The following is a 70,347-nucleotide window of genomic DNA, read 5'->3' on the forward strand; positions in this document are numbered from 1 at the left end:
AGTCTCTAAACAGACAATAAGCCGTTATACCGCAGTTTAGTGTTCCTCTCAACTTACTTTTTAATTGATGTTTGTAATCAGTTTTATTTGTGCATTAAAAACGGACGAAAGTTTTCAATAATTTGTTATATTAGACAATTTTAGAGTGTCTGCTGCACTGCACCATTGATCAAAGCTTATCTTTCTTGGTTTGTTGTAGGACATGTTTGCAGGTGGAACTGTTACAACATACACAGTTCTAGAGTGGGCAATGACCCGACTCCTAAGGCACCCTAGAGTGCTGAAAAAATTGTAAAACGAGATTGCAGGAATTGCCAATGGCAAACATGACATAGCAGAAAGCAACTTGGAGAAAATGCACTACCTAAAAGCCGTGATCAAATAGACGCTTCGCTTACATCCTCCGATCCCATTACTGGCTCCCCGCGAATCAGTGGAAGATGTTAAAGTGAAGGACTATGACATTGCAGCAAGAACCATGGTCTTCATCAAAGCATGGACAATCGGAAGGGACCCTGTGCTGTGGGACGATCCTGAGGAGTTTAAGCTGGAAAGGTTTGTGTAGAAAAAGGTATGTAGGCTAAAAAATATATTTGTTATTGATACGTGAATGTGGAAAAATGGAAGTGTGTAGGTAGGACAAGGTTACAAGGATATATATACATGATACAAATGTGTAGGTAGGACAAGGTAGCCGTCCTAGTGTGCAGGTTGGACAAGGTAGGACGGCTGTAGAGGACAAGGTAGCCGTCCTAGTGTGTAGGTAGGACAAGGTAGGACGGCTGTAGGACGGCTTGACGGCTGTAGGACGGCTAGTGTATAGGTAGGACAAGGTAGGACGGCTGTAGGACGGCTTATTCTTCCAATAATAATATTATATACAATTACACAAGGACTCCAACCATATTTCTTATTTGTCTAACAGTTTGTGAATTCTGCTGTGGATTTCATAGGGCACGACTTCGAGTTATTGCCGTTTGGAGCCGGGGAGGAGGGGCTGCCCTGGAATCTTGTTTGCCATGGCAACTATTGAGCTTGCGTTGGCAAATCTTGTGCACAAGTTTGATTGTTGCAGAATCCGGGCAGTGAATTATATCTCAAAGCCTTGGAGTTGCCTTGTGGAGCAAGAATTGAGACTTAGACATGAGAGAGTGTAATGGTATTGTCATCCATAGAGAAATTCCTCTTCTTGCTGTGCCAAAGTTGAGGTCTTTCTAGGATGTCTTTATTTTTATTTTCCCCTTGGAAGGTTAATAAGAGTATCTCCAAAAGAGATGTCAGATATTAATTTGATGGCTGACGTGGTAATGTCAGATTTTTTTTTTTTTTTCCAACCGATATGCTTTTTTGTTATAAATGATATTTGTAGGACTCATTTTAAAAAGAAATCAATTAAAATAAAATTGTAAGATCTATAATTGGTGCATTGATGAGATTCGCATAATAAAATAATTAAAAATTATTTGACATCACCTTTTCTCATATGTTAATTTGACATATGAAAACTCTAGAGCATCTCCAAATGAGATGTCAAAATGTCCACATAAGTTATAACAGTAAAAAATGACTACACTAATATTCTTCAACCGAAATGTCAAATCCTATGTGGCGATGATATGGATTGGCAGCAAGAGAGTTGCTGACAACAAATTCAAAATTAATTATTAATGTTTTTTATTAATTTTTATTGGTTTAATCATCATTGCAATTAATGTTGTTGTTAACTCGTTTCCTTTTGTTCAATCAAGGTAAGTGAACGGTCCCCTCTTGTTAAAAAGAAATGATGAACGGTCTGGATTTCATAATTATTAAATGCCTTTTATTAAGTTTTTATTAATTTAATCATTTATTTTATAATATAATATAATATTAATATTTTAATTTGACATATCGGGTAGACAATAAAACTTTAAAAATCAATTCCATTAGTTGGATTCAACTGTTAAAAAAAATTAAAAATTACGGAGCGTTCAAAAATAAATTTCCTCGATAAAAGATCCCGGGATGCGTGTGTATCGTCCACGCTAGTGGAGTGGACTAGCGTAGTGTAGCCCAATTAACAGACAGAGTCACAGACGCAGGCACAGAGAGCGTGAGAGAGTGAAAGCGACCGAGCGAGGAGAGGGAGTCGAATTAAAAGCAAGGGTTTTGAAGTCGGAGTCTCGCAACCAAACACTCGGCGGAGCAGCCATGGACGCTCAGTCGCAGCAGCAAGCCGGACCGGTGAAGAAGAAGGAGACTCGGGGCCGGAAGCCCAAGCCCAAGGAAGAGAAGAAAGACGACCACCAACAGCAAGCCAAGCTGAAGAAGTCGCAGCAGAACGCCACCGTCGACGACAAGTACACTCAGTGGAAGTCCCTCGTCCCCATCCTCTACGACTGGCTCGCCAACCACAATCTCGTCTGGCCCTCCCTCTCTTGCCGGTACTTTCTCCCTCTCTCTCAACTTTTCTCTCTCTAACTTTTACTATACCCCCATTTTTGGGGTTTTAGGTTTTTCTAGGGGTTTTATCCAGCCTCATTTCTCGCTGGTTTTTGCATTGTTTTTACGGTTTTGGTGTATCTGTGTCTGATTTTTCTGGTTTTAGGGTTTCTGAGGCCACTGGAGATTTAAAGTCTGCATTGTTTTTAGTTAGCATTGTCAATCTGCTTGTATTTTGGGCAGGTGGGGACCTCAGCTCGAGCAAGCTACTTACAAGAATCGCCAGCGTCTCTACCTTTCCGAGCAGGCAAGTTTGCTCATCTCAATTTTGATTTCCTGCAGTTAATTGGGAATATCACTACTCACACGGAAAGAATTCAGCACACGAAATGCATTTAAATATTTGTAATTTGAAGAAGAAAATGGGAGCTTGATTCGGTGTACAACTTAGAAATCATACTTGAAACGGTATTAGTTGATATCTTGTGCTGAAACACGAGATTTCTTAAAACGTTAATATGGTTTTATGTTCTGTTAAAAAATTATCTGGTTTGTGTTTTGTTGACAGACTGATGGCAGTGTTCCAAATACTCTGGTTATTGCAAACTGTGAGGTTGTCAAGCCGAGAGTCGCCGCTGCAGAGCATATATCTCAGGTATGCGTGATTGATTTTGACTTTTAGAATGAAGGTTAACTCTTTCTGTTAATCTCATTATTGAATACTTCATCTTTCAGTTCAATGAGGAAGCCCGCTCACCATTTGTGAAGAAGTACAAGACCATCATACATCCTGGAGAGGTATGACTGATGCACCTGTTAAGTCTGTTTATACAAAATGAAAAATGAGATGATGCACTACACTTTTATGGGGTTTGAATTTAATGGGAAATGTTTCAAACTGGTGTGAATAATGAACAAAAGACTACATCATTTGATATTCAAAATGAGGGAAAAACATTGTTAACATCTAAGCTTCTATTCTTTCCCTTGTAGACTCTTTAGATTGTGTCTTTTTGCATAAGCTGGTGATATTGTTAACATTTATGCTGCTTCTTATTAATCTTTTCATATATTTTGACAGGTAAACAGAATCAGAGAACTTCCACAGAACACTAAGATAGTGGCCACACATACCGACAGTCCTGATGTAAGTGTTTGTTATTTTATCAAGTTTGACTACATAGTCATGTTTCCTTTGTTTTCTATGTCTATTGTTTAATTTTGAAGTTGTAGTTACTTGGAGATTTTGCCAAATTTAGGTTCTAATTTGGGATGTTGAAGCTCAACCTAACCGTCATGCTGTCCTTGGAGCTACAACCTCGCGTCCAGATTTGGTAACTGTTTTTTCCACGTCTCTTTTCATGAATTTCTCAGTTGTCCTTGAGAAATTTTCAATATTGGACCCTTTCAAGACTTAGTGGGATAAGGAGTCACAGAAATGACATCTGTCTTTTACCTTTGCTTACTACTATCTCTGTTCAATTAAAAGATAGAAGTTGTTTGATTATTTTGCCCCCTTCAGATTTTGACTGGACATCAAGATAATGCTGAATTTGCTCTTGCATTGTGTCCAACTGAGCCCTACGTGCTCTCTGGAGGTGGGAATTTTTTTGCTTCTAGTTGTTTTTGAATATCAGTGATGCTGTTATATAATTTAACTTTGCCTAATGCATGTAGGTTCTTTTTTGTTATGGTTTACCCTTTTTGTTTTAAAGTTTCCTATATTTGTACTGTGGCGTAGTAATTTTACTTTGCAACTTCCTATTTTTGTTTTTAATTTGTGATTGATTTCAAGCACTCAAAGCACTAATGCCATTCTTATTGTTAGTGGGCTTAGAAGAAATTGGATTTCGTATGTTATGAAGGCCTTTTGGTTTCTTTACTGAAAATAATATTTTTGCAGGGAAGGACAAAACAGTGGTTTTGTGGAGTATTCAGGACCATATAGCAGCCTCTACCACTGATCCAGCTGCAACCAAGTCTCCAGGATCAATCATTAAAAACTCAAAGTCCGGGGATGGTAATGATAAAGCTACTGATGGCCCTACTGTTGCACCTCGGGGAATCTACTATGGGCATGAGGACACAGTTGAAGATGTAGCATTTTGCCCTTCAAGGTAACTTATGCTTTCTTATTCACCAAGCCTTTTAAAATTTTCATATACTTACCATCGATTTGATTGAACTGTTAAAGACATGGAACCCTCATTCATCTTACACCATAATAGTTACAGTTTCTATACTTATGGAATGGCCTTTATTTCTTACGATATTACATCTCTACTGAAGTTCACAGGAGTTCTGTAGTGTTGGCGACGATTCCTGCCTCATATTATGGGATGCGCGTGTTGGCTCTAGCCCTGCTGTAAAGGTCATGCGTCCATTCTTTTGTCTTTCCTTTGTTTTCTATATGGCTTTGGCAATGGAGTATGGTGAATAAACTGATATGCATGTAGAATTTGGCTGAGTTGTGCAGCATGCAGCATCTATCTTTGATATAACCATTTTTCTGTTTGAAGAGTCCTGCTTGATCATCAATACTACATGCATATAGGAGTATGTTGAGGGTGTTTAAACCTAAAATTGAGTTATGTTTATGTTGTTTGCTATAATTAACCTTAACCTGTGGCTCTATATTTCAAAATGTACAACTTGTCCCTCTTGATCCATTCACATTGACCTAGCTGAATTTCGCCCCTCATTAATTTTGGAAGATCCCTATTCCCTTCACCTGAAATTTTGCTTTTACTTATAGTACGTGTGCATATTCTTGTTTCTGATTAGCAGGTTGAAAAAGCTCATGATGCTGATGTTCACTGTGTTGATTGGAATCCCCTTAATGATAACCTTATTTTAACAGGGTACGTGCTAATGCTACGTCTTTCTCCGTTTTACTGCTTTTCTAATCTACTAGTTTTGTTAATTATGATTTATTGTTTGGACGGATGAGAAGGTACAACACTAGTTAATACACCTATGTGGTGATGATTTCTATGCAGGTCAGCAGATAATTCTGTTCGCTTGTTTGATCGCCGGAATCTCACTTCTGAAGGAGTTGGGGCACCTATATATAAATTTGAGGGTCATACAGCAGCTGTTCTTTGTGTTCAGGTAATAATTATACTCCTTTTTGGTGATGCTATTTTCAATTTCTAGAAATTTAGTACATCTGTTTCAAGAACTGCATGTGTGTTTGTTGTTTTTACCAAGTTATGTTTATATTTTCAGTGGTGTCCAGACAAATCGTCTGTCTTTGGAAGTTCTGCAGAGGATGGTCTTTTAAACATTTGGGATTATGACAAGGTATTGTGACCTTCATAATGTACTGTGGTTTAGTTTATGTTAATCTAGTAATTTTGAATCTTTCTATTTAATTATTTTTGGCATAATGAAGAAAGTGTTTCCAAATAATTGGGAGTTTCGGATTTTCTATTCCTCTTCCCATAACTTCAATCAGATGGAAGTTGTGATAACTTATGAAAACATAATACGCTGCAGGTCAGTAAGAAGGAGCGAACTCCAAAAGGCCCAACTTCACCACCTGGTCTGTTTTTCCAGCATGCTGGGCACAGGTCCGAGGCTATCTCTTTTACTGAAATTATTTAAAAATATACTTTACGAAACGTTTGCAGACTTTTGATGTCTGGTAGAGGATCTTTTCACCCTTGATGTTCAAGTTTCTGGTTTTTCGTAATTTTTTGGCATCACACTTGGCTTTCTATCTTACCTGATGTCTGTTATATGGGCATCATGCCAGAGTCTAGAATTGTGCCCATGCAACTATATATGCTTCATCTTTATGTCCATGTGGTCAGTATACTGTACACGATGAAAAACATGATGCTTTTTGTAATCAATGTAACCAATGTTCACTGGACTCTCAAGCTTGATCTTTGCACCAGATATTTGTCGGAAGTTTTACACTGGACGTGGTTTAGAGCCTTTATCTATCGAAGTACCTTATTGCTTTAGAGTCTTTTAGATTTTTATTGTTTGGCTCGGATTGATCTTTGAATGTATATGTACAACATGTTTAAAGTTACCTGGTAAAATTACCTGAATGATCTTAGTTTCTGCATCCAAAACATGATCCATGACTGTTGTCATTTGATTCACTTGTTGAGCACTTTTCTTCTTTTAGTTTCCTTATAGTTTTCTCTCCCATGGTTTGCTTTACTTTATATTTGTATACAGGGACAAAGTTGTTGATTTCCATTGGAATGCATCTGATCCGTGGACTGTTGTCAGTGTGTCTGATGACTGTGATAGTACTGGCGGAGGAGGCACATTGCAGGTATCAGGATGTTTGTTTGTTTTTTATTTCGATTATTTTTTTCCTCATTGGAAGTGTTTCATTTTTTCAAATGAGAAACCATAAGAGATGAATATTATGCATTACATACGATAAGGGAAGAATGTGGTTATTTTAATATCGTGGAGAGTTTTCACATGAATAATTGTGCTGTCAACCCGCATTGTAGTGATGGAGAAAATTATTTAGGAAGCTAATTTCCTTTAAAAAGTTGAGCTTGAAACCCTGGTGTACCGATGATGTGTTTTACCCTTATGCCCTCCCTCCCTCATCTCACATGTTAACGTTCTTCCGAAACCATTTTATATTGTAAAAGAAAGTAGCCTTGATTTGATAACGGAAACTGATTTCTGAATCAAATAACTGTGTGCAGATATGGAGAATGAGTGATCTGATCTACAGGCCCGAAGAGGAGGTTCTGGCTGAGCTTGAGAAGTTCAAGTCCCATGTTGTTTCCTGTGCTTCAAAGCCTTGAGGAGTTGCGTGTCAATACGCTTTTAGGTTCCGGAGAAAAGGTTCCGTAGTAAACTTCCTGAATGAACAACCTAAGCTGTTATGTTAGAGAGGTAGGATGTTTATCTAGGTCTCGGCTGTTAAACTAAAGATATTTGCTTATTGGATATTGTGGCCTATGCGGATGCGAGGAGAAAATTCATTCATGCCTAAACCAAGGTTTTGTTATGTATGGCGTCGCGTGTCGGAGTAGCACTTGGGACTAAAAATATTCAATTGAACCGAGATTTTTAGCTTGGGTTAATTGTTTTTGTGTGTTTATCAAGGAATGATTTGAATGACTTTATTATTCGGCAGGCTTAAGATGGGCCAAAACTCCTCATGCGTACTAGTTTTGATGGGTTAGTAATAATATGGTTTAAATTCGTTTTTTACGAAAAGTGAACTTAGATCTCACTTACAATTATGTAGTGTTAAATCGATGATTTAAACTCAATTAACCGAGTTGTTTTTGGAGCTGCCCTAGCCAATGGCACCATGTATCGAAATCAACTAATCACAAGTGTAAATAGCCTCAACAGTTACCGCTAGCATTGTCGCCCCAAAAGAACTGCAAATGTTGTTCCCGCAACTGACTCACGTCTTTCCTTCCTCGTGTGGTAACGATTCACGGGATTAAATCGAAGGAGCTGGCAATGCGACATGCAACAATTACTTGGCGCGTACGTTGCCAAATTGGAGTCGAAGACAAAAATCCAAACAAATTACATCTTATTAAAGACTCGATTGTCTGATGACATAACATTTAAATTACAAGACATACGTTTAGTAAGAATTTGGGTTGTTTTTAAAAATATTGGTATTGATGAAAATATCAATATACAAATTTGTAAAAATATTAATAAATATATCAATATTGATTGCCCTTGACGGAAATGATGAAAATCTGCTAAAAAACATGAAAATTTAAAATGAAATGTTAGATAAGGTTATATGAAACCACATTAGATGTATGAATCGAGGATTAATAATTAAATACTGTATAGAAATAAGTATGTGATACATGAGAAGACAACTTTTTTCGTGACAAGTAATAAAGTAAACGTAATTTCAAAATTTTAGTGACTTTAAGCCTTAACAGGTCATCCTCCTCCAACTTGGCTCTCACTTAGAAAGAAAACCCCATCAAAAGATACAAACCCAAAACAAGAGAGCAAGCGTCATGTTTAAAAACTCAACATTTGAGAACATTCATTAACATGGTTTGTACCCCAAAAAAAAAAAAATGAATCTTGAAATAAGACGGAATGTAAAATTGAAGAAAGCAGAATCTCAATTCATTTAGACATTTCGTCGAACAAATTATGCGCATGAGTGCACTGGACAAATGCGTCCGATTCGGATCTTGATGTTGAAACCTCTGATGGTACAGGTGAAAACCCAAAAATAATTCAACTATAAAATCACAGATTACGTGCGCCTGGTGAATGACATCGTGCTTACAACTTCAAACCAATCTCCAAATACGTCACCGAGAAGGACTGAAAACATAACCATGCTGAAAGCATGAAGCCAATCAAATAGTTGATCTGCCAAACTTTCCAAACCTCTACTGCACTAGAAATTAGCAAATTGAATTCACAAAACAGACTGAAAACTCAATCTCTTCCACGAAAGCAAACGATATTCAAAGAAAATGTAAAAAAGAAACTAAGAAGAAAAAGAGTCAACCACAATCTACATTCTGTCCCGAAATTTCTGCAACAGACAAAATAAGCGAAATTTATTGATGTTTTGAAATCTGCTTCATATGGAGTGAAGTATAGATTTCATCTTCTTTTCAATTTTTTTTTAGGCTTTATAGTCAAAATGGTCTCTGAGATTTGCATAACACATCATTTCGGTCTCTGAGATTGAAAATCAATAGAAATGGTCCATGAGATTGTCCACCATCCATTATTTTCGTCATTCCATTAAAAACTCCGTTAAGTGTCCAGGAGCTCTTAGCCGGAAGTTTGGACAATTTCAAAGCTTTGTAACTCAATCATTTTTTAACCAAATTCGACTCATAATATATCAAAATAAAGATAGGAAAGTATAGAACAATATTATACCAATTTAAAAGTGCAATGGTTGCCGGAGATGGCTAGAAAAGAGCCTGAAACGTGACTGGTCCGCGAGAAAACTGAAAAACTCGCCGGAAACTGGGTAAACTTAAAACATTCATAACTTCTTCAACACGCAATGAAATCAAGTGATTCAAAAACGAAAATCATACTTCTCAATGCAAAAAAAAGAATGGTAACTTTCTCAACGGCTAATTCACCGTGGTTTGGACGTAAAAAGGCTTGAAAGTGGCTAACTCGTGACCAAGATAGCCACTTTCAAGCCATTTTTCGGCCAAACCATAGCTAACTAACCACTGAAAAAGGTATCATTCTCTTTGTCTCGTTGAGAAGTATGATTTTCGTTTTTCAATCACTCGATTTTATTGAGTATTGAAGAAGTTATGAACGTTTAAAGTTTACTCAGTTTCTGACGAGTTTTCTAGTTTTCCTGTAGACCAGTCACCTTTCAGGCTATTTTCCAACCATCTCTGGCAACTTCCAAATAGGTATAATCTTGTTCTACACTTTCCTATCTTCATTTTGATATATTATGGGTTGAATTTGGTTAAGAAACGATTGAGTTACGAAGCTTTGAAAATTGCCCAAACTTTCGGCCAAGAGCTTCGGGACACTTAACAAAGTTTTTAACGGAATGAACAAAATAATGGATGATGGACAATCTAAGAGACCATTTTTATTGATTTTTAATCTCAGGGACCAAAGTGATGTGTTATGCAAATCTCAGGAACCATTTTGATTAAAAAGTAGTTAATATTTAAGGAAAACTAATGAAAAGAGCTTGAAAACTTTGAGTTTTAACGATAAAGACAAAATAAAGGGTAAAGTGAATAGTACCAAGATTGACTTTTTAGTGTAAAAATATAATTTTTTTTTTGTTAAAATAAACAGTACTAGAAACTTTTCGTTAAAATTCCTTAATATTAAATCTTGGAAGGCCTGACGCTTTAAATTTAATCTTCTGAATTGTTTCTAATTATGTCTTATGAATTGTGACTTAAAAATGATTTAATATTTAATCTTATAAATTGTGCTTTAAAAAATATTTCAAAAATCATTCCCAAGAATGCATCAAAGGAGAAGCCCCATGCTTGAAGGTACTGGAACCAAAGCAGATACAAGTAACTTGGGCAAGTTTGACTCAAAAGGTTAATAATTAATTAAATTGTTGTCTTGTGGAAAATTTCGACATGAAAAACAGGCATAACCAAGTTAATTAGAGGTTCGAAGTATGTCTCTCTTGCTTATTACAATTGTCACATCCCGGCTCAGGTCCCCACCACATCCAGGACTCAACTTTACCGTAACACGATATTGTCCGCTTTGAGCCCCGACCACGGTCTTACGGTTTTGTTTCTAGGAACTCACACGAGAACTTCCCAATGGGTCACCCATCCTAGGATTGCTCTCGCCCGAACTCACTTAACTTCGGAGTTACGATGAAATCCAAAGCCAGTGAGCTCCCAAAATGCCTCGTGCTAGGTAGGATTGCTCTCGCCCGAACTCGTTTAACTTCGGAGTTTTAATGGAATCCAAAGCCAGTGAGCTCCCAAAAGGCCTCGTGCTAGGTAGAGATGAGAATATATATATAAGGCTTACATGATCCTCACCCCTAGGTAATGTGGGATCTTACAATCCACCCCCTTAAGGGTCTGACGTCCTCGTCCGCACAATTCCGGTCAGGGATTGGTTATGATACCAAATTATCACATCTCGGCCCAGGCCCCCACCACATCCCGGGCTCAACTCCACCGTAGCAGGATATTGTCCGCTTTGGGCCCCGACCACGCCCTCACGGTTTTGTTTCTAGGAACTTACACGAGAACTTCCCAGTGGGTCACCCATTTTAGGATTGCTCTCGCCCGAACTCGCTTAACTTCGGAGTTCTAATGGAATTCAAAGCCAGTGAGCTCCCAAAAGGTCTCGTGCTAGGTGGAAATGAGAATATACATATAAGGCTTACAGGATCCTCACCTCTGGGTGATGTGGGATCTTACAATCCCAAGTGTCAGCCAGCACAACTCAATTTGGAGTCCTAACAGACATTTCGAGTTGGGGTGTGTCAACAGTTTAGATTAAATTAATCAAACTATCGCTCAAATAATATATAAATCCTTCCCAAAATTTAATTGCTTTTGTGGCTTCTTGACTCCAGAATATCTACTCTATTCTTAGATTGTATTGGTGCAAAGCTTATTGTGGATGATAGCAAAGATTTCAAGTTACTCCATATAGGGAGAACACTCCGCTATAATATATAAATAAATTCAAATTTTGTAAAGATAAAGCAAGCTTATATAAAAAAGACGATATGAGGATTCCGAAAGAAGCTATACTAACTGAAGAAATTGTATTTGTGATAAATTCATACAAGTCCACCAAATTCTTTTTATTTTGATGTAAAAGATTTATGGATGAACTTAACAATTTGGATAATATATCAAAATCTATTCCTTCATGATTGAAGAAAGGAATTCCTACGATTCCAACGAACAACATAAATAAAACTAATACAAGCATCGAAAATAACATAGTATTGTCTGAACAAGAGGAGACACAATATGGATAAATAAAAAAAACCAAGAGGAAACAAAATGGAATTCTTTTGTATACTTTATATACATATGATATATAAAAGGATATATCGCCGACATTTAGATGGATAAATATGTATCATGATTTATACTATTAATGAATATGTATATCAACCCATATCAATTAATTTTTAGAATATAAACTCATACAAATTACTCATGTGCTAAGAATCAAATCTGAACTGGTGAGACGAGGATTTTCAGTCCTCTGCTTTACCAACTGAGCTATCTCAACCATTCACGACGCATCATCCTCATTTTATTTTAATATATGACTTGGGTCTATGTCAATTAGAAAAACAAAAAAAAGTAGTACAAAGTAATATATAGGATCTAATAGAATTTCTTTTCATCTTTTGAATCTCGATTAATTGAGTCTCCCGCTCTTGGTATTATTTTGAGACGTTCCGTATACGAGCCTCTTCAAACAAGACTTATTGATATTGATTCGATGATTCCTATAGGGCGTGGTTAGCAAGAATAAATTATTGGGGACAGACAAACTTTGCGGTGGTTTTAGACTTTTATTGACCACTTTTGGTGTGTATTTTGTAAACCCGCACATAGCAAACTCTCCGTCGCTAATGATTGGCAAGTGTCGCGAGCTTTCTTTTTTACTGACGGTGCAATAAGCCTCTGCTAAAAGTTCCTAGAGAATTTAAGGTCTTCTAAAACCGGCATATTCACACAACCATAGTAACCATATTCCAATTCACTCCACAAAAAGTAGTAAACTATATTTAAAAAAGAATTATAGCATGTAACTAATATGGAAACAAGAGAAACAAAATCAAAGGGGGAACATAAATTTGATTTAAATCAGGATTAAAATACAAAATATTTGTCAGAGCCACATAAAAAGAGGGTCAAGTGAGGTTATTCCGCAATTATACAGGATGAATTTCATGCGGTATTGCTAAGATCAAATTGTTATTTGATGATAATCGCTCTAAAGTTAACACCTTCGAAAAATGTAACGAGCTGAAGAGCAGGAAAGAGAAGAACCAGGTCATTAGGAACTCAATGACTTATTTTCGTTCGCACAATGCACTAAGATGGTACATGAGCGAGTATCAGAAGCAAAACACCAGGTGAGTAGAAACCAAAAAGCTAGCAATACGATATGAAGCACACTGTAATCCATTGAATTTCGTATCATGCAAAATACAACCAACCAAAATGAAGTAATCAATACATACTAACCAAACATGAGATGAAAAACGAAACGCAGACGCATATTGCTATGAAAGTCCTACATGAACAAGATCCAGGTACAACTGTTCGAGGCAAAGATGGAATTGTCCCTTCACACAGCTTCCTGACTGTAAATGGCACTTGGTGTTATTTGTTGGTTAAGTTCTCGCTGCTTGGTGAACTGTAAGAAGAATTTGAAGTTAGTTTTGAAAAATGCCTTTATGGGGCCTTAGATGTAGGCCTTGAGGCTCACAATCAAAACCAACAGGGACCTTGGCGTGCCACTGCTATCTCAGTATAACAGATATAGAACAAATGTTTTTTAAGTCAATTACTTGGGCCCCAAGTTACTTAAACTTCTTGTTATCAAAAGATTGTCACAGATGAGTTAAGTATGTATTAATTTCTTTTTCTTGTCTTCTAAAAAATAACTTTTAGTTCATAATCTTGTATGTCCAAAAAGAAGGGAGTCCAGAGCCCTTTAAACCATTTCCTTAATCTCAGTTTCTTCTTAATGACAACTGATTTATTAAGTTACCCAAATTCGAATGCAAATGGGACTCTTAGGTAGAAAACAATTGGAAATAACTTGAATATATGCTGAAAAGTACATTTAAGCGATAGATCTACTAATTTAAAGGACGAACAAAAAGACTCCAGCAAGATTTCACCTTGTTGGGTAAGGTTGAACTTCTTGCAGCCACTTCTCTTTGAGTTTACAGAAGTTGTAAGCTAAAAGGGATGTATGGTAAACAGGTTTTACACGAGGGAATCGATACTACAACACTATGGAAGGTAGTAGAGCTTTTAAACTAGACAAAAGATAGCTTTTCTAAGAGAACTATTGCTAAAATGATTGAATTTGGGTGAGTTTCAAGTTTCCAGGTGCAAATCTGGCTTGAGAGTAGAGTTTGTATGTAGTTTGTTTGATTATTTGAGTGTCTTTGTCTCTTGTGCTTCTCTTGGCTTTTATAGGCAATTTAACCCAATTGTTTGGGCTTTGTTTTTGGCCGAGGGCTTTCAGGGACAATGAGTCATCTTGTATTTACACCTTTGTGCCATTAAAAACTGCTTTTTGGTTGGCAGTGAACTAGCCTCTGTCACTTATCACTTCAATCATAGGCACGTGGCCTATGCCTTAGCTGATAAGGCTTCAATTTGTTTCAGGCTTCATCGTTGGGCCTCAGGCAAGTTTAACTTGTTTTAGCGCCTTTGGGCTTTCCCTTATGCAAAGCCCAATATTTAAATATCAACCTAAACAATGCCCCTTTTAATTATTGTTAAGTCTTCAAACAAGACATTAATAATGATTAAACATCAATCGCATGCTTTTACTCGAAACTTGCACCATTTAAACAACTGTTTTCGAATAAACCTTTGCACTAACCCATGATTTCCAACATTAACTAACTGCTTATATATAACCTCCACTTAAACCTTTTGGCCAAATACCTTAGCAATTCTTATTCTCCGAGTTTCTAGAATTCCCAAATTTTCCAAAACTTTCTTGTTTTCATAGTTCTTTCTTGCTTTCTGCCTTCAACTTTCTTCCATTTTTTTTCCAAAAAATCATTCAATGGCACCCAATACTGTTGTCCTACATGCGATTTTGGCAAGGGGATCGTCAATATGCGTCATCGAATCAACGACCTTCATCGCCCTTGGGCTGGCCTGAACACCTCAATTTTCTTCGAAGAAGGAGGAGTACATTCCCTGGGGTCTGCTTGGACTTCCAAGGTCTCAATTGCTGTGGAGAACAACATGCCCACAACCAATTGGTTCACCTCTAACCCATATCTCACCGAGGCTAGCATCTCGACCTCCAAGTGGTTTACTTATCAAAGAGGTTTCCCATTAATAAAGGATGAGGCCTGGTTGCAATGGGTAGATGAACTTGAGCCCATTTGGAAGAAGAAGTGGATGAGCAATGGCATCTACGAGTTCATTATGCTCTCCAAGGTCATGGTGATTGCCAAGGCCGAGCTCCTGACCACAGCTCTTCTTTTCTGAAACACTGGGACCAACACATTCGACTTTCGAATGGGTCTCATGTCTCCAACAATCCTCGACATGGCCTAAGTTTTCGGGCAGATGCGTTGGACGTGACCCACGATTGGTCATCTTTTTCTTGCCCGACTGCTAAAAGCTTGGGTGCTTCTGATTCCCTCATTCGGCTGGAGTACACTCCTTCGACTTTCAAAAGCTACAAGACATCATTCACAGGCTTTATCCCTTTTACCAAAAGTACTTTCAGCTCGTCTTCCGCTACTGCAAATGAGGATCAGAAGCATATGTACTTCCTCATGTACTAGCTCAACAAGCATGTATTCCCAAACAAATCCAAGGGAGTGAAATTGGCGACGATTCCCTTGGTAGAGGCGCTGCACTCATTTGATAACATAACCACGGGGCCTTTCTTCCTCGCCTACCTTTACCACCTGTTGTACGAGATGACCCGACACGAACCCTTCGAAACCAATCTCAATGAGCCAACCTAGATGGTTCAATTGTGGCTCCAGTGATACTTCCTCGAATTTCGGGCACCCAACCTGGAGTTCCCAGAATGAGTGGCTCCTGCTTGCATTTTGGCCTATTCATCTCCTACAAACCACTTCACTCTCGCCTGCTTGTATTTCTTTAGAGTTTGCCAGACTCGGGCAAACTTGGAGTGGGGCACCTCCGTGCTGAGAAGATATATCGAGTTCTTGGACCAGATCTTGCAAATGCATTTGAGGAGAATGCTAGCCAAATCTGCAAGGAGAAGTTCATGATCTGTATCCAGCAACGAGACTTAGCAGGGGAGTGCAGAGTGAGTGAACGGGCTATGAACACGGGCTAGAGATTTACCACCCAAACTTCTATGGTATGCAGCTAGGTTTTAGGCAAGCTATCCCAGTGCCATTTTTTGACTCGATGCATTGTGGAACCTCTTATCGCCTTTGTTCTCCTACCGATGTGACTTTTCTGGCGGCTTAACGCAGTCTTGAAGTGATGAGCAAGTGGTCGAAGAAATATGAAGTGGACATTAGGAAGGCCCATGATTGCCTCTTCGGGCAACTCTTCTTCAAATTCTACTCGAAAGACATTGAACTTGAAAACTAGAATGAGGTGATCCACTAGAAGAACCCGTTTCTTCTAATAGGTATATCTCATTGCCCTCTTCTTCTTTCTTACTTCTCTGTGATGATGTTTTTTGTAGTCAATAACTAATCATCTTTCATTTTGGTCTTTGCAGCCCAGGGCAACACTGAGGAAGTGGATGTCTGGCTAGATGAAGAAGTTGCAGATACAATCATCCTCTAAAAGGTTGTGGCTGAGGTTGCAAGACAGGAGGTTGGGTCCAGCCACGCTGTCGGAGACACTTGGGACATCTTTGAGCTTTTTGGTGACTTAAAGGCCGAGGCTGAGCCTGAAGTGGAGACTCGGGCACCTCGGCGGACAAGCACGACAGTGGTAAAATCCTCTAAATTCGAGCTCGAGGAGCAGCCTCAGACTCATCTTGCTTTTCCTGGTCCACGGGCAACCCCAACTAGAAAGAGGAGTAGGGCTCAAACCTCTAAGGCTTCCAAATCCTCACATGCCCCTCTAGTTGAAACAGGTAAGAAGAACTAACGCCTCATTCTTTCTTGTAACTAGGGCTTCCAGTAACCAAGAGACCTACCCCCACTCCCAAAAAGGTGCGGTCGAGAGCCGAAGTCCAACTAGAGGATAAGACAGTCCTTGATATCATTCTCGAGGAGTTGAAGGTATAATTCCCATTCTCTAAGCCCTTAGTCATTCTTGAAAAATAGGACACTAGAGGTGAAGAGAGCAGCCAGCCCGAGCCTTTTTCTCCTTTAGCCTAAGCAGCACGACTTTTTCCTCTCGGGCCAAGCCTTTAAAGGTATACTTTATTTCACTTCTGGTTAAGTTTGTGATCTTCCAAATTGTAACAAGCTCTTTTATTCTTTTCCTAGGCAAAGGTTGAGGCACCAGCTTTTTAAGTCGGGCAGAGCTCAACTCCTACTCCTTCAACTCCTTCTCCAGCAATGGTGGCGACTCTCACCTCCCAATTTAATCCAAAGACTAGGGAGATGTTTCACTATGTAGAAGATGACAGTGCTCCAGTAATACTCTTATTCTCAATCTCTTCATTTTATCCTTTTTTCAAGTTTCCTCACTAACACATAACATGTGTATTGCTTGTGCTAGTCTTCCTCAGTGCATGAAGCCACTTGCCAGCCATCAACTACCTTTGGGGAGTTCATAGTCCTTGAGATCCCCGGTTTCAGAGGCAATTGGCCCAAGGGCTTCCCAAACTTCTTCTCGGGCTAGCCCACCTGCTCCTTCCAGGGTAGTTACAGTGACAGAGTCTCCCTCCAAAGTCCCAGGGTCCTCACAGGTATATAAATGTTTTTACCCTTGTCATTCCCTTATACAAATTGACTTGCTAACACTTGTCTTTTCTTTTGGTGTAATAGGTCTCTGGTGAGGGCTCGGGTGACTCTCATTGTTGGAAGTATGCCCACAAAGCCACTCATTTGATGTAATAGCTTTTTGGAATACTTATTGTGTTAAACTTTTATATGATTAATAGAGGGCAAAGCTTATTGTTAATCACTATTTATAGTATCTTGTGTTTAAGCAATAAGGGAATCCAAGGAATGTATTTGATCTAAGAGACAAGTGATTTAAGTTAGTTAAATTAACGGGACCTTTCTCTTATGTTCATTCCTAAAACGTTCCTAGCCATAGGATTGCCAATTGGGCATTGACAATCCGCTAAGGTTAGTATGTGTTATGTCGACTCAAGCGTGAGTATGAACTAGTCTCAAGTCATTTGGTGTTGGACACTAAGGCAAACACATAGGTGCTCGAAAGAGTAATCGAGTACACTGAACAACGATCAAACGAGAGTTCGAACATACATGTCATGTGAGAACTCAATAATTGCAATATGCAAAGTAGTCCTTTGACCTGAGGCATCATTGATGTCTAATGGTTAGGTCCTTGATCTTTGATTATGTCAACGGCATTCCATTGGAGTGTCCACGGCATTGTTGGGGTCAAGCTATCTAGTCATGTAGGCATATGAATGCACAACAAGGAATCTCTAACCTTCCATGGTGGAAGGAGAATACTCTAAGATATGATTCGAGAGTCTTTGGCCAAAGCATATGAATATGACTAAGGAAGTTTGTTCCAAATCTTATTCAATTGAATCATATAGAGAAATATCACATTGGATAGTAGACATGAAACAAACTATCACTTAAACAATGTGATTAAGAGTATTGTATTAGAGAAGGACCGTATTGCATTGTAGTTGTAACTGGATAGGTTCTCCAACCACTTCTACTTAGCTTGGGTAACCATGACATGCTGCTAGGCGTCACCCATGGTTTGTGAAAGCCCTAAAGATTAGCAAACACTAATTTTAAGGGAGAATTGAAATGTGGTTTCAATTCACAATCGATTGTTAAGAGTAACATCGCCCACTACCTCGCTAATTGGAACCTAATGGATCGTACACCGAGCAAGGATATAAGTGAAGAAATTATATGAAATGGATAAGCAATTAAATGGTTTAATTGAAGAATGGTCAAGATTAATTAAATAGTTAATTAATTATACGAAACGTTCGTATTGGGCGTTTAAGTTAGTTTTGGGCTTCGGGGCACAAAAACGTTTTGGTCCACAAGGCCCATTATGTTTAAGTTGTATGACAACTAAAACAAAATGGGCAATTAAGCCCAATAACAAATGGAGGCCGGCCATATCAAGGGTAGTGGGAACTTTTGCTTAATTGCAAGTTTGCCACTAACCTAAGAGATGAAGTATAAAGTCATCTTTATAGCTTTGTTTCTAAAAAGGGTTTTCTAATTGAATTTGGGTGAAACATATTCTCTCATTTTCTACATAGAGGCCGGCCACTTAGGGGAGGAACATCTAGCAATCTTCTTCTTCCCTAAGTCATCCATTTCATCTTCACACTACATCTTTGGTGTGGAGACTTAGAGACACCAAACCTTTGGTGTTTTTGGAGAACAAATCCTCAAATCCTCAAAGAAGAAAAGGAGCACTAAAAGGGAGGAAATCACAAGGAAGATCCAAGGAGCAAGGAGGTGACTTGAAGGCTCTCCACTTGGGTGAATCCCTTGTGTAATCAAGGATGAGCTTCAAGGGTAAAGAATCTCTAAATTCTTATTCTCTTTAATATTGTTAAAGAGTCTTATGGTTCACCATATACTAGGCTTTGAAAGTCATGGGTTTTATGAATTGTTTTTGAATGCATGCCTACTTTAAAGTGTTATTAGTATGCCTATGTATTCAAATGTTCTTACATGTTCTTAGCTAGGACAAAATTTTTCCTTCACTCATCCCCCTTCAACAAGCAAGGTTGACCCTCCTCAACCATCAAGGGCAACAACACCACCTTCACCTCTTTCTAAAGCTCAAAGCTCGACTCAAGTATACCAACTTTTCTTTTTTGGTTTTTCTTTAATTCCAATTGCAGATCATCCTCTTAACTCACTTTTTCTTGGTTTTAAAACAGGCTTCTAACGAAGGTTTGGGCAAGTTTCCTTGGTTCGCAGCTTGCAAAGCAGTTCTCCTCGAGCCTCCCAAAGCTTCTAGGGTCATAGTGATTCCCATTCCTCGGTCAAAGAATACCGTTGCAGCTACTTCCTTGACTTTTGGGCCTTTTCCTTCTATCTCTTCTAAAGCTACCTCCACCGCTGCTACCTCTGGGGGTGCTGGAGTGATGCCTCTACCCCTTGCATCCATTCCAACCACGGCCTCCTTGCTCGAACTTGTTAGAGAGTTCGGGCAAATCCAGACTAAGCTGAGGTCTCCAAGGCGCCTCTTCAAGCCTCAACATCTTCAAGATCAACACCGGATCTTCAAAGAATGGATGCAAAGATATTTTTCAATCCCTTCTTCAGTCTCAAAGGACTCCAAGATGCTGAGAAGGCCTTGACCAAGTTGTATCAGGCTAAGCAATTGTCGAAGGTCCAGTACGAGTCATTTTTCAACTTCTTTGATAACCTGAGGGCACTGAGGGATCAACACCAACGGGTTGAGAGGGGATCCAATAGACTCAAGTGCTATGAAGAAAAGCACATTAACAAACTCACGAAAATATCGAGAATGTCAAAGTAATTTTAATTTTTTTCACACTTTATGTACAACTTGTAGATGTTTCCGTACACTTTCTTACTCAGTGCTTTTGCTTAACCAATAAGCTAAATAAAGCAGCTTTGGGATGAGAAGAGTATCTAGAAATAAAAAATTTTGTTGGATAAATAGCAAATAAATTCCATGTCCAAAACAGTAATTTCCTCATTAAAACGAAGGTGCTAAAAATCGTCTTTCTTTCTCTCCAAGCCTCCTTCCTCCCACTCTGCCGCTAATTAATACACAATAAAAATCGCGCCTTTTCCTTCCTCCCACTACGCCACGTCAGCGCGCCTTCCAAACGTAGCACAAAATCTTGAACATAACCCCAGCCGTTGGATCCTCCAAGCGAGTGAGAATCAACGGCTAAGATCATCCCAAGATGGGGACCCACAAATATGAGACCATAAATCCTTATTCCTCCGCTTGAGGTGTGGGCCACCTGATATATACGACAGTACACACCACACCGAGCGCGCCCACACACTCCACAGTCCTCACTGCTCTCTCTCTTCTCTCTCTCTCTCTCTCTCTCATGGAGGATGCGCGCAAGAGACCCGGAAGCGAAGCGGCGGAAGACGAGGGGAGCGCCGCGAAGAAGCATCGAGATCTGGCGGTTGAGAAAGTGGAAAACGACGACGTTAAGACTATGATATCCAAGGCAAACGGCGGGGCGCTTGAGGAGCTCGTGAAGCTCGTGAACAAAGACTGGCCGATCGTCCCCACTGCAGGTGCCGCGGCGGTGAATTTCGTCGAGAACCCGTACTCCTCGTCGTGGGTGTTCCAAGCGCTACCCTCGTCGTACGTCACCATCAACCTCAACGAGGAGAGCTGTGGACCGGCGTTCTCGGACTCGGTGTCGACTGTCATGGCGAGCGTCGACCTGTGCGGCGGGCTGTACGGCATTGCGAAGGAGGTCCTGGGGTTGGAGTCGGAGAAGTGGTTGATGGAGGAGGTGGAGGAGGTCAGCGGTTTGTACGGGCTTGCAAAGGAGGTTATCGGCTTGGAATCTTTGAAGTTGGTAATGGCGGAGGAGGAAGAGGCGAGTGGGTTCGGCGGCGCGTGTAGTGAAACAGAAGAGTTGGCGCGTAGTGGTTGGGCTGAGGTGGGGGTGGAGATGGATTGGGACGATGCTGCGCTGGCGAGGTTTATCGGGGAAGACGGAGACCTACTTTGAATTTTGAACTCTGAATCTGAGGGGTGCGTTGAGTAATTTAGTGGGTATAGGAAGAAATGGAGTTTTATGGTAATGGCGGCCATGCCAGGTGGTTCGGTGGGATTTTGCAGAGTAAGGTGTAGGAGATGAAAAATGTGAATAGTATAGGGACTAATTAGCAAAATTTAGTAACACAGAGAAAATGGTGAAGGTTGGGGTACTGCGAGTGCATGCGGTTAGAGAGGGGCTAACTGGCAAAAACGAAAATTACAGAATTTAATCAGAAATACATGCCTTTTGTTAATTTCTTCGAAATTGGTTTTGTTTTACTAATCAACCAATTTATTTATATTTATATTTGGAGAATTATCTGCGATTCAGCACTGCGTTGACTGCATTGATTGACCAGAAAAAGGATGAGAAAGAATCACAAATTTTGAAATTTCCCAAATGCAGTGAGTCAGCATCCACCTGGAACACTCTCGGTACGGTGGGTCCCACTCAAAAAATGGATTTGGATATATATTAATTTGTTCGACCAAATTTTCAATTTGTTGATTCGGTCGTTGTGTATATCGTGCAATCTGCCAAACATGTGACAAATAAATCTTGGAGCAACAATAAAACTAAATTCTGTGATATTAGGGAAATAAAGAATTTTTTTTATTTTATCGTTACGTGTTATAATATGTGTGAACGAATAAACTAATTATGAAAATTATTTGGGAGTCTTGACGGATGGTATGTTATTAATGACATTATACGAGAATTAGTAATATTCCGTGAGTTGCACTGAAATTTTAAAATATGTGCACGAAGGTTTACGGGTTAGGGCTTAGGGTATTACTTGTAAGCATATCCTGCAACAAAATTGGTTCGCAATTCACAATTTGGTAATAGCAAATCTCAAAGTTTTGCTCAAATGGGTTGGCTACAATGTCCCTCTAAATCCATTAGATATAATTTGGCCCACTATGATCTTAATGCGGATGAAGTTTAATTTGGGCCTCAATAACCCATTCGTTGGGCCTCAGCTGCACGTAGCCTTGGAAATATAAGGCTTAGTCCATTCGATCGGAACACTAACATATTTGTCTGAAAAGACGATATTATAAACTACTTTTTTTTTTCTTTTTTTTTTTTTTTTTAAGAAGTGAATTTGACTTTAGGTGCAAAGAGCAGACACAATACTTTAACCAGTTGACCTAACTATAAAGTATAAACATTGAACACAAATTTATTTTCAATTTTTTACAAAAAAAATTCCAATGGAAGACACGACCAATATAATCGAAGAGGGAGCCTTGTTCCATTCATTTTGGATGAACCAATATCTGAATTACCTATTAACAAAATCCTCTTTGTCAACCAAAAGAAAGTGAAAAGACCAAATTAACCTTGTCAACAAAACAAAAGAAAAATAACCAAACAGAAATTATGGACAATATAGTAAAATAAACATAAAATAACTCTATTTTGAAAAACCTCACAGCTAGGTAACCCTATCAGTTGCCCTCATTTTCTCTTCCAAGTTTTTCATCCAAATAAAATAAACTTTTAGTGACGAAATAATTATCCAGAAACAGTCGCTAATGATATGAACAATCTCTTTAGTGACGACGCAAAAGCGTTTGAAGGTCGTCACCCAAAAACTTTAAAGACCATTTTTTTAGAAGAAATTTCTTGGACGAGAAAACTTGTTGGATTATTTTATTTTCTTTTGATCTTCCCCATCATTTAAAAGCTAAAGTAGATTTGATTAGGAGAGTTTGTTTACCTACGAGTATGATATAAGTACGAGTGGTTGAGTAAACTATCAAGAGAAAAAGTATTAAGATCTAAAAAAATGGGAGAAAGGAGATTGGAGGTATCTAGGCACTATGAAGTTAGGCCACTTCATGCCCTGTGAGCATTGTTGACCAAACCTCAAAAACCCCTACCGCCTTTAAACCATATGCCAACATAGGGAGAAACAATATCTAAATAGAAAGTACAAGCCACCTCTAACACAAGGGGACAATTTGCGACTTAAGAACGCTAGTCCTAAATTCTTCTTTTACCAAACTATCTTTATGTTTCTGCAACGCATATTTATACGATTAAGATATATTTTCAAATCACCAATCATAGAAGAATCTATGTAAGAAACATTAAGAAATTGGGTTGAAATAGTACCATTCCAAGTATTTTAGTACAAGATTATGATTATTTCTCCTTCTCTTTTCATCCCCTCCTCTCACATTCTTTGTTTTGTCTTTCTTTTCTATAAAAAATTAATATAAGATCTTGATGTGGCTTAACCGTGACCATTCAGATAGGAGGGAAGGAAAGGGGAAGGAAAAAAAGATGAAAGAGAATCCTACTCCTTTAGTATATGACATAGTCAATGAAATAGTACTCCTATGTGTTCGAAATTGGCAACGAAAAAATTCAGACAAAAATGGTGAACGTCTTTTAGTTAAAATGGTCTATGAGATTAACATAATTTTTTAGTTTGGTCCCTAATAATGAACATCGGTAGAAGTAGTCTCTGAGTTTGCCCTCCATAAATCATTTTGGTAATTTTGTGAAAAATCTGTTAATATTCTCATTAGATTATTACTTAAACGACCACATGATCATCTTTTTAAGGATATTTTTGTCAAACCAACATCTAGTTAACGAAGATATTGACATTTTTTTTTTACAAAATGACTAAAGTGATTTATGGTGAACAAACTCAATAACCAATTCTTTCTATTTTCATTGTCAATAATTAAAGTAAGAAATTATGCCAATTCTATTAACCATTTTAGCTAAAAAGCTGAAAAATGAAACCCCAACAACAATTGAACAATGATTTGAACAGATGGGCAGTTTTGTACCCCATTCCACTCCCATCATTCTCCTATCAATTCCCATATCAAAATATGGGTCTCAATCATCGTAAAAGCAAAGTAGCAATAATGAACTCAACTACCTTTTTTTTCCCTCACTAGAAAAGTGTTGATTAGCTCTCAATTTTTTGACACATTAAGATCATTAACTATGAAATTGTAGTTGTCGTTGATGTTACTAAATTATTAATTTTACTAATATTATAACCAATTTTTAATTAAATAAATTGAGAAACTGTTATGCAAAACCTAATATGAATTGGGAAATAATAAACACAAATGAATTTTCTTCTTCTTACACACCATTCTTTTTCCAACCATCAAATTTAATAAGTCAAACATAATAAACGAAAATGAGTAAACATGAGTGAGCGAGGAGTGACATGGATGCGTGATTATCATTTCCCGAATGAACTTTTGTAGGTTTAATAACATAATTTGATCAATTAGTCTTTGCTTCAATAATTCTCTTTACTTTGAATGAAGTTTGATATTCGACTCTCACATATGCGAAAGTAATATATATTCCAACGGAGTTCGAAAGTGATATAAACTCGTGTGATTACGATGGGGTTCTTAATATAATTCTCATATCTGCACTACCTTTGATGAAGATTTATAAAAAAGTTTGGATATGCTAAACAATGAATTGAAATTATTGAATTGATAAACATTTGTAATCCCACGACTTAGTGTATAATAATAATAACGTTGGGGCATAGTAATGAATGTCATCATGTTGCTTATGGCCACAATGATTCGTTACCTTTATATCTCAATCGGAATTATTTTTGCTCATCATTTTCGAGTGATGATGATATTCATCATTTTATTTATTATTGTTAGATAAATTTAATTTTCGATATTTGTATACTAAATAGACACAAATTTTAAAATTTAAAATCATGCAATGATAATAAGTAAGTTGGTGAGCATTATCACTGCTTGAGAGTGTTGAGCAAAAATATCTCAGTCTCATACCATTCAAATCACACGTTGGCCAAGATAGACTATAGTTTAGGGTTTTTCACAATAGATCCCATCAATAAAGAAAAGGGTTTATACAATCACTAACTCGTCATGCACCTCATGTAGTGGCGAAGTCATGACTTTACAACAATAAGGTCATGATTTCAACTAAAAAAATTCATTGCACCATTCCATCAAGCATTTGTTGGGCACCTATCAAAATCTACTAACATTCGCCAAAAACTTGTGATGATGATATTTATCGATAACTGTTGTGTTCTTTTAGCATCTGCATTTGCCAAGGTGTGCTTAGGATTGCAGACTGCTAAGACCTGCCTACGACGTGGTGTGCACCATTGGGTTGCATACAAGAAAAAAGAGAAGACAGACACAGGAAAGAAAGAAAGAAATTGGAGAAGAAAGAAGCAACAATAAGTTGTAATTCAACGTTGTTCAGTCTCTTTAGTTGGAGTCAAAGATAAATTTACCAACAAATATACATGAGGTTAGGAAGCTGTTGGGGACCTGGGGTCATGAGCAGCCATTGCTCCAAACTGGCTCCTCTACTGACCATCAAAGCAATAGTTGATTAAGAATACTTATCTATGCAATCGAGTGTTTAATTATTGACTCACCCATTTTTCAATATTGTTTATATATAATTGAAAAGTTTAGTACGTAATATGAACATTGTATCATATTATGAACCCAGCAAAGACGCAATAAACTCTAATGGAAGAATAGTTCAATTGAACTAAAAAATCAAAAGAAAATACCAAGCATTTTACAACTAACGAGTCATTCGTTGTTGAAAATAATTTAAACTTTGATACGTAAGCAAAAATAACTCATTAAAGCGATCAAAACCATCAAATTGATCGGGACCATTGAAATGCTCAGTTGGTGGGCTATCCCTCACCCAATGTACATGTGAAGGTTGGTGAGAGGCCCTATCAAACCTTTTAGTTTCAGATGTTCTTGGCAAATCCCATATCACAAATGTCACCTTTCCCCTTTGCCTCTGGTAACGTTTGCCCGAAAGATATCAGATCTTTTATGTCCAAGCAGTAGAAATGGGTAAATCCAAAATTCAAACGAGAGTTGCAGAAGATAGATAATAATTGATACTTTGGACATAAATGGCAGCAGCGTTGAGGGGGATTATAGGACCTACTGGACAAAGATTTCATACAGAAATTGTCTTTTAGGTATCGGCCATATTTCTTCTACCAGTAGACCTCAAAAATAAAAATAAAAATAAAACACAAGTGGAGCCATGTGTTTAGTAGGAAAACCAAGTTATATGTCACGAGTTTATCGTAAACGTAGAATCATGATTTTATAATATAATCAAATTTATTGTTATCATACTATTTTAGTCTAATAATATTACGTCAAGTAAACTGTAAATGCAGTATTAGATCAGAACGCTTTCTGGAAAAAAAAAAAAAAAAAATTGAGAAAAAAATGTAGAGTTTTATAAGAAAAACAGAGTATTCTCTCCTCTTTCTCTTCACTTATAAAATCCTCATCAGTAAACTCAATCTCTCACCTCACACTCCTCACACTTCTTTCTTTTCTCACTTTCCATCATCCTTTGAGAAATTCCAAAAGACCATTAATTTGGTTCCAGCTGAAACAAAAATGGTGGCCAAGAAATCACGGATTGTGATAATTGGAGCGGGAATGGCCGGCGTCACGGCGGCGAACAAGCTGTACACTGCTGCAGGGTCTAAGGACTTGTTCGAGCTCGTGGTTGTGGAAGGCGGGGAGAGAATTGGCGGCAGAATCAACACGTCGGAGTTCGGCGGCGACCGGATTGAGATGGGAGCTACCTGGATCCACGGCATTGGAGGCAGCCCGGTTCATAAAATTGCTCAGGAAATCAATGCCCTCGAGTCAGCGCAGCCGTGGGAGTGCATGGACGGGTCCTCCGACGAGCCCACCACCGTCGCGGAAGGTGGGTTGGAGCTGGAACCGGATGTGGTGGACCCTATTTCGTCTCTGTTCAAGAACTTGATGGATTATGCTCAGAGGAAGCAGGTGTTTGATGAAAGTACAGACAGAGAGTGCAATGGTGATTTTGAATACAGTAAGCTTGGAGATGAAGCTTCCAGGATTTTTGCAAGCAATGACGGTGTTGGGAAGCTCAGTGTCGGCTCTTTCTTAAGGCAAGGCCTTGATACGTATTGGGTTTGGAAGAAAAACCGAGATGAGCAGGTCAGTGGCTATACAAATTGGAGCAGAAAGTTGCTGCAAGAGGCCATCTTTGCAATGCATGAGAACATCCAAAGGACTTATACATCAGCCGGTGATTTGTTAACTCTCGATTACAATGCAGAAAGCGAGTACCGGATGTTTCCTGGCGAAGAAATCACCATTGCTAAAGGGTACTTGAGCATTGTTCAATCTCTAGCCTCTGTACTCCCACCTGGGTTGATCCAATTGGGCAAGAAGGTCAGAAAAATTCAATGGCAGCCGGATAATCGCAAGAACAAGGGCTATGAATCCGACACAAGGCCTGTGAAGCTCCATTTTTCTGATGGGTCAGTTTTGTTAGCTGATCATGTTATTGTTACAGTTTCTTTGGGGGTGCTCAAAGCTTCGATTCGCCAAGATTCTGGTCTGTTCAATCCACCTCTGCCTCGTTTCAAAACCGAGGCGATTTCGAGGCTTGGATTTGGCGTTGTTAACAAGCTGTTTCTGCAGCTGGGTTCTAATCATGCTCCTCCGAAGTCCCAAGATTTCAGCAAGTTTCCATTTTTACAAATGGTTTTCCACAGAGCAGACTCAGAGCTCAGGAATAAAAAGATCCCGTGGTGGATGAGGAAGACAGCTTCTCTCTGCCCTCTCTACCACAATTCCAGCGTTCTGCTTTCTTGGTTTGCAGGGGAAGAAGCACGTGCGCTAGAAGCACTTTCAGATGAAGAGATTATCAACGGGGTTTCACAAACGGTGTCCAGCTTCCTATCACAAAACTCACATTCCCATGAATTGTGCAATGGGAATGGGAATCCGGAGGAGAACTCCGAAGTGAAATTTTCCCAGGTTTTGAAGAGTCAATGGGGTAGTGATCCACTGTTTCTGGGATCATACTCGTATGTTGCAGTTGGATCAAGCGGTGAGGATTTGGACAGCATGGCAGAGCCATTGCCATCTGATGATTCTGGTAGTGCTGCTAGTTCTTCACCTCCACTGCAGATTCTGTTTGCAGGGGAAGCTACACACAGAACCCATTATTCCACAACCCATGGAGCTTACTGTAGTGGCCTTAGGGAAGCCAGTAGGCTTCTCCAACATTACCAACTTGGTGTTTGGAACAATTATTAGTAGGATTTTTATTATTTTTGATCAATTATTTCTATGAAATATTAATTAATTTTCTTTTTCATGTTGAACATCTTTGCTTCTCTTTCTTTAAAGTATTGCATGAATTAAAGAAGTCACTTTCAGTTTTCCATTCCTTTCTCTTTGATTGTGAGATTGTAATATTTGTGGGGAGGCGATTTTCACACTTCATTTTCTCTTTCGGCCCTTCGGGTATTCGGATTATACAAATCAAAGATGAATATACGGGGAAAACAAGAGATAAACCGTAAAAAGAGAAAACGAGAGTGTGACAATCAGTATCGTAACATTGTTCTCCTCAAAAACCACATGTGTGATGAGAGGGTGTGATGATATTGAATATTTCAAGGTGTTGGAGAGAAGCACAAAAACAAAGAAAGCTTTGGATGCCACCTCTCTTCCCTACCAAGTGTCCGTTTTGGATTGCTCAATGGACAGGATCCGATAAACCCGGCTCTTTCCAGCTGGGAGTCCTTCCATCCGTTCCTTTCCTGCACTCACTGCCCATGACATTGCGTTCTTCAATCCCATACAAGAGTTTCCCTTCCAAAGGCATTTCTTTGATGATGGAGTTATTTTCTTCCTTGTATTCTTCTACTAATCCTTTGTTAAAGTTAGGGGCCCAATTCTTGTGTTTGTCATTGAACAAGCTTCATACGATCCTATCGTTTGTCTCTTCTCGTCTGTCGTGTGAATAAAAGAGTTGTTTCTTTCCTTGTATTATTCTATTAATTCTTTGTTAAAGTTAGGGCTACATTTCTTTGTGTTTGTCTCCTTGGTCCCGTACCAATGCAGCATACGAATCAATAGTTATCTCTTCCGGTGTCATGTGAAAAAAAAAAAAAACAGTTAAATAAGTTGGCTAAAGTGTAGGAAGGTGGGACTCAATGTATCTCTTCTCATCACATTACAAAAGAGTTCGATTGAAAGAAATATATAAATGATTACAAGATAAATTTGTTGGAGTTTGAGACCCTCTTGTCCCACATTGGTCAATAGTATTTTTTCACAAGCCTTTATATAGGCTTATTCCCTTTTCTTAGTAATTAGAACTTGGACCATTTGGAAATGGATTGAAGGCTTGGGCCTTATGGTTGTGTGGATTAGGCTTGAATATAATATAGCCTAAATACAATTAATATTAATTAATCAAGACAAGGGCCTTGGGCCTTGGAATTTAAAATTAATCAGATTCATTAATTTTAATTTTCGGATTAAGTTTTTTAATTAATTTATTAATTAAAAAACGTTTTGATTAAAAGACACAGCTATTAGAAAGAGTTGTACTTTTTGATTAAAAGACACAGCTATTAGAAAGAGTTGTGTGCTTTCAAATACACTGAACATGTATTTGAAAGGGTGTGAAACAGCCTATATATTTGCAATCACAGTATCCAAGTGAGAATCATCTTTTCTTCCTCCTTATCTTCCGTACAAAATTTCCAGAGAGTAAACACACAAAGCAATTCGCTAGAGTTCTATAATCCAGTGCGGGTTGTAGAATTTGGTAGTTGTATCCTAGTCGAACAGACGTTGTAGAACCACAAGCACAAGAGTGGGACGAAAATACTGTTCGAAGGACATAGCTTTTACGCTAGCCTCTACCTTCTGTGATCAAGTTAGTATCATTGTATTTTTATATTAGTTTATGAATTTATTGTATAATTTCATTCTGGACATCAAGTATATTTGGTAAATAAAATATTAGAATTTCAAGTTCTGTTTTTTTCTGTTATTTTTGTTTATTTCTGAATTGTTCTCCAACAAAATTCTCTCATTCAGGTCGTCATACTTGTAAACTTTCTCGTGTGTTTAACAATGGGATAAAAAATAGAGTTGCTTGTATACGTGTGGGATTTTCCAACTAATCACTTGACTTCACGTGATAAAGGACATCGACCCAAAAAAAAAAAAAAAAAACACATACAACTAGTCATAAGACGGATTCTCTGTCTTAGGTCAGCGTACCGATAAACCTGGTTGTCTATATCAACGAGATAGAAGTAGAGTTGCTTATGTGCACATGTGTGTAGTTTGCCACACAGAGATAGTTTAGCCTTTAATACATACGGACAGTTGCCTAGCCACTTGGTACCATTATATTTTGCTCTGTAGCAAAATCCATGAAATTGTAATATCGACAGAAAATGACTGGCCTCAAGCAACACTAACAACCTAAATATTTACAGAATTATTATTAGCATTTTAAAATTTTCATTCTACACTCTTCATAAGAGTATTTGTCTTTCTAATTATAGAAAGTTTGGAGTACCAAATAAGATTTTTGGAATGTTAATAACAATTCTCATATTTATACCAGATTCATTTGTCCCAAACAATTTTTTTTTTTTTTTTTTGGTTTTTGATAATACCATATGAATTCCCATCCCAGCCGTTGGATTGCCTATCTTCATTCCAATCAAAGGTTCTTATTGGCCTTTCAACAAGGTCCACATGAATTAATAATTGACTATGCTATGGATTTTCCATCACCATTATACCAAATGAGCAAACAACAAATCACATAATTGAAGGCACTAGGTTGTTGAGGGAACTGGATCCTCTGCTGAGCTCAGGATGGGGATCCTCCTAAGCAGTCCATCCAGATCGTTGAAATGTGATCCAACGGCTCCAAACAGGGGACCCTCTAAAAGTTATAATAATTGCAGCCGTTAAATCAAGTTTGAACGGTCCAGATGGGCTGCTCATGAGGATCCCCATCCTAAGTTCAGGAAAGGATCCAGTTCTGTTGTTGAGGGAGACTACAATTTAGCGGACCAGAACCCTCTTCATACACTTTTTATGCGAACTCTTGGGATCAAATAATCGCAACCGTTTACGTAGAATCGTGCGGCTAAGATCACTCTTTCTCTTCTCTCTCCATCACATTTGCATCTCGACAATTTTCTCAACCCACCAAACTCCACCAGTTTCAGTTTCCTGCATCATTACCACTTTTTCACTCTTGCTTTTTCTCCTCACCATCTGCATCTCCACTAATAAACTCGTTCGATATAAGTCTTTCTCTCGCTTTCAAACTTCGTGTGTGGTCAAATCAAGATCTCTTCGTAGAGACTCCATTATTTAAGATATGCAAGGAGAAGAGAGAAGAGAAATTTTTAGGGTTTGGCCCACTTGCTGTCTCTTTTAGTCTTTCTACCTCTTGTGGGCTTCAATCACCCTTTGATGATTGTGCATATGAAGGGCTCTCTGTCACCAAGTCCTTGTCCTTGTCTGGCTCATAAACAAACAAATGAGATTCTCTCCATTTCCAACCCTACCTCCATCCACCCACTGCCTTAATCCAACATTTTGATTACTTACCTTGACCCTCTTTTCAGCCTCTAATCATCATTATAACACCTTTGGTTAAGGATAGTGCACACTAATTAGTACACTGAGAAAGCTTAGCTATCACGGCTATAGTGTACATTTATGCTACTATCTCATTCATTATGTGAGCGATGAGTGAGAGTGAGAGACTAGATGAGTGCTAAGTGAGATAGGGAAAAAATTTTGACGATTTTGGAGATACATCTTCATCCCCAATAATAAGGCAGAATCTCTCGTTAAATGTACACATGTTTCATATTAGTTTGATAGACCAGCACAAAAATACAATACCTATTTATCTGAACTCTAAAACTCCATTCAATGCCTAATCCAACATTTACATTCTTTAACCCTCATATCGAATTTCGCCTGAAGCCTTTCTTTCTTTTTCGCCTCTAACCAACATTAAAACTATTGATTAAGGATAGTGCACACTTAGTAAATTGATTCAGAAGAAGAATATTAGTTATTTCGAATCACGTAGTTACAGAGATAATAACCAAAAATAGCTAAACAATGTCTCAAAGGCTGATGGTATAAAAACCACATATTCATGTAAGCTTTTTTCGATTCTCAGTGGCTAAGTACCATATCCTAACAGTTGCCCTGAGATGCTAGTGATGTAAAACCCTAAAAAGTAACGAACTTAGCTGTGCTTTTCAATTGTCAAAACCCTAATCAGAAAGCACCTTACAAACCGACACATCAAGGACAAAGAGGCAATGAGTAATGCCACACAAGCTTTTACTTGAAGTAAATTTTAGTATTTTCACAGTTCAATGTCCCCCTCTCCTAAAATTTGTGTAATGCCACACAAGCTCTTACTAAGTAGTTTAAAAATAGAATGATGAAGATTGACTCTAAAATTAATTCTAAAAAAAAAAATCAAACTGTGAAAATTGTTTAAAAATTAGGACTACTTGGTAGACTAAACTACCAAAAACCTAATATGACTAGTTCCATTGTTCTTGCAAAACTAAAAGAGATTTTCATACATCATTCTCCCTTTACACCTTAGGGTCTAAAAATCAGCTCGCAGGATTGACATTCTGATTTATAATGATTAACCTAACTAAAAAGGAGTTCAAAATCCGCATAATGAATAGTCTAATAACATAAGTACGTCTAACTGAAGAAAAAAAAAAAAAAGAATTTTTTGATAAGCTATTGGTTGCTAAATATTTCATATTTGATGAAACAAATCATATGCCTTTACAAAATGGTGGGTGAATCTTCCACCTTTGGACAACATTTCTTTTTCTTTACGTGGCGAACATCTTTAATCCAATGCTTTTTTCTTACATATCTTGGAATGAAAGTTTATACATGATATATTATGTGAAGTTGTCTGCTTTCCTTTATTCTCCTTAAATGAAAATACCTTTGCTAACTTTAGTGAGAGCCAATGATGTCCAAAGGGGAGATTAAAACTTGATTTTAAGTTATCTTATTGGCATCTAAGATATGCTTTTGTGGCATTGCAATAATATAAAGGGGCATCCCTTAACCAAAAGAGAAAGTATCCTCCGGATTCTTTTCATGAAGATTCTAGAGATCTTCTAATTACATTTATTCATCGTACATCGTGCGGTTAGTTTTTGTCAAGTATTTTTTATATTCAATTTTAAATAAAAAAATTTACAATAATTTTTTATTACACGATATATGATAAACGGATATAATTCGATGATATATTTATTCTTCACAAAAAAAATCCAACGAGAATGCTCTGTAACTAAAAAGCATATATTGGATTTTCCAATTTATAATTTGGTGTTGGGAGGGAATCTAGGGTCTACTCATAGGGAACAGGGTCTTAGCTAGGAGTTTGGAAAACAACAATATGTCTAGTTCCTACTTCCCAGATAGAATCTGTCGTTCAGTCAAAGATATATTTCATGAGAAATATCAAGAAGATTTTTTCAAAGTATAACTTTTTATGAACTTTTTTTTCATTTTACAATTTAACATCAATTTATATGCTAATATCATAAAATATTTTACAAAACGTATAAGGTGATAGAAAATTTATGAAGAGTTCCATTTTTAAAAGTTGTCTCATATCTCATTGTCTAAATCACTTATTTTATTGACCTATATTTTATTTTACGTAATGAATTTCCTACTTCCCAGAAACAATCTGTTGTTTGATAGGAGATATATTTCACTGTGCCTACTACACTCAGTACATCAAAGGTATATTTCATTGTCTACAACACTCCGTCATAAGGTTGTAAACATAAACATGTACCCCACTTGGTACCAGATCCTTTCTTATGCGAATAAGGACTAACACGTAACAGATGATGATGTCTCAAATCTCTCTAACTACAAGACAGTAATGTTCTGCACAGCAATTAAGGAACCATCTTCTTATTTGGATTTGTCCTTGTGATAAATAATGGTCCATCTATGTTTACAACTAGCTAGTCAAGCAAGAGGTAGTTGCTTCTGATGTCGATTGGCAAATTTGGTTTCATACCTCATGGTAATTTTTTGTTGTAATTTCATCATATATACGTTAAATGAAAACATATGGTCCATCTATGTTTACAACTAGCTAGTCAAGCAAAAGATAGTTGCATCTGATGTCGATTGGCAAATTTGGTTTCATACTTCATGGTAATTTCTCGCGGTAATTTCATCATATATATACTGAATGAAAACATATGTTTAAACTCTTGGAACAAAGGCTATAAATACAAGAACTTGAGTTTTCAATGAAGTTGTTTGTGTAATTTTGAAAAAGTACCTTCAAACATGATATGGTATGCTGTATGCGCTATTCATGGTGCTACTTGAGAAAATACTTTGTTTGAAGACAGTGATAGGTGCAATTCATGTACATAATGGAAATACTGACACGCAGTGTTTTAATTTCATGTGTTAAAATATAGGTTGACAGCGAGTTGTTATGTTACATTTTTTAGGCATATTCAACAAAATACAAATGTACAAGTAAAATTTAAGTCCAATAATAACACATGATTATGTTTCAAACACACCTAAAAATTACATTTCCATGCCTTCATCGTGCTGAAGTTGAGCAATCTTTCATCATGCTTAACTACATACATAATCTGGCCCTCACATAATTTTATTTCATCTTTTTGTCGTAGAGGCTGGTTAGGGCAGGCCTTTCAAATTTTCCTTCTATTCTTTTCGAGGGGTTAATTAAAAGGAGCAACCAAGCCGCGATATAACAGTGTTTTTTATCGGGGTTAGATTGCTTCTTTTTACTCTATCTGAGAGGAGAGAAGGCAATTATAGCCAATGACCTCACTCGATGTACTTTTGTTCGCCTAAACTTTTGACACACCCCGACCGAGATCAGGGCGTGCTGGCCATCACACGAAGGTGACGTAACCATGTGCACGTGCGGAAGCTAATAAAGTAGTGATATAAAAAGTACGAATAATTAAAAACTAGCATACAGAGTACTAAAACAAGTGCTAGCGTAAGTGAGACACAAGTTCAGAGCAAGTCTACAGCAGTCCCAAAAGAAAAGATGCGACAAAAGTACACCCGAAGGTGACCCTACAATGGTGAGTGTCTGTCAGAAATGCCGGAAAAGCCCTCTGGGAAACCACCGAATCTGCTAGACCACTAGAACCTGGAGGGGCGCAAAACAAAAGCGTGAGTGGGCAAAAACAAATCTTTTCTAAAACCATTTAGTAAAACACAATCTAACCCCTCGCTGTAAAACCTGTATACTTCCCAGAAAATAACATATGTACGTATGTATAGATATGCCAATCATGCTCAAGAATATGCCATGTCAGAATCTCATAATGGAAATGCAAGTGCTCAGGTATAATCATATCAATAACATGTAATCTGGCAGCCGGAGTCACCTAACATGACCTGTACGGCTGCATCTAGAGCTCAAATCTCAAACTCAATAACTGAACCTGCCCACGAGTCGGAACCACCTAAAGTGGTCTGTACGACAGGCTTGGGTGTAATACATATGTACGCTCTAGTGCTACGATCACGTGAAGGCTGTGCGAATAATCGCGGGTCACCTACGAGTCGGAACCACCTAATGTGGTCTGTACGACAGGACTGTGCACCTAACTTGGATCCAAGCTGAGCGTGTGGTGCGAGAGGTGAACATCACGTGAAGGACTGTGCCCTACTCTGGGCGGGAGCACTAACACCGGGGGTGCAGGTTATGAGCTCTCTAAGTATCTCAAACCACTACTGAAAATAAACATGAATACCACTTACCTGGCACTTACCTGCGCGTCCACAGCACCAAATGTGCATATGTATGTGTATACCACTACTAATGTATGCAATGATGCATAAACGATAATAATATGGTGCATGGCATAAAACAATTAACCCTTTTTAAACAGTTTCTGGGAAAATAAATGTATATAGGTATATACGGAAAACCAAAAGCCCACTCACTGGTAAGTGGAAGGGTCGTAGCCCCCCTGCCTCGAGTGACCACGCTCGTCCTCGGGATACGTATCACCTATATGCGAAACAACTATAAAAACGTAAATTTTAGAGCACATAACCAACTTCTCGTAATAACTTCTCATACATTGCTCAAATTGGACAAATGAATATACCAACGTGCTCTACACAACCTCAGGATCACACCCATATTTTTAGAAAAATTTTCCACCGCCGCACGCGCCCCACGCGCCGGCCACGCGCAGGCACGTGCCTGGCACGCTGACGGCGTCAACTGACGCCGTTAGGAATATTCCGTCAGTTTTGACAGATTCCGTTAACGGCGTCAGGAATATTCCATCAGACTTGACGGAATATTCCGTCTCCTTCTCCGGCGACGTCGCCGGCGTTGGAAATTGGAAAAACCTGCAATTCGTGTTTTCTCACTCGTTTATCAATAGTTTTTCGTGATTCTTGCACCAAAATGACACCTAGAACTAATAGAACAACAATATACAAGTTTCAAGGGCTAAAAATCATGGAATCTCACCTGTCACCAAGCTTCCAAAACCGGCCAACTTCGAACCAGGCGATTCCGACGTCCAATTTCTTCAAACGAAGTACTCCGAGACTCCTTGGGACCTCACTAAGTCATCTACGAGCTTCAAAATCCCAAAAACGTGCTAGATTATTCTTGCATGAATAGTACTCAAATCGGACCACTTCGAATCGACGTGAAAACGGTGGTTTTCTTACCTGAAAATGGTACAGCTGCACTCCTTTCTGCCCCACGAGCTCGAACGTGGTCCTGGTTCCTTCGATCTGTGGTTGAATCGTGTACTTGTGTGTGTCCGTACAGTTTCAAGGGAAAGGGAATAAATGGGAGCACGGGAGAGAGAGCAGGGAGACAGTGAGAGTGGGAGTGACAGTGTGTGTGTGTGTGGCCCAACACATGCCACACCACACAAAGCAACCAATAAAGTAACGAAAATGCACTAGGGGTAAAATGGTCATTTCACATGTGCGTTTCCTATATTTCCGGGACGGGATGTCACAACTTTCATTACTCTCGTTTTGTCATTAAAAAAAAAAAAAAAAAAAAAAAAAAAAAAAAAAAAAAAAAAGAAAAGAAGAAGAAAATTCCAATTACATGAGGTTTTTTTCAATAATAAACAAATTTACAGTGGGCCTGAACAACACTCTAAGGCATTGTTATATGGGCTTCAAGGCCCAGGCCCAATAGGATAAAGCTTAAACTCTTCAATTTGGAGTGATAATTGTAATGAAAATGAGGCTACAGCAGGTGCCCATCTAGTCTGCAGTTTAACTGATACTTAATCTGCCGGTTGAAAATGCTTGATAAAATGCATCAAGAGGCAAATCCAACTCAACTGGACGGTAATGGATCTCCGCCGTAGATTGGAGAACTCAGTAAAGATATATACAATGTCATTCATTTCATTTCTTGAGTTAGAGAATATGTTCTGTTTCATGGATGGGGAAAAGACTACGCAAAACAGCACTTCTTCGGTACAGAACCCCAGTGCAGCCGCCTTGCCTCGTTCTAGAGTTCATCTTGGGTCGTAAGTTTGAGGTCCTTGATAGGTATTTTTACCACCTGCAAAATAGGGCTAAAAATACTTACAAGAGAACAAGGTAGTAGTAGTAGAAATGGCTCAAGTTAGGTCGTTTTCTACAGGGATTGAATGAATAATTTGTATTTAAACTAATTCTTAATTAATTATTTGAAAACAAAGTTGGGAAGAGCTTGATTTTGAATTTAAAAATAATAAAAACGAATTTAATTAAAAACAATTAAATAAATTGGCAAAGAAAAGAAAACAAAAGAAAATAGTTTTGAAAACCAAATTGTAAAAGCCTAGTGACACACCCCGATCGAGATCAGGGCATGCTGGCCGTCACGTAGAAGTGACGTAACCATGTGCACAGTGCGGAAGCTAATAAAAGTACGAATAAATAAAAACCCAGCTATACACAACGTAAGAACATACATGTGCAAGCGTAAGTGTGAAAATAAAGTTCAAAGCACGAAGACCTAATGCAGTCCGGGAGAAACAACACTACATAAACACACCCAAAGGTGGTCCTACACTGGTGATAATCTATCAGATATGCCGGCAAAATCCTCTGGGGAGCCACCAAAAGTGCTAGCCAACTAGAACCTGGAGGGGCGCAAAACAGAAAGCGTAAGTAGGCAAAAACAAAGCTTTTCAAAACCATTTCATAAACAAAATTCTAACCTTTCGCCGTAAAACCTGTATACTTCCCAGAAAATATAATATACATATATAAAAATCATGCTCGGAAATATGCCATGTCAAATGCCTCTAAATAGAATGCAAGTGCTCAGGAAATGTCAAATCAATGCCATGTAATCTGTCAGCTGGAGTCACCTAACGTGACCTGTACGGCTGAATCTAGAGCTCAAATCTCCATCTCACTAACTATACCTGCACACGAGTCAGAACCACCTAAAGTGGTTTGTACGACAGGATTGGGTGTAATATAAGTACGCTTAAGTGCTACGATCACGTGAAGACTGGGCGAATAATCGCGGGTCACCTACGAGTCGAAACCATCTAAAGTGGTCTGTACGACAGGACTGTGCACCTAACTTGGATCCAAGATGAGCGTGTGGTGCGGGAGGTGAACATCACGTGAAGGACTATGCCCTACTCTGGGCGGGAGCACTAACACCGGGGGTGTAGGTTATGAGTTCTCTATGCATCTCAAATCACTACTGAACATAAACATAAACCATAATTCACCTAGCACTTACTTGTGCGCCCGCAACACCAACATACAAATATATATATATATATATATGCTACTAACAATGCATAACAAACGGCAAACATAATGCATGGCATATAAATGTATAAACGTTTCAATTCATTTTCTGGGAAAAACATAAGTATATAGGTATATACGGAAAACCAAAAGCCCACTCACTGGTATGTAGAAGGGTCGTAACCCCCTTGCCTCGAGTGACCGCGCTCGTCCTCGGGATAGGTCTCACCTATATGCGAAACAACTATAAAAACGTTAATTTTAAAGCACATAACCAACCTTACGAAATAACTTCTCATACAATGCTCAAATGGGGTGTATGAATACACCAACGTGATCTACTCAACCTCAAGAACATCCCCATATTTTTAGAAAAATTTTCTGACGCCGCACGCGCCGGCCAAGGCACGGCCACACGCACCGCCCACGCGCAGGCACATGCCTGGCACACTGACGGCGTCAGTTAGCGCCGTCAGGAATATTCCGTTAAATCTAACTGATGCCGTTAACGCCGTTAGGAATATTCCGTCCAAACTGACGGAATATTCCGTCATCTTCTCTGGCTAAACTCTGGCCAAACTTGTAACTTACGATCCCGACGTCCAAAACCTTCAAACGAACCACCTCGAGCCTCCTAAGGACCTCACCAAGCTTCCTACAAGCTTGAAATTCCCAAAAACACAAGAATTAACATGTGCATGAATAGTGACCAAATCGGGGAATCCCGAGTTCGACGTAAAAACAAAGGTATCCTTACCTGAAATGGGTATGGTTGAACTCCTAAGGACCTCATGAGCACAAATATGTAATTTGTTTCCTCGATTTGTGAAGGTTTCAATGGTTTTGGGTGTTGTCTGTACAAAAAGAATAGGAAAGGGAGAGAGAGAGCTTGGGACAGGGCAGAGGGAATAGGGGAGAGGGGTGATGATGATGATGGATGTGTGGCTAGGATGCAACCAACCAAAAAACCCAAAACAACCACACAAACAACAATTATCCATTAGGGGCAAAACCGTCATTTCACCCCTATGGTTCGAAAAATCCGAAACGGGCTGTCACACCTAGGGTTCCGCCGTCCCCTTAACAATCATATATAGATTTATTAATTACTTATAAATTACCCATGCAACTTTGAAAGTTAGGTTTTCCTAATGCATATTATACTCGTGGTATTCAAGCTGGAACGTATATCAAACATGCAATCCGTTTGTGGTATTCAAATCAAATATAAACATGCATGACCATTACGCTTTGTGAAAACCTTTTGAAAAACTATGCAACCCCTAAGACGTGGTATTCATCCTAGGTGAAATTACAACTATCAATCACAAGAAGCAATACTCAATTCCCCCGTGGTATTTCAATCGAATTGTATCTGATTACTTATCTAAACATCCTAATGATAGCTAAACATTAAGATATTGAGACAGTTTAAAGCACAATGATTAATAATTCACAGTAAACATGCATAATATCATAAGCAATTAAATAAAGACTACATATTCATGCCAAGGTTCAAGGATAGAAAAATATGGAATTTTGACACAATCATCTTGAAAGGCACATGAACATCCTTCAATTGGAATCACTCCAAAATTCATCCATTTGATCACTTTTTGCTCTATAGGAAGTCGAATGTCCTACATTAAAAATACATCACAAAGTATCAAAATTTTACCAAAATAACCAATAAATTAAGACTAAGATTAGGGTAAAATGTATGGTATAATATGGATTCATCAGTCCTTACCCGGTGCTCGCGATGATGTCAAACAGATATTGGAGAAGGGATCTGAGAAAACATATATGTTTCTCTGTTGTACTAGAAATATTTCGAACTCAAACATTTAGAAAGACAAGGATAAAGTAGTCTCTATTAGTTTTCCATTTATTCTTGTAAAGGAAAAGGAAATCTTTTCCATAAGTTGTTACAAACTTACAATGGAAAATGCTTGCGCAAATCTACTGACTACAAACTTTGTATGTAACCCTTCGTATATCATGTGGAGCTATATTTTTTTTCGACAATTAATAGATTGTCTATGTACACAACCACTTCACGTATTTAGTAATCTACGTATCTGCTGGATCTTTAGCTGCAGACAGCCTCAACCTAGAGCTTCTTCGCGTCGAGGGCTGTACCTCTTTCAACCAACGAAATCCCTGACGGACCACCGCCCCATTCTTCGAACACTACCAAAAGATTTCCAGTCGGGGTCAACCACGATCGAGGAATGTGGTACCTGAAAAATGATAGCTCTACCATGAATTTTGTACTTGACAAAACAAAGGTATCACGGTAAGTAAGATGAACTTTTTCTCACCATCTCTGAGAGGGCTCGCCGCAATGAGTTCTGCATTTCTTATCATCATAAGTTCCGGCATAAGAACAATCGCCACAGCTGCCGCGTGCAGTGTATCCAGGCCAGTGGCGTCCCACACTCTGTCCATTTATCCATATCTGACCTTTTCCCATGCTTCCCATATCTAAAGCTAATGGAGCATCACCTGGTGGTGCATTAAAAGTAGCCTGAAGATATCACAGCTTCGATTAATATCTGGTTTTTCATGGACTCCATAAGAAAGACAGGCATAAAATATACGCGTATTGGAAGTATACGAACCTTGTACCACGTAAGGGGTTGTTTTTTAGCCATCGATGGTCCTTCTACCCATTCAACAGAAGAACTCCCAGTAACAGTATGGAGGCCTAAAGCTTCACCTTTCAGACCAGTCTGGTCATAAAGCAAACAAGTTATTCTCTAGTTTTTTTGCCAAGTTTTTCGACATCTTGTAAGGGGAAGGAAAAGAGAATAAACGTTGAAATGCAACAAACCTTGTATGTCCATTTCCACCCTGACATGTCCCATGTTCCTGAATTCAGACCTTTCAATGTGATCGGGCCAAGAACTCCCGTGTTCCATGTCTCAAAGTGAGTACCAACATTCTGATTTTATTAGAACACAAAAGAAGCAAAAATTTCAGATGCCATCTCAGATGTTTAGAAAACCAATATCTCATTAGGGAATGCAAGAACTAACCGGCAGACCAACGGAAATGCTAAGCAATGCAAGCTTGTTGATGCCAGATCTCAGGTTCACGTTTTGACTGAATGATAATTTAGGATTCTCCAACGACCCATACACGGTTCCTGCAATAAAGGTAGACAGTTTTGTTAAAATTAAGTTCGTTCAGCGGAAGAACTAGACGGAGTTACATACAATTTCATCCTTTTTTATCTACCTGAGAGCTGACCATTGATGAAAACATTCAAGGCATGACCTGCTGAAGAGATCGTAAGAAGTGGGGACTTTCCGTTCTTTAGAAATGCTTCATCAGAACCTATTGTGATACTGGTAACCAAAATTTGAGCTACCAAGTTAGAAAGAAAAGAAAAACAGTGCAACAATTTCCCAGTAACATTTAAGAAAAACACAATTCTTAAAACTATGGTGTGTTTAATATACTTACTCTGTCATGTACCACAAGTAGTCTGTAGTATCCCTAGTGATATTTATTTGCTCATACAACCCGTCCAATGTAGTTGTATCGGCCTCATCAGAAGAGGTGGTTTCTTCGATGAATGACTGCCAAGGAAATCCACTATGTACTGGTGTCATCTGAACTTGCGAGCTTTGCGAAGCAACCTTTGCGGAGATAACAAGTCTAAGTGAATCTTACTGAAATTAAGAAATAAAACTTGAATGTTCTCAACTAATATATCCAACTGCTCACCTTTGCAGTGTTGTAAACTTCGGTTTTGCAGTCCGGAAGAATGCTGATGGACCATGGCGGCAGGTCATACTGCCCGCCTCCAAAGCTCACTTTAACAGAGTATTTTGCGTCATAATTTGCGAGGAATGCAGCGCAATCCGACTCTGATTTGAATACATGAGCCTGCAAGGATAATATTAATCAGTACAACGAGAATCATAGCGAATTTCAAAGAAGAATAAGGTTTAGCAAATTTCAAAGCTCCTGAGCTAGCTGAAAGACTTTACCTCTTGATTACTTCCGAGTTTAGTCACTGAAGGATCAACGGACACTAAAGCAGACTCGCATGATTTAATGGCTTTGTGCAGATCTCTCAAATGTCCCCACTTTGGTTCCCGGAGTAGTCCTGATATAGCACAGGCAACGCGTTACATCAACGTGCAATGATACGTTTTTGCATACATTAAGCATTTCCTTAGTTCGATGCTTCAGAAACTTAAGTACAGACTAAGACAATGTAAGGTGTAACCAACATATCATCAAGGCTACGGATTATGACCTTATGATCCAAACTTTGTAACAACCTGCTACACAATGCTAATTGTATTTGCATACCATATTCGTCTAAGGGGGCGTCATAGTCATAGCTAGTGGCCATGAAGGGACCTCCAGCTGTTCGGCCAAAATTCGTTCCTCCGTGGTACTGGAACAGAAAACGGGAGAAAACACAGCAAAAATTAGAAAATACACTCTCGGTGCTTAATCATCAGTCGGATACAATAAACTCTGAAATATGACACCAACAACTAACCATGTAATAGTTCAAAAACGAACCGCCGCTTTGTATGAACCTAGCAACTGAAAATGCCACATCTTCTGCAGGTCTAGTGGGAACTGCCCCACCGAATTCTGTATACCTGTAGAATACATACAAAAGAGGCAGCCTCATCAAAAGGCTTGAGGGACAGTACAAGAAAGTACCGATACGACGGGCCTATGGAAATAAACTTTGGAACTGTACAGGCAACTTGTGTGACTTACCAACCAGTCCAGACTTCTGTCCACATTTTGGGCTTATAGTCCTTATTTGGCTTGAAATTCTCACAGTAGAAACCATTGCAAGTGTCAATCTGTCACATAACAAATTACACGAAATTAGCTTTTCAGTAAAGGTCCCAAAACGCAAGCATAGCATCCACCCTCGATCCCAAAGGAGAGCGGACCTACACTTCTGGGGAGTACAATTATGAAGCTCTTTGTTTGTTGTAGTTAATAGCAGAATTTATTAGACAGCACAAATTTAGTTGCCGACCAAACCAACCCGAAAATTTGACTTCTAAGTCTTTATCAGAAAAGTCTTCAAAACTGAAGATTCATCCTTGTAAAAATTTTAAACCAATTCATCGAGATGTAAACGTGGTTAGGTCAGTTGGACATGACGGTATGTGTAACCCGTACACCTGAGTTCAATCCCACGTAGATTAAAGTAATTTAGAATATCAAATAAGATGGGGACAAGCTTTGCCGTGACCATATGAAACACAAATCGACAGAAAAAGGTCACCTACTCGGTTAAGTTGACAGCAAACAGTTTAAAAACCCCACCAAGAAAGGAGGGTAACATTAAATGAAGGACATTTACGCAATTCTTGTTCAAAAATGACGACGCATAGTACGCAGAAAGCGTCTCTCTATGCACTCGAGTTCAAATTTCCCTCTTTGGAGTTTAGATTAAATACTACAAAAGCGTCGAAAAAAATGCGCAGACAAACTTACAACGGGATCGGGGGCATCCTCTTGCTTGCACATAATCCATGGAACTCCAGTGTCTAGACCTACAGCCATCTGAGCTGCCCATTTGGTGTAAGCTTTTCCAGGTGCACCAATTTCCCATTCCACAGGTCCAAATTCATTTTCTATCTGTCAAAATCAAATTTGAAAAATAAGATTAATTAATACTAATATTAATAAGCATTGACTGGCCAAATTTTACTCAGCAGATAAAACAAAAGGAAACAAACATTGCTCAATTTCTTGGAAGCAAATTCAATCCAACTTCTAGATACATAAAAAAGACCGACGGCGTGTTTGAGATTGCTTTGAAAATTACTAAAAGCGTTTTACAAAAAACGCTTCTAAAAATGTCTTAAAACTAGACCGGTTTTCCAACCTGAGAGAGAATTATAGGACCTCCTTGAGTTTGAAACAGCTTCTCTGCCTTCATCATGCTGACAATCTTCTCTGTAAATTTTTGCATTGCCGCCTTCATAACAGATAATTAGAAATTACATTTAGCTTCAAAATTATTTGTTAAAAAAAATTTAACTGCATTAAACAAAACGGAAGATTTAAGATATCCAACCTTGAAAGGCTCATTGTCCGTTCGAAAAGCGATTCCAGGGACATATTTCAGCCAAACTGGGAATCCCCTGTTTCAGAAACAGAGCAAAAAAACAGAGTAATAATCATAACCATATTTGCATAAGAATAAAAAAAATCACAAAATATTCTTAAAAAATTAAGTTTAATTTTAACAAAAATAATTACCCGAAGTTCCATTCAGCGCAAACATAAGGGCCAATCCGGAGATTAACAAATAGGCCTGCTTGTTGCACCAGCTTGATGAACTTGACCAAATCATATCTGTCCTCGAAATAATACTGCAAATTTGAAAAAATAAAACACCAATTTATTAGCATAAATATTTTGCATTAGAGAGGGCAAAGAAACGTAAATTTTAAATGCGAATTGCTAATTGCATTACTTTTCCCGGAGAAGGTTCGTGGCCATTCCAAAACACATAGGTCTGTATAACATCCAAGCCTCCATCCTTGGCCTTCTGAATTAAATCCGGCCACATCTGTAACCACACACACCAGAAATTAAACGCAAAATATAAAAAAAAAAAAAAAACAATTGGGCTGAAAAATAATAAGAAAACTTTTAAATGCAAGATCACAATATCCCACAAGTTTAAAATGCTTAAAAAATACCCCATAATATAAAAAAAATGGAGCTGAAAAAAACCCATAAGAAAAAAATGCTTAATGAAATTGCACCAAAAACAATGCCAAAAAAACCCGGCAGAAATATGAAACAAATAAGAAAGCTTTGAACCACATTGGCATAGTAATTTGCAAAAGGTACCTCAGGAGTGCTTCTGGGATAGTGAATGGAGCCAGAAATTAAAATCCTTTTCTGCCCATTAATTATTATAGCCTTGTGGTCGTAACTCACAGAAGCCGAAGCTGCAGAAAAAATGCAGGAAAACAATAGCAGAATGCTCCACATTGTTTGAATTCCAACTCCCATTTTTCCCCTGCTTCTGAAACGCTCAAAAGCAATGGCCTTTATATATAAATATACTTGCTTTGTTTGTACCAAAAACTTGAAATATATATTTTGTATTGGGATTTGAATTTGGTTTCTTTTGTTTGGTGCTTTTGATATTTTGGAAAGAGACAGCGAGAGAGAGTGGCAGAGTTGAGAAGTGCAATGGGTTTGATGGGTGAGAGAGTTTTCGGTTTGGTTGGGCAGAGAACGGGAACCTCCCGCAACTGCTTTATATAAGCTTTTGAATATTGCAAATGTGCAAAGGGAAATAGAGGCCCACTTTCCACTGCCTTGAACAAGCTCTCTCAAAATTTTGAAAATACTGGTATATGTGGAAAATATTGAATCCGTTGCATTTCATCCGTAGGGTAAGTAATCCGTAATATTACGTCACCAGCCTCTAAGAAATAGGATTTCCGGAACAGGAAGAAGGTTCGAGGATTTGGATATTTGATGAAAGTTTTATAAGGTTCGTTGATTCTGTTCTTATGACTTAAGCATTTTTACGCTAAATCAAGACAATTTAAACGGTATGATTTGATTTTAACAACCATAAAACCTTATCGAAAATTTACGAAATTGTTTGAGCTTATCCTTTCAACAATGGCGATTTCCTTGACACTTGTTTTCGTTTTCTATTTTACTAAAATTAAGGAAAAGTGATTTGAAATATGAAGTTTTCATTTGAAAGATGTTAGTCAACTTGTACAATGATGTGTCAATTTTATCAAGACATTTGAAGATAAAAAGAAGGAAAGGAGGGACGTATCGACATTGAGAAGTGTTTTTCAAAAAAAAAAAAAAAACATACAAGAAAAGCTGGGATTATCCAATATCCATGCCGGCAAACGGATCTATCAAAAATTGTTTTCCTTTGGGATTATCCAATATATGATAATATGAAAATCAACTTAATTAGTTGTTTGCTCAATTGAAAAATTGACCCCCAACCATGATTTAGAATTTTTTTAGATAAGGATCTTCTTTTCATGTATATATTAGAAATTTAAAAATACAAAATTATATATTTTTGTTATAACTTATAGGAGAAGGTAATCATTTCCCCCCTTTATTTGTCTTAAATTTTCTGATTTTCTTATATTATTTTCATTTAATCATCATCATTAGAGATTAAATGACAATATCTTTTCTTTTACGTGTATGCTTCATGCTTATCATTATTTTTCAAAAAGAGTAGAAAATTAGTAGAAAATTTGTTATATAATCAGATGTATATTATTATGTGTTTTTAAACCTTAGCTTTTTTCTTTTTTTTACAAAAAGAGAGCTAGTGGCTTCGCTACGTCAGTCCACATTTTCAGGGGTCGGAAAGACTCACATAGGCAATTTAGTCTCCTTGGCCACCATTCACTAGCACCAAAAATCAAACTCAGAATGTACCGTGTTGAATACGAATCTATAATTCATTCTCAACTACTGAGCCACCCCACGACAACTATGTCTTTAGCGCTTGTTAGGCGATGAAAGAAATATACACAAGGTTGTATACAACATAAACGATGCGAGAATTTCTAAAGAACCAAAAGTGCAAGCAAATATGACAAATAGGTTGTGTTAGTTCACATGACTTTAAGCTTGATTTTCTGTTTACCGTCACGGAAAAGTCTAAATTGATAAATGTGTAAAAGTCACAGGAGGATAGTAAAAGCTTCAAAGAAAATAGAAGAATCACCTTTAACTTGGATGGTGCCTCCTTCAATACTATATTCATTCTTTGAAGAATTCAATTAAATTGCTTTACTTTTCTGTCATATTTTGTTGGAAGTATCAAGGTCAAGTTGCCACATCTATGATCTATCTATTGCTTGCAAGCCGTGATGTAGTTATTTATTTTAACTCCAAAAAATAATTTCCAGTGTCCACCTGGACATTGAAGCTTCCAATCATGAAACGCCATGTGGAAAATAATATTGCTTGGACTTTTTTTCATTTTTATTTCACCTTCAAATTTGTTATGCCAGGTGGTTAAGTTTGAGGGTTACTAAATTGCTGGTTACGTTTACAGAAGTTCGTATTCAGTATTCCTCATATCTTCTTATGAGCAATTTCAGACAAACTCATTAAAGTTTGTTGGTCTAATTTGAATATATACATGAAAATTGTTTTATACATCAAGAAATATTTGATTGTTTTGATTACATACAATAATCATGAAATTACCAAATTTTAGTATTAATTTGTTGCAATGATTTTGCTCCCCTTGGTTTTGAGAGATTTTTCGATGTGCCCAGAACATGAGGCGGTACGTTATATGTTATTATACAAGTTGAGAAAAGTTTTTTTTTTCAAGTGTCCCTCCACTTGTATAATAACAAATGGCATATGTGTTCATGTTCCGGACATACTGAAAAATCTTTCATTAGTTTCTTACATTGACATTTGAAGCAAGATCATGTAGAAAGAAATTGCCCTGATTTCATTTATGTGGTAAAAAACCCTAGGTTTCAAAATCAAGATATTAGTCTTAAAATGATTTTTGCTATATCAGTTGTCTATGAATGCATGAGTGATTTTGAATTGTTACTACAACATCATGAAACTTTTCTCCAAACTAGCATCTCTCTTTCTCAGGATTATAACAAAAATTGCAATTAGTTAGTTGGCTTTTGGCTCGATACCTATTTAGAATGGCTAATGGAGCAATCTGAAGAAGTTTCTCAAAACAAAAAGGACAAATAATTATGGAGGCAGGTTGTTGTAGAATACAACCGTGATTAGGTGACCAGTAACCTACCGCTAAACCAATTAGTTGAAGTATTTAACACAATGCACAAGCCTCTTTTTTCAACAAAATAAAAATAAGGTCAATTGCTTAAAATTCGAACTTTAAATTGTTTTTTTCAATGTCTTCTGTGAGCTACCTCGATATGGATCCAATTTTCGAGTCATTATATATCATATAAAGATTATTATTTATTGTAGCACCGAAGACGTATTAGTTAAACAATTAAACTATATTATTACAAAAATATATGAATAAAATACTCATTCGATTCTAATGGCATGCCAACACTCAAGCCCTAATAGATTATCCCATATATCTACGACTCTAACTAACATACATTTTCTGTAGATTATTTACAAATTTGTTTGTACATCAATAATCATCAATTAGTAATTAAGCAAGCGGGTGGAAATTTTTTTTACCTTGTGGGCTTAATCAAGTTAGGTTAGAGTAATCTAATTTCTCTCTGCACTTAAATTTGACCTTTTTCATAATTTTGATGAATTTAGCGCATAATAGTATATATGTAAAACAAAACTGTTAAATAATGACATAATTAAATATTATATTTACCTAATTAACTTAATTACTCACATGCATGTCATGCCATTCGGATCATCATATGATTTAGGTTACATGCACAAAACAAGTGTGGTGATATAATTTCTTAATACCATGCATTTCTCACCACGTACTTATCAGAAATTGAAGTACAGGAAAGGAATGTATATTTCTATCTTAAAAAAAAAAATTGATGAGTAGATTAATGTAAAAGAGATAAGAGATAAATGCACGACACTTGACTTACCTAGACAAACGAAATGCGAACCGTGAAAAATGCGTCTTCCTTTTATCAGACGCAATGACATTCATATTTCTATGCCTCACATAGTTCACGGTTGTTTTTTTGGTAAAACTTACAATAATAGCAGTAACAAAATCTTATTCTACTAAATTGGTCTAATGTATGAATCTAAAAATATCATTGTGCTCAGTTCTGCACCAAATCTTTCGTTAGCTTCAAGTTTTCCATGTTTTTTTTTTAAAAAATCTTTTTCTAAGTCTTCCTCTATCCCTTTTATTTTGAACCTCTGTCTCATAAAAAAAGTCACTTAACAGAACAAGCTTGACAATAAAAAAAGTTTTGTTCACAGACCAACTGCAAAGAAAAGTATTTTCGACGTGCAAAATATTTTCCTAATTATATTACCTCAAAGTAAAAAGAAGGTAATCACTTTAGTAATGCGAACACTAAATCACTAACATTTTACTTTAGTTTTGTTTTCAAATTTGCTTGTCACTTTATTTGTTTGCACTTGCACCTAATTAATCGTCAACAACAATCCATTACGTAGCAAAACCCATAAAAATAAAATTCAGTTTAAGGGGAGTATTATTCGTTGAGATGGCTGGCTATCTTGCCATGCAGTTTCATTACGTAGCAAAACCAATAATTGGCGGGTCCCAAAGCTTATTTTATCATAATTCTGAACTACCTAATTTTGATTCATTTTGACACACTCCGATCCAAAAATTGGGACGTGCTGGCCGTCACGTGAGGGTGACGTAGCCAAATGCGCAATGTGGAAGTAAAAGAGTGAAAATACAAGAAAAATAAAGTCGATGAGATAATTTACAATAAAAAGATCAGTGAGTGATAGTGACAAACATGGAAGGAAAAATGCAAAGTAAAAGTTCAAGTATCCTAGGTGCAGTCCAGAATAAAAAAACACTACACAAGTGATAACTAGAAAGTCCTACATGGAGGGTGCTCTGTCAGAAATGCCTCCATGCCTCTTTCGTCACCCACGTCCTCGCTACCTATAACCTGGAGGGGCGCAAAACAGAAAAAGTGAGTGGGCAAAAACAAAGCTTTTCAAAATCATTTCATTCTTAAAAGTTATAACCCCTCTCTATAAAACATGTATACTTTCCAGAAAATACCATACATACTCGTATATCAAATCATGCTAAAACAATAAAGCTCAAATATGCCATGCCAGAATATGCCGCGTCAGAATATCCAAACAAATAGTATAAACATCATGCAGGTGAGATAAAACAAATCATAATATGCTAGTAATATCAGTAAGTCAGTCGGAGTCACTTAAAGTGACCTGTATAGCTAAAACTATAGCTTCTCAACCACTATTTTGCACACGAGTTGGAACCACCTAAAGTGATCTGTACGACAGGCTGGTGTATATAAATATGCTCAGTGCTACGATCACGTAAAGGCTGTGCGATGTATCGCAAGTCACCTACGAGTCGGAACCACCTATAGTGGTCTGTACGACAGGCTGGCACCTGCCTTGCATCCAAGATGAACGTACGGTGCGGGAGGTGAACAATCACGTGAAAGCTAGGCCCTACTCTGGCGGAGCACAATCATCGAGGTGTAGGAATATAAGCTATAACTCAATCTCATCAACACCACATCTATCATTAACAATATACTCACCTGACTTACCTGAGCATCCGTGACACCAAAGCATAACCAACACAATCACAATAATAATATCGACGACATTCGACATAGCATTTCAATTATAAAACCATTAAAACGTAATTTCTGGAAAGATACCAATCAATATATATATATTGAACACAAAAGCACACTCATTGATACGTAGAAGGATCGTAAGCCCCGAGCCTCGCATGGCTGTGCTCGTCCTCCAGATAGTCCTTATCTATATGCAAAACAACTATATAAATGTCAAATTAACGCGCATAACCAACCTTAAGTAATAACTTCTCATACATTGCTCAAATGAGGTGTTTGAATATACCAACAGGCTTTACTCAACCTCATGAACATTCCCATATTTTTAAAATAATTTTTCGACCTCTCATGTGCCAGCCAAGGCACGGCCAGACGTGCCGGCCACATGTCTGGCACTCATGTGGAAACCCTAACGGCATTAGGGAATATTCCGTTAAAACCCTAACAGAAGTTAACCGCCATTACCTGACGCCGTTAGAATATTCCGTTAACTCTAATGGAATATTCGCCTCTTTCTCCGGTGAGCCTCGCTGGTCGCCGCCGTTTGCAACTCGAATTTTCGCCGAAAACTGGAAAAACTTCAAACCTTAATATCTTCTTCATTTCTCAACCAAATTCCATGAAATTTGTACCAAAATGAAGCTTACAACGAGTAGAACAAAACCTTACCACTTTGGAAACCTAAAACCAATGGAATCTCGTCGAAAAAACCTCGATAATCTAGCCAAACCTACAACTCGAAGAACTCGAGCTTCCTGACGTCCAAAACACTTCAAAATTACTCCCCAAGCTTCGTGAAAACGTCCTAAAGTTTCCTAGAACCTTAGAAACTTCTAAAAACCTCACGATCACGTGTGCATGAACAGTGCACCAAAACTGGGTTCTCGGGTTTTCAAAGGTTTCAAGTCCAACCAACACCACTAATCGACTCCTAAGCTCGAAAGAAGTCCAAAAACACCAACAATAAACACGATTCGTGCTAGAAATGGTTGGATGGAAGTTGTCCGTACGATGAGGAAGAAAATGGAAGAAAATCCGAGAGAGAAATAGGTCCATAGGGGAAAAGGATGTGTGTGTGTGAGTGTGTGGTCTAGATGGGCTAGGGGCAAAATCATCTTTTCACATTTACGGTACAAATGATTCTGGACGAGCTGTCACAACCTACCCACCTTAAAAAATTTCGTCCCCGAAATTACACAACAAAACAAACCACTAGTAATCATAAAACAAGTGGGGATACAAATCTCTCATATGATCCTCCGTCTCCCAAGTAGCTTCCTCCATTGAGTGATTCCTCCACAAAATCTTCACCAAGCGCATTGTCTTGTTCATCAGAACCTTATCTTTCCAGTCTAGAATAGTCAACGGCTCCTCGTCGTAAGTCAAATCAGGATTAATTTCCAACGACTGTGGAGATAGCACATGCGATGGATTTGAGACATAGTGACGAAGCATCGAAATGTGAAATACATTGTGCACTTGAGACAACTCTGGAGGTAACTCAAGTCTATAAGCTACTTCATCAATCCGCTTAGTGATCACGTACAGTCCGATATACCTGGGACTCAATTTCCCTTTTTTCCCGAATCGTACAACACCCTTCCAAGGCGACAGTTTCAAGAATACCCAATCACCTACTTTATAGGTCCGATCTATGGCATTTCTATCCGTTAAGCTCTTCTGACGGTCCTAGGCCGCTTTCAGGTTAGACTTGATTGCTTGAATATTTTGGGTAGTCTCATCCACTATCTCTGGGCCCTTTAAAACTCTTTCGCCTACCTCTGACCAACACAACGACGTACGACAGGATTTACCATACAATGCCTCGAAAGGTGACATACCAAGGCTCGAATGGTAGCTGTTGTTGTAGGCAAACTCCATCAGATCCAGACGTTTATGTCATGCATCGCCAAACTGCAAAACAAATGATCTCAGCATATCCTCCAGTGTCTGAATGGTCCTCTCAAATTGCCCGTTGGTTTGAGGATGATATGACGTACTATACAGTAATCTTGAACCAAGAGCTTCTTGAAATGCTGTCCAGAATTTAGAAGTAAATCTCGAATCTCGATCAGAGATGATGATGACTGGTACACCATGGTATTTAACGATCTTCGACACAAAGAACTCAGCTAACTGTTTCAAGGAAAACTTCTCTTGAACTGGAATAAAATGAGCGGACTTGGTGAGTCAATCCACCACTACCCAAACACCATCATAACTATTTCGTGTACGGGGAAGCTTATACACGAAATCCATGGTAATATTTTCCCATTTCCACTGTGGAACAGGAAATGGCTGCATCCGTCCAAACGGCTTATTTCTCTCAGCTTTAACCTGCTGGCATACAATACATCTGCTAACATACTCGGCAATCTCTCTTTTCATACCCGGCCAATAGTAAAATGGTCGTATGGTATGATACATTTTAATGCTCCCTGGATGCATAGCATATGCCGATACGTGTGTCTCATCCAAAATATCCCTCTTTAACTCCGCGTTGTTCAGTACAAACATTCTACCTTCTAGCATGAGCATGTCGTCTGATTCTTGAATCCGAAGGTCTTTCTTTTTCCCCTCATTTCTTAGCCGAATTAGCTCCTGAGTTTCATCGTCATCTATCTGTGCCTCGAGTATACGGTCGATCAAGATTGGCCTAACTTGAAAGTGAGCAAGTAAGGCTTCATCTCAAGCTTCCACTTCTAATTTTACTCCGGTTGACCTTAAATCAGTAAGAAGAGGAACACGGCTTACGTGAAAAGTGTCAATTCTGCCTTGAGATTTCCGACTAAGTGCATTAGCCACCACATTTGCACGTTCCAGGTGATACTCGATTGTGCAGTCGTAATCACTTAACAGCTCTATCCACCTCCGCTGGCGAAGGTTCAAATCTCGCTGAGTAAATAGGTACTGGAGACTCTTATGATATGTGAAGATTTTACATCTCTCACCATAAAGATAGTGTCTCCAAATCTTTAGTGCAAACATGATTGCCGCCAACTCAAGATTGTGAGTAGGATAGTTTACCTCATGAGGCTTCAATTGTCTCGAAGCATAAGTGATAACCCTGCCATGTTGCATTAGTACGCAGCCCAAACCATTCAATGATGCGTCGTTGTAGATCTCAAAGTTACCACCATCATCTGGAAGTGCCAACACCAGTGCATGAGTGAGACAATACTTCAGTTGTTGAAAACTCTGCTCGCAACTATCATCCCACTCGAATCTAACGTTCTTTCTGGTTAACCTCGTAAATGGTAACGCAATAACGGAAAAATCCTGAACAAACTGTCTATAATAGCCTGCCAAACCAAGGAAACTCTGTACTTCAGAGACAGTTCGTGGCTGCTCCTAATTTTCCACCGCTGAAATTTTCTGGGAATCCATTTGAATACCCTGAGCTGAGATAACATGTCCCAAGAACGTTACTTGATCTAACCAAAACTGACATTTACTGAATTTAGCGTATAACCGATGCTTCATCAGTTTCTTCAACATTAAAGTAAGATGTCGCACATGATTTGCTTTGGATTTAGAATAAATCAAAATTTCATCGATAAAAACAATGACAAACCTGTCCAAGTACTGCTTAAACACACGGTTCATCAAATCCATAAAAGTAGTAGGTGCGTTAATTAACCCGAACGGCATCATTAAAAACTCATAATGACCATATCGAGTTCGAAGCGTCGTCTTAAGGACATCCTCACTCTTAATCTTCAGCTGATAGTAGCCAGACCTTAAATCGATCTTCGAAAACACGCAAGCTCCTCGTAGCTGATCGAACAAATCGTCAATTCATGGCAACGGATAACGGTTTTTAATTGTCATCAGGTTCAGCTGTCGGTAGTTTATACACAGCCTTAAGGTACCATCCTTCTTTCACACGAACAAGACTGGAGCTCCCCAAGGCGAAGTACTAGGCTGTATAAAACCTTTATCTAATAACTCTTGCAACTGAATTTTTAGCTCTTTCAACTCAGCAGGAGTCATCCGATAGGGAGTCAAGGATATAGGGTATGTACCTGGCAATAAGTTAATAGCGAACTCTACATCACGATCTGTCGGTAATCTCGGTAGACATCTGGAAACACGTCGGGAAAATGCCTGACCACTCTAATGTCTTTCACAAGGCTAGAAACATTATCATTCAGTACAACATATGCCAGATATCCCTGACAACCCTTCTGTAGCAACTTCTTGGCTCTCACTGCTGAAATAATATCGTGTCTCAAGCCGGTACACTCGTCAACAAACGTAACCATAGATAGCCCCGGGCGATGAAACGTAACTTTCTTCTCATAACAATCAATATATGGCTCGATTAAAGTGCAGCCAATCAGTGCCCAAAATGACATCAAACTCAACAATATCCAACGGAATGAGGTTAGCTGGCATAACCTCATCCTTCACTAACACTGGGCACCCTGGGTACATCCAGCCCACTTGACATGTCTCTCCTCTGGGCATTGAAAACTCTAACTCAAACCCGAGATGTGTAGGATTAGGTTGCGTCAATTGAGCAAATGTATGAGAAATAACTGAATGAGTAGCACCACAATCAATCAACACTCTAGCAAAATGACCAAGGATATTAAACGTACCTATGATTAAATCTGGGTTGTTCTGGCCATCTTACACTGTGAGGTTATAAATACGACCCTGAGGCTGCTCCCAACCACCTCGACCCCTAGTCGATTGACCACTGCGTCCAGGTGTACCATGGCCCTAACCAGTCTGACCAACCTGTCTCGACGACCCTGTACTGCTAGAAGGAACCTCCCTCTACTGAGGTTGTACTCTCGAATACCATTGCAATCCGCCGGCTGAATAAGGAGGATATGGGGTATACCCTCTAGAGTACTGATGATATCCGCTTTGGTAGCCACTCGGATAATACGGATCTTGAAGATACGAGTACGGCGCTGCTGAATAAGGGACAACATCTCCCTGGTAATGGTAAGTACCCCCACGACCTGTCTGACCATAGCCGCTCAGCGCTGGAGCCTGCTGACTAGGAACTAGTGATGGTAAAGAAGGCATTTGGGGCCTATGCTGACCTTACGGACACTTTACTGCCCGATGTCCGACCTGTCCACAAATAAAACATCCTCGACTGCCCTGTTTACACTCGCCAAAGTGTGGCTGTTACATCTCTGACAAAACGGAGCTCCTGAACCACCAGAACTGCCAGTATCTCACTGCCTCTAAAAACGTAGGCCTCCAGCAAACCTACCACTTCTACGTTGGCCCGTATAACTCATGCCTCCACTGAACAAATTAGAGCGAGCCCTACTTCTTTTAAAACTCTGAGTCTTCCAGGGTCCCTGAAATGCTTGACCTTTACCTCTATCGTCTTTTTTTTTATTACCATCATTCCCTTCTTCTTCACTTTCACTAGGCATATTCTCAGAATCCTCAATCCTCAACAAAATCTCGTAGATCTCCTGATAAGTATAGCAAGGAGTAGTGGTCGCCATAGAACGCCACTTCTTCTTAGTACCCAATCTGAAACGACGAAGCATCTCAACCAGATTAACAGCAACTTCCGGATGATAATGGGACAAATCAGTGAATTTTCTGTAGTACTCATTCGCCATCAGCTTCCCCTGCTTCAAATTAGTAAATTATTGCTTCTTGCGATCAATATACTCAGGGGGAACAAACCTTTTCCGAAATAACTGTTTAAACACTTCTCAGTCAGCAGCTTCCTCAGGGGTCAAATAACCAACCTCCTGTCCCCACCAGGACGCCAATTCTTTACCTAAGAACCATGAAGTCGTCTCTACCCACCTTTCAAAATGAAGATTCCCTTGACTTTGCAACACTAGAAAAGTCTTTTCAATATGATCAAACCACCACTCAGTTCCCTCATAACCTTCATGACCCTCAAACTTATCCAGCTTTAGATTATACATGGTCTCAAGAAGAGTCCTCTGAGGCGGAGCGTAGACTGAATCGCATGAGCTATAGCTTCCCCCAACTTAGCTATATTAGGGAAACTAGGCTCAGCTGGACGACGTCGTTCTCGACGAGGCGGCATAGTTCTGACAGGAAATACCAAGAATAATTAGAATACTCACAAATAATGCAGGATTGCTAAACCTAGGCTCTGATGCCAAACTGACACACCTCGATCCAAAAATTGGGGCGTGCTGGCCGTCATGTGAGGGTGACGTAGTCAAGTGTGCAATGCGGAAGTAAAAGAGTGAAAATACGAGAAAAATAAAGTCGACGGGATAATTTACAATAAAAAGATCAATGAGTGATAGCAACAAACATGGAAGAAGAAATGCAAAGTAGAAGTTCAAGTATCGTAGGTGCAGTCCAAAATAAAAAAACACTACACAAGTGATAACTAGAAAGTCCTACATGGAGGGTGCTCTGTTAGAAATGCCTTCATGCCTCCCTCGTCACCCACATCCTCGCTACCTACAACCTGGAGGGGCGCAAAACAGAAAATGTGAGTGGGCAAAAACAAAATTTTTCAAAATCATTTCATTCTCAAAAGTTATAACCCCTCTTTGTAAAACATGTATACTTTCCAGAAAATATCATGCGTGCTCGTATATCAAATCATGCTAAAACAATAAAGCTCAAATATGCCGCGTCAGAATGTCTAAACAAATAGTATAAACATCAAGCAGGTGAGATAAAACAAATCATAATATGCCAGTAATATCAGTACGTCAGCCGGAGTCACCTAAAGTGACCTGTACAGCTGAAACTTTAGCTCATCAACCACTATCCTGCACACGAGTTGGAACCACCTAAAGTGGTATGTACGACAGGCTGGTGTATATAAATACGTTCAGTGCTATGATCACATGAAGGCTGTGCGATGTATCGCAAGTCACCTATGAGTCGAAACCACTTATAGTGGTATGTATGACAGGCCAACACCTGCCTTGGATCCAAGGTGAACATACGGTACGGGAGGTAAACGATCACGTGAAGGTTAGGCCCTACTCTAGCAGAGCACAATCACCGAGGTACAGGAATATAAGCTATAACTCAATCTCATCAACACCACATCTATCACTAACAATATACTCACCAAAGCATAACTAACACAATCACAATAATAATATCAACGATATTCGACATGGCATTTCAATTATAAAACCATTAAAACGTAATTTCTGGAAAGATACCAACAATATATATATATATATATATATATATTGAAAACAAAAGCCCATTCACTGATACGTAGAAGGATCATAAGCCCCGAGCTTCGCGTGGCTGCGCTCGTCTTCCGGATAGTCCTTACCTATATGCGAAACAACTATATAAACGTCAAATTAACGCACATAACTAACCTTAGGTGATAACTTCTCATACATTACTCAAATAAGGTGTTTGAATATACCAACAGGCTCTACTCAACCTCACGAACATCCGCATATTTTTAAAATAATTTTTCGACCTCTCACGCGCCGGCCATGTGCGAGCACGTGCCCTGCATACATGTAGAAACCCTAATGGCGTTAGGGAATATTCCGTTAACTTTAACGGAATATTCGCCTCCTTCTCCGGTGAGCCTCGTCGGTCGCCGCCGTCTGCAACTCGAATTCTCGCCAGAAATTGGAAAAACTTCAAACCTTAATATCTTCTTCATTTCTCAACCAAATTCCATGAAATTTGTACCAAAATGAAGCTTACAACGAGTAGAACAAAACCTTACTACTTTGGGGACCTAAAACCAACGAAATCTCGCCGGAGAAACCTTGATAATCCCACCAAACCTGCAACTCGAAGAACTCGAGCTTCCCGACATCCAAAACACTTTAAAATTACTCCCCCAAGCTTCGTGAAGACGTCCTAAAACTTCCTAGAACCTTAGAAACTTCTAAAAACCTCACGATCACGTGTGCATGAACAGTGCACCAAAACTGGGTTATCAGGTTTTCGAAGGTTTCAAGTCCAACTAACACCACCAATCGACTCCTAAGCTCGAAAGAAGTCCAAAAACACCAACAATAAACATGATTCGTGCCAGAAATGGTTGGATGGAAGTTGTCTGTACGATGAGGAAGAAAATGGAAGAAAATCTGAGAGAGAAGAGAGAGAGAGGTCCACAGTGGAAAAGGATGGGTGTGTGTGAGTGTGTGGTCTAGATGGCAGCCTACCAACCAAAAACAAAACAAACAGCACTTTACAACGTCAATTAACGTCCAAGGGTAAAATCGTCTTTTCACACCTACGATACAAATGATTCGAGACGGGCTGTGACACATTTACTTTTTTTTATCAACTTAATTAATATTGTAGCTGTCATATCTCAGACTCGGCTCCGCCGTAGCACTATATTGTCTGCTTTAGGCCCCGACCACGCCCTCACGGTTTTGTTTCTGTTTCTGGGAACTCACGTGAGAACTTCCCAGTGGGTCACCCATCTGGGAATGTTCTTGCCCGAGCTCACTGGCTTCGAGTTCCACCACTCTGTCACATCCCAGACTCGGCTCCGCCGTAGCATGATATTGTCCGCTTTGGGCCCCGGCCACGCCCTTACGGTTTTGTTTATGGGAACTCACGTGAGAATTTGCCAATGAGTCACCCATCCTGGGAATGCTCTCACCTGAACTCGCTTAACTTCGGAGTTCCAATGGAACCCAAAGCCAGTGAGCTCCCAAAAGGCCTTGTGCTATAGAGAGGGGAGTATGTACATATAAGGCACATCACTCCTTTCTTCGTTGGTCGATGTGGGATGTTATAGTAGTTCTTTCATTTGTTTTACATATATATATGTGTGTGTGTGTGTGTGGGTGGGTGCACGTAATGCTAGGAAGACTAAATGTGTAAATTAAATGAAATGGAAGTTGATGATTGGATTATTACTTAAGTATTGATTAATGTATTTATTTCTTATTGGTAGCACATTATTTAGTCTACCTAGGATTACTATAATATATATATATATATATATATTATAATATTATTAGTGGGAGCGAGAGAGTTTGAAACTATTACAATATTTAGGGGAGGGAGGAGTTTCAAACCTAGGATACCTAGGTAGAAACTCAACATCCTACCCACTAAGATATTGGACCACATACATATTTGTTTTACATTTGATTACTTGTAATTTTTATTCACATGATTTTTTTTTTTTAAATCCATATCAAATGACACTCATCTTTATCTTACCACTTGAGGAATGTGGTCACTTGTCAATTTACTAGATTGATTCAGATGGACAGTTTAAAAATAATTAGATTATAATTATTTAAATTCTTTTTTTTTTTTTAGATTAAAAAGTTTAGGGGAGGTGAGGCTACTCCATTTTAGAGGAAGTACATACTACAAGTCTGTTTAAGGACTTACTGACTTACATACCAAAGAAACCATAAATGATTTGTGATTATCTCGTGGGGAACCAAAATTCTGATAGTTTACACCAATGGTATTGCCTAAAATAGGTAATCTTCTTGGAAAATGCTGAAGGAGGTGGAGACCCTTTATTGGAGACCCCTTCTTTGATTTTTACAAATCGTCCACTAAGATAAATTGTCAGTAATGGGATTCGAACCTAGATGTTGGTCTAACAAGGAAAACAATATATTACCAACTCAACTAACCCTGCGTATTTTTTTGTTTTAGCAAATGATGCAAACTTGATATTCATATCAAACAAATCTTCTATCATTTGAGAGAAAAAACATAATATTAAAATTGTAGATAAACACTTGACGGTGATATTATTTTCGCTACCCGTCTCCCTCTCTCTAGGTCAGATCCATTGTGTTCATGAAGTTGAGAACGTCACGTTTTATTAATTTGAAGCTCAAAAGAATACCCAATTTCTCATCCACATCCAATGGCTTCGCTTATTTCCTTTTCGAAAGTACTGAATAAGAATGGCCACTTGATTACCAGATACGTACAAACGATCAACTTAGCTTTTTTCAAAAGCAGAAGCCAATATCTAACAAATTTATCCAATAAAAACTGCAAATTTGCAACTGTGTGGTGATGATCAAAAGGATGATAACATGAAGATGAAACCTCAGTTCCATGGCCAAATTGCCTATAGATGGGATCTTTGTACATTTTCGATAGATGTATAATTTAATCATAATATTTAAGCTTTTCACTAAAAGCAATAAGGAAAGTGTTTGATAAAATGTCTCGCAAAATTTATTTCTGTAAAAGTCTCTTTATAAACATCTAATAACACAAATTAGAACTTCAGTCGCATAAAATTGTACACTCGATTAGACATAAAATTGTCTTTGTGAGTGGGACCTTAAGCCCATTTTATATTGCTCTCATACAAATGAAACATAAGTTTCAATGATAAGGCAAAGCGGCTAAGGTTCACCAAATTAACAAATGGCAAAAGGGCCGAGGCAGGCTGTTTCTGTCTTGTTTTGGATGAGTTTGCCACGTTTGGTGGAGGTCAATATTGATTGGAAGTTATCCCAACTTATAGTTTTTTATGTGCCCCATGGGTTCCAAATATGTCTTAGTAGTCGGTTCATATGGGACCTTTGAAGGAAACTTTGTGGTCAATTGTGAAGAGATAAGGCGTTAGTGTTGCCTCCTCACGTAAAGAGTCACCTCACCAAACCCTAATGAGTGTGCCCATCTGATCTGATCCGTCTCATCACAAAACGACTTTACGATTTTCGACTTTACGATTTTCTACTTATATTTTTTTTTAACGTGTATTACATTTTTGGTGGTGATAGTGTTTATATTAATATTGTGTGAGAAAATAGGATAAAAAAGAAAAGAAAATTAAAGGTATGAAAAAAAAAGATAAATAAAGAAAAAATGACCTCTCATCTAGAAGGGTTTTTAATTTATAGCTTTGGTAGTTCAGTTCTTGATAATAATTTCTTCATTATGCATTCTTATCAGAATCGAGTTTGAAGGAGGACCACAAGAGTCAAATTTTCAATATCATGACTCATGAGCACTGTTATGATGTGATAAGAAGTCATATAAATTAGCTAAAATGATGTGTATTAGCAGAAGCCATCGAAATTTTAATGTTTATCGCTTATATCATGTTATCCTCATAATCTGGTTTGGACAACAACTAAACTATACTTTAATAAAATACGAAGTTAAGTCAAGTTCATTAATCAAAACAATCATATAATATAACAAGCATGCAAACGTAATATGCAATTATCAAGTAACAAAAATATTAAACACGTTAGATTTAAGTTTTAAAGGATATAACCAAGAGTAACATGAATAATCATCAATAAAAACCACATAATATTTATATCCATCAATCGAGTAAGACGGGGAAGTCCATACATCGGAATGAATTAAATCTAAAGGGAATTTTGAAATTGAACTAGAAAGCGAAAATGGAAGTTTGTGACTTTTGCCTAGAGGACAAGAATGACATAGAGTAGAAGTCATAGGGCCATGAATAGGCAATTTATTCCTAGCAACTAAAAACTTTAAAATAGAACTGGATGGATGGCCTAGTCTAGAATGCCACACTGTATCTGACACGCAACCATCAAAAAATGCAAAAACGCCATGTTGTTGTAAATGATGGAAAAAAGGATAGGACCTATTCTTACTCCGGCCTTGCAAAAGGATCCTCCATGTAGTGAGATCTTGAACACGATAAGAATGGGGATATAAGGTTAATGAATAGTTGTTGTCAATGGTAAAACGATTTATAGACATGACATTGGTTGAGGCATTGGGACAATATAAAGTGTTGGAGAGATTAAAGGTAGTTGTGAGAGTGCGAAGATTGGAGTGACCAATTTTAGAAATGTGCAAACATGTGCCTCTAACTACACCATTCACATGACTATTGCCATTGTAGTCTCGGGGTTCAGCCACCTGTGCCAAATCATTTGTAATATGGGAATTAGCTTCAGAATCAAAGAGCCAATGTTGGGCATGGGGAACAGCCAAGGGTAGGGGGTCTTGGACATGAGCAGCAGCGGCAAAAGCTTGAAGTTTGGGAGTGGGAACACGTTTTTCGTATGCCATGTTCATACAATTGTAGCAATTGATAGCAGAGTGACCAGGTTTGTGTCAGATATGAACATGCCCAGTTGAATTGAAAAAATTTCCTTGTTAAGGAGCAACACCAAAGACCCAATCGTTAGAAGCACGAGCTACTGGTTGGCGAACCATGCCACGACCAACGACCGCTTGAAAACCACGCCCAGTAGGCTAAAAGCCACGACTAGCGGAGGCTTGAAAACCATGCCCTCCACGTCCAGTAACAAGTGTAGTAGGAGCAGCATCGACATGGAAAACATGACTCATTTTCTGTCGACGTTCGGCACCAAGAAGCAAGGCTTCCAAAGCACCATAGGAGATGGCATCTTCTCGAGCTTGAGCAGACAACACAGTGCTTTCATACACAGGACCAACATTATTGAGAACGATGGCCACTAAGTCTGAGTCTGAAACGAGAGACCCCGAGAGAGAGGGTGTCAGCGAAAGAATTCACTCGATCCAAAAAATCAGCAATAGATGAATCCCCACGATGAGTGTTCACCAGGTCACTCTGGAGTTGCAAAAGACCACCAATGGACGTCGAAGCATAATGCTCACGAAGAGATGTCCAAGCGGAGTGAGAACTAGTTTTGCCAATAAGAGAAACCAAAACTGTGGGGTGAACGGAACTATTGATCCATGAGAGAACCATGGCATCCTGCTGCATCTAGACTTCGAAGGCTGGGTTGACAGTATCTGTGAGAGTACCGGAGGTATCATTGAGAAACGCCAAAGAACACTGACTAGTGCCATCAACAAATGGAACTAGGTTCCTGCTACGAAGCAGGGGCAGAAGATGATGAGTTTGAAGAGTAAGAGGTTGAGGAGGCCATGTCGAAAAAAAAAATTATTGTTGTTGTCGTGAGACTTTCTTAGCTCTTAGATACCATGAAAGAGAAATAATCAAGCATAAGAGTGTAAAGGGCTAAAAGAGTTACTGATGCTCAACTCAGTTAAATATGAGAGAGATGGTAAGTTTGTATTTATAGAGATGATTCACATCAATAAGTTACAAGTAGTGTTCAATACAAATAACAATTCTATAAACCCCTAAAGCTAGGAGATAATACAAAAGAGTATATCAGATAGCTCTCAGCAGATAACATGAGTGAAAGAGTCACAACGAACCACCTTGAGGATATGTATTGGAGACCTATAGTTTATCAATATTAAAGTCTCTAAAAAACAATCAGTTTAACTTGTTACGTTGTCAGATTGACAATCTTACATATAAATAACTGATGTTAGATTTGTATATTATGTTGTCATGTATTTTTTTTTATTTAAGTTTTTTGACGTATGATGTTAATATGGTAATTATGACATCCCACATCACCCAGGGGAGTGATCCTTATATATATATTCTCATCCCTACCTAGCACGAGGCCTTTTGGGAGCTCACTGGCTTCGAGTTCTATGAGAACTCCGAAGTTAAGCGAGTAGCGCACGAGAGCACTCTCAAGATGGGTGACCCATCGGGAAGTTCTTGTGTGAGTTCCCAGAAACAAAACCGTGAGGGCGTAGTCGGGGCCCAAAGCAGACAATATTGTGCTACGGTGGTGGAGCGGGCCCGGGAAATGGTCCCCTCAGGCCAGGATGTGTTAGTTTGGTATTAAAGCCTAACCATGGTCGTGGTGTGCCGACGAGGACGTCGGGCCCCTAAGGGGGGTGGATTGTGACATCCCACATCACCTAGGGGAGTGATCCTTATATGTATATTCTCATCCCTACCTAGCACGAGGCCAAATGTTCCCCCCAGGCCAGGATGTGTCAGTTTGGTATTAAAGTCTAACCCTGGCTGTGGTGTGCCGACGAGGACGTCGGGCCCCTAAGGGGGGTGGATTGTGACATCCCACATCATCCAGGGGAGTGATCCTTATATTATATTCTCATCCCTACCTAGCACGAGGCCTTTTGGGAGCTCACTGGCTTTGGGTTCCATGGGAACTCCGAAATTAAGCGAGTAGCGCACAAGAGCACTCCCAGGATGGGTGACCCATTGGGAAGTTCTCGTGTGAATTCCCAGAAACAAAAACTGACACATCCCGCCCCAGGAATGACCACTTCTCGGGCCCGCTCCACCACCGTAGCACGATATTGTTCACTTTGGGCCCCGACCACGCCTTCACGGTCGGGGCCCAAAGTGAACAATATCGTGCTACGGTGGTGGAGCGGGCCCGAGAAGTGGTCATTCCTGGGGCGGGATGTGTCAGTTTTTATTTCTGGGAACTCACACGAGAACTTCCAGATGGGTCACCCATCCTGGGAGTGCTCTCGTGCGCTACTCGCTTAATTTCGGAGTTCCCATGGAACCCGAAGCCAGTGAGCTCCCAAAAGGCCTCATGCTAGGTAGGGATGGGAATATACATATAAGGATCATTCCCCTGGGCGATGTGGGATGTCACAATCCATCCCCCTTAAGGGCCCGATGTCCTCGTCCGCACACCACGACCAGGGTTAGGCTCTGATACCAAATTGTCACATCCCGGCCTGGGCGGGGGATTGTGACATCCCCCGTCACCCATCCTGGGAGTGCTCTCGTCGCTACTCGCTTAACTTCAAATTGACATATCCCGGCCCGGGGGGACCACTTCCCAGGCCCGCTCCACCACCGTAGCACGATATTGTCCGCTTTGGGCCCCGACCACGCTCTCACGATTTTGTTTCTGGGAACTCACACGAGAACTTCCCGATAGGTCACTCATCTTGGGAGTGCTCTCGTGCGCTACTCGCTTAACTTCGGAGTTCCCATGGAACTCGAAGCCAGTGAGCTCCCAAAAGGCCACGTGCTAGGTAGGGATGAGAATATACATATAAGGATCACTTCCCTGGGCGATGTGGGATGTCACAATCCATCCCCCTTAGGGGCCCGACGTCCATGTCGGCACACCACGACCAGGGTTAGGCTCTGATACCAAATTGTCACATCCCGGCCCCGGGGGAGGGATTGTGACATCCCACGTCACCCATCCTGGGAGTGCTCTCGTGCGCTACTCACTTAACTTCGGAATTCCCATGGAACCCGAAGCCAGTAAGCTCCCAAAAGGCATCGTACTAAGTAGAGATGAGAATATACATATAAGGATCACTCCACTAGGTGATGTGGGATGTCACAATCCACCCCCCTTAGGGGCCCGACGTCCTCGTCGGCACACCACAGCCAGGGTTAGGCTCTAATACCAAACTAACACATCCTGGCATGGGGGGACCATTTGGCCTCGTGCTAGGTAGGGATGAGAATATACATATAAGGATCACTCCCAGATGTGATGTGGGATGTCACAATCCACACCCTTTAGGGGCCCGACGTCCTCGTCGGCACACCACGGCCATGGTTAGGCTCTAATACCAAACTGACACATCCTGGCCTGAGGGGACCACTTCCCGGGCCCGCTCCACCACCGTAGCACAATATTGTCCGCTTTGGGCCCCGACTATGCCCTCACGGTTTTGTTTCTGGGAACTCACACAAGAACTTCCCGATGGGTCACCCATCTTGAGAGTGCTCTCGTGTACTACTCGCTTAACTTCGGAGTTCTCATGGAACCCGAAGCCAGTGAGCTCCCAAAAAGCCTCGTGCTAGGTAGGGATGAGAATATACATATAAGAATCACTCCCTGGTTGATGTGGGATGTCACAGTAATTTAGTGACATAACATGCAAGATTTATCCCGTCATGTAGAACACCAATTTGGACATCCACATCCCTGCCGCCCATGTCAATTTTAATACAAAAAAATTCTTTGGCCTGAATCGTTGATACATAATATTATATTCCAAAGTCTAATGAGAAAGGTTTTTGTGGTTCTTTCAAACACGTCAACAAGCAATGGGGACAGAAACGGTTGAAAACGGGAACAGAAGTATGTGACAATGATCATTGATTTAATCAAAACTTAACAAACAAATTTATCCTTAGTGAATAGTTAATGATTTGATATTTTGTCATTTGACTTGCCAACTATAATCTATTTCTAATTAGTATTAGGTACGCTAATTGAAGTTTTAACCACTCTTAATAGAATTCTTTGGTAAAATATCACGACCCATAACCTTAATTAAATTTCACCATTCTTGGTTAGTTACACAATAATCCAGCTGCTCAACTTTCCTAAACGACATTGAAAGTTGAAACCACTTCACTCCAAATTTCAATCCATTTATTCAACTAACTCACTCCACCTCCTATCCATTTTCACAGCCCCCGTATAAAGTTTTACAGGTATACAACTAGGGTTTTTTGTTTTAAACCAAAAAATATATTTTTTTTCCTTATAGGAGAAGTTTGCTACTTGGTTAAACCCCTCCATGTCATGCTTTTGTTGGTTGCGTTGGGACCAGACCTCTGTCACAAATATGGTCTTGTTGAAATTGGATCGCAACCAACCAAGAACCAAAAGCAACCACCAGCTGGGGGACCTGGCAGAGGTAATGGATTCAGCTAGCCAGCCAATGTTTTCCTATTCACCAAACTCACCGCCTGTCTCCTTTTGTGACATGCATATGTTGCGTACGTAAACAACTCTCTGATAGGTAATTCTGAGCTGAAGAATACAACTTTTGTTAACAATTTGCATTAGAAGAAAAAGACACTTTTATCCAGTCCAAGTTTCCAAAGTCATGCAGAACAAGAGACTTCTTTTCGTTATCTATGTGTCTCGTCATTTGATAAATTCGACAAACAAACAATGCATGTACCTATGAATATGACGAACATAATATATATTTGTATCTGTATTTATTATTCAATCGTTAAACCCAATCCTTTACAACAGTGAATGACCCCACTTTCCTCTTCATGAATTCGGGTTCCAGGACCTTCGCTAGAGACTGGATCCTACATGAGGGTGACATATCAAGAAAGACAGGGAGGAGTTAGCTAGTCTATCATGTTGCTCAATTAACAACTTGGTATGTGCTTAAATATTAATATGAAGAGGTACTTGATAGTAGCACTTTAGGAAAACCAACCGAAATACTAGAAATAGAAAAGAGTGTGTTTTGTGACATCGAATAGTGTTGTTCATTGCCAATAAAGAGTGTTAATCACTTATTACACGGCACATAAACAATTGTGAACCGTTGATTGATGTGAGTCTCATGATAAGTCTCATTCTAAACAATGTCTAAGAATAGTCTAAGTGTGCGTGATGGTCTACAAAAACAAGAACATTTGTCCTATTGTATTCCTTGTCGCATGTTATAGCTTTCCTAATGAAGAAATGCTATAAAGCTTGAAATTCGCTTCAATTTATCTAAATCCCAAGCATATCGGCCTAGCCTTGTTAGACGTACATGCATAATTTAATTGGGTTCCTATATATAACACAATGTGGCCTTTGTTCCCACTTATCTACGCTCCTACCGGGCCCATGTAAAGCACTTGATTTCCATGGAGTGGTTTGGTCTTTTCTAATGAAATCGAGCCTATCACTTAAATTAATGAAGCTGGGCTATTAGAATTATCTTTACCTTTTTGAATTGGGGGCCTCAGTATGTTCACCATATCAGCTCTACACAAAATATTTGGTTATTTTGTTGGAAAAAACAAAGAAGTGAAGGGAAAAGAAGTTGCTAGGGTAGGAAGAGGGCAACATTTAAAAGTTGAAGAATATGCTAGCAACATTCTAATTTAAATTTTTTTTACTCTCATTTTTATCTTGCAATGTTGCACAACGATCCAAATTATCTATTTTCTGGATTTTCCTTTAAAGATTAACTCTATCAACTAATAATCATCCAATAAATAGACGAATCATGTATCTACTTTAACATCATTAATCTAACAGTTAAACGATTCCTTATTGATTTTCAGTAAAGTTGATCTTTAAAAATGGACTAGAAAGTACATATTTCTAATTAATTAATCATCGCACAACATTACGTATAATGAGAATGAGAATCAAGTAGGTAAAACAAAATGTTTAATCTAGCATCCCCTAAAGTGTATATTAAGTTCTCTTGAGTTGGCCAAGACATGAAATACTCTATCTCTTGCCTTCTGCTAATTCTGTCCTCCATAATCTTGTTGTCCCAGAACAGCTATGCAGGAAAAGACTCGGGACGCTACTAGAAGAGTGATGATCAATGACCAACTCATATGCCAGAAAGCCATTAAGAACCTCTTTTTACATCAAGATCGTGTGCCATGTAGCTCTCCCAGGTTCGAAAGAAAAGGACCATTATGTTATAATCTACCATGGTGCTGGTCATCGTCATCATAAATCATGATTCGTGATCACTGATCAGCGAAAAAGAAGCCCTTTTCAAAGAAACATCTTATATTGAAACAGTCAACCATGGTTGAATTAGATTTAGGTAATATATTTCATATGTTTTCTACATATTAGACAAAGTTTAAAAGCCATGAGTTCTCCATCTTTGCTTAATTCTTAGATGAAGGTAAATTTCGTGGTATTATAATTTTTGAAATAAGACGTGACTGTGGGTAAGCAATTGTTTGGAAATATTTTCTTTCAGATACTTAAGCACTTTTTTTTGTTGAGCTTTACTTAGAAATATGTCAACATTTCTAACAAAATCGTCATTAAAACACTAACTAACTCTATTAAATGTTGTAAAAAATATTTTTAATTATTTGAGACCATTGACCTTTATAATTCTAAAAACATCTTAAGATGGATTCTATTGACAAAATACTTCGGAGGTAATCATTTCAAACCAAAAGAAGATACGGTAAGAATTTCATCCACTGTTTTTAGAATTTAGCTCAAAAACCCCATCTTATAAATCTTACAAATCTTATACAAGATTAGATGGTTGATTTGATTTGGCAGCTCTCACAATTAATCTAAAAGGAAAACTAATGAAAAAGGTTTGAAAACTTTAAGTTTTAACAATAAAGGAAAAATAAAGGGTAAAATGAATAGTACCAAGATTAACTTTTT

The 70,347-nt window shown here is 38.7% G+C and overlaps 3 protein-coding genes and 1 pseudogene across 4 annotated transcripts in view; 3 read left to right on the forward strand and 1 right to left on the reverse strand.

Annotated features, from left to right (window-relative positions):
• Positions 1-565, forward strand: part of LOC137748278 (cytochrome P450 736A117 pseudogene) — a 1,774-nt pseudogene extending 1,209 nt beyond the window's left edge. Inside the window, exon 2 of the transcript XR_015956144.1 lies at positions 200-565. The product of XR_015956144.1 is annotated as a cytochrome P450 736A117 pseudogene (transcript). The remainder of the gene's footprint in view (positions 1-199) is intronic.
• A 1,376-nt stretch (positions 566-1,941) lies between these two features.
• Positions 1,942-7,561, forward strand: LOC137732883 (WD-40 repeat-containing protein MSI4). Its single transcript, XM_068472141.2, has 15 exons — positions 1,942-2,423; positions 2,665-2,728; positions 2,990-3,076; positions 3,157-3,219; positions 3,503-3,568; positions 3,681-3,755; positions 3,944-4,019; positions 4,325-4,538; positions 4,711-4,792; positions 5,209-5,282; positions 5,421-5,532; positions 5,650-5,724; positions 5,920-5,993; positions 6,616-6,715; positions 7,107-7,561. Exons 1-15 carry the CDS (start codon positions 2,191-2,193, stop codon positions 7,206-7,208), a joined length of 1,497 nt encoding a protein of 498 aa, XP_068328242.2. The 5' UTR covers positions 1,942-2,190; the 3' UTR covers positions 7,209-7,561.
• A 19,077-nt stretch (positions 7,562-26,638) lies between these two features.
• On the forward strand, positions 26,639-28,716 carry LOC137748343 (putative polyamine oxidase 5). Its single transcript, XM_068488490.2, has one exon. The coding sequence runs from the start codon at positions 26,901-26,903 to the stop codon at positions 28,584-28,586; it is 1,686 nt and encodes a 561-aa protein (XP_068344591.2). The 5' UTR covers positions 26,639-26,900; the 3' UTR covers positions 28,587-28,716.
• Positions 28,717-41,001: 12,285 nt separating this feature from the next.
• LOC137730450 (beta-galactosidase) lies at positions 41,002-46,625 on the reverse strand. The gene is made up of 18 exons (XM_068469442.2): positions 46,017-46,625; positions 45,634-45,729; positions 45,417-45,529; positions 45,232-45,298; positions 45,040-45,132; positions 44,646-44,789; positions 43,911-43,999; positions 43,681-43,786; positions 43,485-43,572; positions 43,157-43,275; positions 42,891-43,052; positions 42,627-42,802; positions 42,399-42,508; positions 42,197-42,306; positions 41,992-42,102; positions 41,780-41,890; positions 41,480-41,685; positions 41,002-41,398 (listed from the first exon to the last, which is right to left on the reverse strand). The coding sequence occupies exons 1-18, from the start codon at positions 46,179-46,181 to the stop codon at positions 41,269-41,271; spliced, it is 2,196 nt and encodes a 731-aa protein (XP_068325543.2). The 5' UTR covers positions 46,182-46,625; the 3' UTR covers positions 41,002-41,268.
• Between the last annotated feature and the right edge of the window lie 23,722 nt (positions 46,626-70,347).

This window comes from Pyrus communis, chromosome 15 (genome assembly GCF_041283825.1).
Source record: "Pyrus communis isolate YQ-2024b chromosome 15, ASM4128382v1, whole genome shotgun sequence".
In the NCBI taxonomy this organism is placed as follows: Eukaryota; Viridiplantae; Streptophyta; class Magnoliopsida; order Rosales; family Rosaceae; genus Pyrus; species Pyrus communis.

Coding starts and splice junctions, on each gene's coding strand:
- LOC137732883 (XM_068472141.2), top strand. CDS start 2,191: ATGGACGCTCAGTCGCAGCAGCAAGCCGGACCGGTGAAGAAGAAGGAG. Junction 2,424..2,664: donor TGGCCCTCCCTCTCTTGCCG/GTACTTTCTCCC, acceptor TATTTTGGGCAG/GTGGGGACCTCAGCTCGAGC. Junction 5,533..5,649: donor CAGCTGTTCTTTGTGTTCAG/GTAATAATTATA, acceptor TTATATTTTCAG/TGGTGTCCAGACAAATCGTC.
- LOC137748343 (XM_068488490.2), top strand. CDS start 26,901: ATGGTGGCCAAGAAATCACGGATTGTGATAATTGGAGCGGGAATGGCC.
- LOC137730450 (XM_068469442.2), bottom strand. CDS start 46,181: ATGGGAGTTGGAATTCAAACAATGTGGAGCATTCTGCTATTGTTTTCC. Junction 45,133..45,231: donor CGGACAATGAGCCTTTCAAG/GTTGGATATCTT, acceptor TCTGTTATGAAG/GCGGCAATGCAAAAATTTAC. Junction 43,276..43,484: donor CGCCCCCTTAGACGAATATG/GTATGCAAATAC, acceptor GTGCTATATCAG/GACTACTCCGGGAACCAAAG.